The 72,089-nt window shown below is 43.2% G+C and overlaps 4 protein-coding genes and 1 non-coding gene across 7 annotated transcripts in view; 3 read left to right on the top strand and 2 right to left on the bottom strand.

Moving 5' to 3' along the window:
- The window catches only part of LOC121841758, a 14,245-nt gene extending 12,619 nt beyond the window's left edge, over window positions 1-1,626 (bottom strand). Inside the window, exon 1 of the mRNA XM_042311770.1 lies at window positions 574-1,626. Within this exon, the coding sequence (XP_042167704.1) occupies window positions 574-907 (334 nt within the window). The 5' untranslated portion in view covers window positions 908-1,626. The remainder of the gene's footprint in view (window positions 1-573) is intronic.
- A 1,897-nt stretch (window positions 1,627-3,523) lies between these two features.
- Window positions 3,524-6,607, top strand: slc25a4 (solute carrier family 25 member 4). Its single transcript, XM_024398375.2, has 4 exons — window positions 3,524-3,744; window positions 5,032-5,518; window positions 5,649-5,789; window positions 5,980-6,607. Exons 1-4 carry the CDS (start codon window positions 3,634-3,636, stop codon window positions 6,135-6,137), a joined length of 897 nt encoding a protein of 298 aa, XP_024254143.1. The 5' UTR covers window positions 3,524-3,633; the 3' UTR covers window positions 6,138-6,607.
- A 1,102-nt stretch (window positions 6,608-7,709) lies between these two features.
- cfap97 (cilia and flagella associated protein 97) lies at window positions 7,710-42,188 on the bottom strand. Of its 3 annotated transcripts, none has more exons than XM_024398371.2 (8): window positions 41,944-42,187; window positions 40,725-41,078; window positions 39,648-39,829; window positions 34,861-35,029; window positions 31,435-31,819; window positions 30,910-31,211; window positions 10,240-10,408; window positions 7,710-8,471 (listed from the first exon to the last, which is right to left on the bottom strand). In XM_024398371.2, exons 2-8 carry the CDS (start codon window positions 41,043-41,045, stop codon window positions 8,341-8,343), a joined length of 1,659 nt encoding a protein of 552 aa, XP_024254139.1. In that variant the 5' UTR covers window positions 41,046-41,078; window positions 41,944-42,187; the 3' UTR covers window positions 7,710-8,340. The 3 variants fall into 3 exon arrangements, with proteins under 3 accessions (XP_024254139.1, XP_024254140.1, XP_024254141.1); XM_024398372.2 differs by lacking the exon at window positions 41,944-42,187 and adding an exon at window positions 41,585-41,664; XM_024398373.1 differs by lacking the exon at window positions 10,240-10,408 and having other exon boundaries at window positions 41,944-42,188.
- On the top strand, window positions 28,269-28,360 carry trnar-ucu. The gene is given in 2 exon segments: window positions 28,269-28,305; window positions 28,325-28,360. It is a non-coding gene; the product is annotated as a tRNA-Arg (tRNA).
- Window positions 42,189-70,529: 28,341 nt separating the features above from the next.
- Window positions 70,530-72,089, top strand: part of ankrd37 (ankyrin repeat domain 37) — a 3,413-nt gene continuing 1,853 nt past the window's right edge. Inside the window, exons 1-2 of the mRNA XM_024398378.2 lie at window positions 70,530-70,716; window positions 71,232-71,381. Coding sequence (XP_024254146.1) covers window positions 70,690-70,716; window positions 71,232-71,381 — 177 coding nt within the window. The 5' untranslated portion in view covers window positions 70,530-70,689. The remainder of the gene's footprint in view (window positions 70,717-71,231; window positions 71,382-72,089) is intronic.

A 72,089-nucleotide genomic window follows, 5' to 3' on the forward strand; every position in this document is an offset into this window, starting at 1 on the left:
TGCTTAATATAAGGAATTTGAAATGGTTAATAATTGTACTTGTACTTTTGATGCTTATGTACATTTCATCAAATCCATTTACTTTTGATACTTAAGTTTGTTTAAAACCAAATACTTTTAGACTTTTACTCAAGTAGTATTTTACTGGGTGACTTTCACTTTTACTTGAGTTATTTTCTATTAAGGTATCTTTACTTTTACTCAAGTATGAAAACGGAGTACTTTTTCCACCACTGATCATATCCACTTTAAAAAATAAAATAAAAATTCCTCCCAAGATAATCAACAATTACCAACTCCAATAGCAGAAGCATCTGGCCAAACGTCGCACATTTTTTTGTAGAAGGGCGCCACCACATGGAGATTTGGACCAGAGAAACTGTTCTGGTGCTGTTTATGGTACTGAAAGGAATTCGTGTGTGTGTGAGTGTGTGTGAGAGAGTGAGAGAGAGAGAGAGAGAGAGAGAGAGAGAGAGAGAGAGAGAGAGAGAGAGACTATTCAAATTTGTTGCGCAGTATTTCTCCATCCTATTATTCGTTTAGCTAGAGATCACGTTGCAATAGGCTACTTACCAAAGATGGGCAGCCGTGGTTTAACCGGATCAAGGGCTACTGAGACTTCGACTCCTTCGGGGATTGGCTGCGAGACCAGGCTGAAACTGCTCTGCTTCGGCGGAGCCTTGTCATAAGGATAACCTGTGGCCCTTCTTGTGTTTTGACCTCGGAAAACAAAGTCGAGGTCCACATCCCGCAACAGCGGCGGTACAACTTCGTCACTCCCAGCGTAATTTCTGGAGTAGCCTCTGAGAGAGAGGGTTTCTGGGTCTATGAGTCTTGATAACGGGTGCTGAATGGCTGGTAGTCGAAGAGAAGCAACCGAGGACAGTCTAGACATTGTATCTGTCATACTCCAGGATAAAAACGGTCGCAAACGTCACATGGTGATGATAGCAACTATATTCGTTATTAATGCTTCCTCGATAGTTTATGCTACTCTATGCTGAAGTTCATTCACTGCGTACGACGGCAATGGTTAACTTTTTGTGCCTCGTCTCCAACTCGAGTTGGTTTTGCAGAATAGGCTATAGGTGCGCGGTTGCTACAGACAACAGAAAGCACTCCAGCCCTCTCCATCAAAGTTTATTTATTGCGGTGGTAAATGGTGGGGTGGGGTCAACTCAAAGAACAATGGTGTTGTTCTTGGCTTTATGTGGTATTTTTATGTGTGCAACTTGACAAATTGATAGCCTCACAGCTGAAATACCCCACTGCGCAAAAACTGGTTGAATCAACGTTGTTTACATGTCATTTCTACAAAAAAATGCAATGTGATGTAGTTGAATGTAGTTGAACGTGGAAAACTGGTTGGATTTCCAAAAAGCCATCAATGTAAGGTTTTTATTTTTAACTTTTTAAACAACACACTTTCCGAACTGTGGGAAATGTAACCTACATGCAACAACCTTAATTATACTTGTTTTAAAGTAGGCCTATAGCATTCGTCCCATTTAAAGTTATTTGAGTGGGTTTCAATAGCCTATTATATTTATTGCTGCCTGTCAAAATGCAATGCACTGATCGCAGTTGCTATGCAGCCTGCAAACAACTGCTAAAATTGGTGTGCGGCAAAACCAGGGAAATGTGAGAGTAGTACTCGCATTACTCATTGCATAACTGTAGTCATATAGTGATAATAAATCCCACCATCCATTTGCGTAATTTGCGCAGTTAGCCTATTGCAATGTGCGGGCACGTGCGCGTAGGATTTGGTCCCATTGCAACAGGGCACAAGTCAAGCTCCTATGCACGTCGAGCACGGAGCAAGGCATTTGTCGGGTAATTATCGGTAGACATCGACGACCCCTGCGCGCACACATGACCTATTCGTGCAGGATCTCTTGATCTCCACGAAGCAGCCATAGGTCTCATGGAATTGCTGACACGAGGAGCATGTATAGGCTATTAACGTTGTGCTTGGAATTTGAAACAAGGTGGGCTTCTATAACCACACAGACTCATTAGCTTATTAGTTATCAATGGGATTCTGCTGGCATTCACCTACATTATTATTTGTCACATGTGAAAGGGCAAAGCAATGGTTTTGGGGCAGATAGTTTATAATTAACTCGGTAATCAGGGTTGTAAGTATAGGAAAACTCTATAGTAAAATAGTAGGCTATATTCTTCCCACACAGTAGACTATAGACAGCAAGTAGGCTATAACTTAATATGTGTGTACATTAACATCTCTTTGATTCAAAACATTAGTATTTTAGGTACATTATTGATGCATTATTGTTGTGCAAACAGAAGTATTGTGTCTTGCCATCCAGAAATACCAATAAAATAGAGCTTGATTGAATTCGACTTTTACTGTCTCAGCAACCAAGTGGATAGTGAATGGTGTGGGCCCAACGCGGGGGTTTGGCAGCAACTCCAGGTCCTTTTGTACATTTAATTACAGGGCTTATGTTTTGTTGACATAGGTTACTATTGTGTTGGTTAAGTCACAAGCTACATAATGTTCTGGAAGAGACTATATTCGGCTGTATCCAAGCAACGATCAAACATGCTTTCCTGTGTGTGAGAAATGCAATAATATGAGTCTGTTTTCAAAGCTGGAACAACAGGTTAGAAATGGTCAAAACGACGAACCTACTGTAACATGTTTGGCTGAAGGTGTTGGTCTAATGCATACAAAACGGAGGAATACTTTCGTTCCGGGGGTGAAAGCTGGTCCTAAATAGCCAACGTTGTTAGCAGGAACAGGCCTGAAGATATGAAAAATACAATTCCATTGACAATTAATGATAATTACAAAGAAGGCCATAATCAGCACATATGACCTACTTCTGCGCTGTAGGTCACATTGACATTCTGTTAAATGGAGACGCGCGCGCTTCCGGCTCTTCAAAACGCATCATAGGCTACAGGTCAGGCTATGAAGCAAATCCTCACCACACCACCACAATGTTAAAAAGTTGGCAAGCTAAATTAAAGTCTTCAAAGTCGCATGCATACCAGCAACAATGTCACCCTCTCGCTCTCGCTGTTAATGTGTGAATTTTGATGGCCTAATTGCCAGGCCTAACCTCTTAAATCACATTTATCAGAACAATAAGACCTATATTGAATTATGAAGATACATTAAAAAGCTAAACTAAGCTAGCCTACCCATGTGTTAATTGCACACTGTATCATGGTGCCCACCCTAAACTGCGATAAAACTTTGGCCTAAAGAATAAATAGTGCATAAATAATGATAAATAGCTGTGATGTTGTGATGTTATTAAATAGCAGAATAAGAATTATTATCTAACACCACTGTATAACTGGAAAATGACTTGAATTTGCCCTTTAAAAGTCCCGAAGTGTTCTATTACACTTTATTTAATAGACATGGCTAAGATTCGAACCTTAACCTAGGATATTTATTTAGCCTCGCCAATCTGTTCGACCGTCTGCATATCCATCACCCCCAAATTCTCGCGATATATAGCCCAGATATATTATGCGGGATGGGGGCGCTTCGTCCACTTGGAGGGGCGTTGGGTTTCTTTGAGGGTGTCTTGGTGAGGACTGTCTGGAACTTTTACGGCCTGACCTCTACTCCACGAGGAGGAACTTGAAAACATGTCGGACGCGGTGGTTAGCTTCATTAAGGACTTTTTGGCTGGTGGCATTGCTGCTGCCATCTCCAAGACAGCTGTTGCTCCAATTGAGAGAGTAAAGTTGTTGCTCCAGGTAAGACTGAGTGAGAATAATTGTTTTCCAGTCTCTGTCATAAAGTTAATATATTATTGGTTATCCATTGAGTAAGATTGTAATACAATTAGATTAATTTGGCAAATGGTTTTCATTCAGAAAGACTTGCGAAAAGCGCATTGGAGACGTTTCTTACGCACATGACTTGTCGCTGTCCAAGGTGGTATTGAGTTTTCTAATTGGATTCGATAGGACTCAGGATTTGGCCTTTCATTCAGAACAGAAACCGAATCATATGAATTTCAGGTCATAAAAGAAAAATGCCTATTTTGAATAACAAAAAGTTAATTTATTTGATGCGTTCTTATATTTTAATGTTGATTTCAAGTACATGCTATGTAATGCTATGTTTCGATTAATAGGATGATAATTAATTATTCCAAAATGTCGATAATCGTTTGGATATAAGAGCGGCGATATTTGGTTTAGGCCTAGGCTACAGCTAAATTTATCCAGACGCTTGCAACCCAATACACTCAGACTGTGCTCAAGTGACATGAAGCAATGGCCAGTATACAACAGCGCTGAGAATAGCTCATTATAACAAAAATTGCACACATGCATTCCTACAAACCCGTGAGTATCATTGAATTAAAGTGAATTAGGAATTTTCCCAACAACAAACTCAATATTGTTACCTCTTGCTATAAGCATACCACCCTGCATACCACTGCTGGCTTGCTTCTGAAGCTAAGCAGGGTTGGTCCTGGTCAGTTCCTGGATGGGAGACCAGATGTTGCTGGAAGTGGTGTTGGAGGGCCAGTAGGAGGCACTCTTTCCTCTGGTCTAAAAAAAATATCCCAATGCCCCAGGGCAGTGATTGGGGACACTGCCCTGTGTAGGGTGCCGTCTTCCGGATGGGACGTTAAACCGGTTTCCTGACTCTCTGAGGTCATTAAAGATCCCATGGCACTTATTGTAAGAGTAGGGGTGTTAACCCCGGTGTCCTGGCTAAATTCCCATTCTGGCCCTCAAACTATCACGGTCACCTAATAATCCCCAGTTTACAATTGGCTCATTCATCCCCCTCCTCTCCCCTGTAACTTTTCCCCAGGTCGTTGCTGCAAATGAGAACTTGTTCTCAGTCAACTTACCTGGTAAAATAATGGATAAATAAAAATAAGTAAAAAAGATAAACTTCAGTTGCGTAAATACAAAGTAGGCCTAAAGTACAATGATAAAATCCGATTGACATGTTGGTTTTTTTGCATACTGAATTGAGGCTAAATTGAAAAATTAATTGTCTTCTGTTGTTCTGCTCTACAGGTCCAACATGCCAGCCAACAAATCACAAAGGAAATGCAGTACAAAGGGATCATGGACTGCGTCAGGAGGATTCCCAAAGAGCAAGGCTTTATCTCCTTCTGGAGAGGCAACCTGGCCAATGTGATTCGTTACTTCCCCACCCAAGCCCTCAACTTCGCTTTCAAGGACAAGTACAAGAAGATCTTCCTTGGAGGAGTGGACCAGAAGACACAGTTCTGGCGTTGGTTCGCTGGGAACCTGGCATCCGGTGGCGCGGCCGGTGCCACCTCTCTTTGCTTCGTTTACCCACTTGACTTCGCCAGAACCAGGCTCGCGGCCGACATCGGAAAAAGTGGAGCTGAGAGAGAGTTCAGCGGTCTTGGCAGCTGTCTCAGCAAAATCTACAAAGCCGACGGTATCAAGGGCCTGTACCAGGGATTCAACGTGTCTGTCCAGGGCATCATCATCTACAGAGCTGCTTACTTCGGAGTCTATGACACAGCCAAGGGTGAGGAACATGAGTTTAAGTAAAATCATACATATAAGTAGCTGTTTGCAATTGGACGTTGTTTAAAGTATTGTATATTACAAAAAATAGGCGCAGAATCCCAATTATGTTGCTCTGCGTCATCGTCTAGGTATGCTGCCCGACCCCAAGAACACGCACATCTTCATCAGCTGGATGATTGCCCAGAGCGTCACCGCAGTTGCCGGTATTATTTCATACCCATTTGACACCGTCAGACGTCGTATGATGATGCAGTCTGGACGCAAATCAGGTGAGCTAGTAGTAGGCCTACTCGTTGAATCATATCAATGAATGACCGTCATAGTAAATAAGAATATGTTCTTAACTGACTTTCCTAGTAAAATAAAGGTTACAGCACATTACGCATGGCAATTGTCATTGAATTGCCTACAGTAGGCCTATATTTCACATTTTAATGATCAATGTGTCGATTTCAATAGCGGACATCATGTACACTGGCACAATCGACTGCTGGAAGAAGATCGCCAAGAACGAGGGAGGCAAAGCCTTCTTCAAGGGGGCCTGGTCCAACGTGATCCGAGGCATGGGCGGCGCCTTCGTCTTGGTGCTCTACGACGAGATCAAGAAGTACACATAAACATTCACAACTCCATAGGAAACCCTTCACCACATGTCTTAATTGGATCATATAATGACAACAGCTTGGGTGAATTATCGGGGGTATATGTGTATTCTATTGAGCCAGCCCAGGAGTTGGTTGCTAGTTATCCTTCTCGCCAGTGTATTTGGTCATGTGAGGAACGCACCGACTCTGAAAGCTGTATATATCTTACCCAAGATGTACAGATAAACGCACATCCAGGCCTGCCAGTTGACTGTCAAACTGGTCCAGAAAAGGGATTTTTCCATTTAATTACATGCCTACTGCAAACAAAGATTCATCCACTCTCCTCAGTTCTTTCTTTCTCTCATAGTAAGTCAAATGAATGTACTCTTCACAGCAGCTGCTGTCTTCCAAGGGCCTTATGTTCCTGTGTTGTGTCATATCTCATGTCCCACAATAAACATTATTTTACTTATTTTAATAAAGATGAAAATACCTACTAAGCCCTCTGCTTTGGTGCATTCCTTTGTCATTCATATTTCATATATGTTTTATTGAAATATTGTATACAATATATAACATAATATACAGTATAACATAATACATCAAAACATTTAGGCAAGGGTTACTAGTTCGAGGGTCTGACTTGGGGACTTAGGGTTAGAAATATCATCCATCCCATTTTCTTGGGCTGGCTATAGAGATCATTCTATTGGGAGCCAGCCTAGATGGGAATCATATAGCCCAGTGCCTCATCAGCTGCCATGCTTCATAGTATTTGTTATGTACATAACAGATACAAATCTAATATTACTCCAATTTTCTCAAACATCAGGTTTTACTAGGCTATACATATACATTACTATAAAATACATAAAAAATACAAAAAAGGCCAACAAACTTGATGTTTGCAATACCACTACCAACATACAAATGTATTACTTTTCCTGTGCCAACCCTCAAAAAACAATTTATTTGAGTAAGCTTATAGTACTAATTAATTACAACTACTGGTTAATATTTTCCTTGTTTATTTCTCTGTTGATGACTTATAGTGCTGGGTCAGGACTTCTGACCATGACACAGCCAATCACTGGTCTATTTCCCCTGCCGCTGTTGTAGCCATCGTGTGTGTGTGCGTGTGAAATTATGTCATTGTGGGTGATAATTATTCATGTCCACAACATGCCAGATTTGCTGCCCGTTAAGTGTGTCTGCATTGGCAGTCTTTGTTGCCACGTGGATGGTATGCAGCTAACTGGCCTACAAAAGACAGCTGCCACAAGTGTAAAAGTCCTGTGGACATTGTTTGAGCTCATTTGACCACGGACAGACATTATTGGTGCGCGCAACAAGCAGCTTTATTGGAAAACATCAAGAAATTTGCACAGGATCACAATAAAAATATATATATATGACTAATTCTCCCATAATATTCTAAAAAAAAGCTTTACCAGACCACAAAGATATATCTCTCTCATTATTCATGATAATGTAAGAACAATTACAGAAAAGTTCCACTTGAAAATATTTCACAAGAGTGCAAATACAGCACGGAATACTTAGTGCTTACTCTATTCACTAAGCATATTGATAAGCACCACCTGCTAAGCTGACAAAGGAATGTTTTTTTTTTTTTTTTAATAGTTGAACCATATTACATATATCTAGGCTATAGCCAGGCTATATCTTCCATTACAACAGAAGAACAGTTCACAATACTTTATAGCAGCTAGCCGTAGGTCCTGGAAAGCAATAGTGAAGCAGTTTTATGAGAATTGTTGTATAACGGCAACACTATCATTCTTACATCATATAGGACTGGTTTTCTGGACCCAAATGAAGCCTACTACTCCTGGACTAAAAAGTATGCTCCAAGGAAAAAAATTAATCGAAAGTTATTTTAGGCTTAGTCTAAATCTGGGAAACTGACAATCAGTGTCAGATCCCTTTATTTATTAGAATTGAGGGCTAAAACAGAATCACTGGACAAGTGCATGATCAGAGCACAATGGAGATTTAGTTTGGACAAAGTGTGACCAATTTCTGGCTTCGCACATCTCTGACACAGATCCTTCATTGTGTGGGACACTCCTAACAACCTCAACTTAACCATCTGGGGGAAGAATGTCAAACTGACCTTGGATCAATGTTTAGGGGCAACTATTGACTTATAGGTAAGGACTTGGAAGGGGTGGGGGAGTTGGGGAATGGGGCTCCTCCCTGAGCACAGCTCTCAGGACCATGCTGCTCGGGACGCTGCCATACTGGCGTGCCTGGGTAGGGGTGTGGAGGTGGTAGCGATGGCAGATGATGCCCTGGCACTATGGTGGTTGCGGTTGGTACTGCCAGGCCTGGGGCTCTTTCCTGAAGAAAAAACAACAAGACAACAGGGGTCAATAGTCCTACTGATTTACATACTATTACTACTACATTAATTATATGCTAGTATTACTATACTACACATATGATGAAACAACAAGACAACATGCGTCAATAGTACTACTGATTTACATAATATTGCTACTACATCAATTACATACTAGTATTACTATACTACACATATGACGTACTACCTTCTCCCAAATTTAACTCCCTCAATGTAAAAATATATGGGCTATGTACATTCGAGTACAACAGTACACCACATTTGACGTTTGTGGGGTGGGAAAAAGGGAAACAAAAAAACAGCTGTGAGCATTTGTTATAATTTTGTGCATTTTAAACACAGATAGATCACTCAAAAACTATATTTTAATATTTGTTCATAAGAAAAATGGTGCATGTCAGCAGCCACTTTCAGTACAGTATGCAGTACTGCCACACAAAGGGGATGCCGCCGGGAAATTTGAGGCATTATCAAGTGCTTGTCAAATTGTGAAAGAGAGAGACTGATAAAGTGTGTACAGCCTGCACAAAAAACTAAGCAGAGCTCATGCCTTTCATGCAACTTTTTTCAAATCATCATTAGAGTCGCATCATGTAGCCTTAGAAAGTATTAAAAATCAAAACATATAGCTCAACTAAAGTTACATAAATAACTCTAAATTAAGCATATAGGAGTAACTGTTTCTTTGTTAACCGCTCACCACAGATTTCCACATGTGCGCATTCACTCAAATCGTTTGGAAAAAATATATTTTATTTTATTCAATTGTATTCTTCATACTATAAAATAATTCCATGGAATTCTAAGCAAATGTCTGCTAAATGAACTAGTGTAGCCCACAGCCATATGGCATAGCCAGATCAGTACCATACATAAGGACAACTCAGAGTATGCTATTCTGTTCTTCTGAAATAACTATATTTTCTTCATATCATGTTTCTTTAGACCTGTCTAAAATAAATCATGGATTTATTGTGATGGTGTAGGCTATATTACATGGATTTATTAGACTTTATATAATGTAGATGCTCCAAAGGTCTGCATCAGTGGCTTGTAGGCTTATGTGTTGAAGCCAGAAGATGCTACATGCGTTTATGTTAATTAATGGTCAATTACCGTGAGACCGGCAGTTAGTTTGACAATCACCGTGAGCAGCCCTATGCGTGAGCAGCCCTATGCGTGAGCAGATAATTTATCAAAATACAAGTAATCTGAACACAAGTGTGACACGTGTGCATACAGTAGGGAGTAATATGTATGTTTTAGTCTTCACATATCACAACTTATTTCAGCATATTGATTATGAATTTGGACAATTAAAACCGGTGACACTCAGCTATAGTATATAGTATATATAAAAAATACAGGAAGCAGCAACAATATCATTTCCAACTTATGTTTTAGGAATATACATTTTAATATTATTTCTCATCATGATTCTACTTCATCATGTAAAAACTAGTGAATGCTATGATTTATTTTTGATATCATGTAAATTTGTTTGCCCTGGCTACAGTGGAAGTGCTCAGTGCTTATGATCTCGAAAACATTACATGCAACAAAAAAAAGGGATTATATCAACAGTGGACTAATGGAAAAAATACCAAAATATGTTTTGAGTAAAGTGATCCTTCAAAAGAACAAAAATAAAAGATGCCAATTCAGTCTCTCTTAATGAATGACAGAAATAAGTATTGTCTTTGGGCTATTGAGAGCTATTGAGCATCAGTTCTTCAGAGAGTTGACCTGGTGACGTTCTGCTGGAGGACCGCTCCATCTTGGAGGGCGATCTGTCCATGGCAGAGAGCGAGGTGGCGATGCCCAGGTATCCGGCCTGGCGCTGGTAGTCTGCCAGCTGCTCTGCCCTCTTCATGCCCCGGGTAGGCCTCACTGACTCTAGCCTCCGCAGGAAAGCCTGGTGAGAAATGGTGGTAACAATTTCCATGAAGGTACCTGTATAATGTCTTCCTAAGACATTCATAACCTATACATATCACTTGTCATAAGGTGACGTATGCAGATATGAAATGGCTATTAACTGCTCTATTAATACGGTGAGGGTTATGAAGCCATTAGGTGCCCATCAACATTTTCAAACACTGGCAGAGCATAAAACACTTTTACATTCCTTTTCCAGATTGGACCTGAAAATCATAATATAATTGTGTGTCTAGCAATGGATACCTTTAGGTACTGCAAAGTATTCAACACCATTGGTAACTATCTGGTACCGAATGGTATACAGTCATGGCCAAAAGTTTTAGGAATGACAAAAATATTAATTTCCACAAAGCTTGCTGCTTCAGTGTCTTTAGATATTTTGTCAGATGTTACTATGGAACACTGAAGTATAATTGCAAGTATTTCATAACTGTGTCAAAGGATTTTATTAACAATTACATGAAGTTGATGCAGTTTTGACCCTTCTTTTTCAAGACCTCTGCAATCCACCCTGGCATGCTGTCAATTAACTTCTGGGCCACATCCTGACTGATGGCAGCCATTCTTGCATAATCAATGCTTGGAGTTTGTCAGAATTTGTGGGTTATTGTTTGTCCACCCACCTCTCGAGGATTGACCACAAGTTCTCAATGGGATTAAGGTCTTTGGAGTTTCCTGGCCATGGACCCAAAATATCGATGTTTTGTTCCCCGAGCCACTTAGTTATCACTTTTGCCTTATGGCAAGGTGCTCCACCATGCTGGAAAAGACATTGTTCGTCACCAAACTGTTCCTGGATGGTTGGGAAAAGTTGCTCTCGGAGGATGTGTTGGTACCATTCTTTATTCATGGCTGTGTTCTTAGGCAAAATTGTGAGTGAGCCCACTCCATTGGCTGAGAAGCAACCCCACACATGAATGGTCTCAGGATGATTTACTGTTGGCATGACACAGGACAGATGGTAGCGCTCACCTTGTCTTCTCCAGACAAGCTTTTGTCCGGATGCCCCAAACAATCGGAAAGGGGATTCATCAGAGAAAATGACTTTACCCCAGTCCTCAGCAGTCCAATCCCTGCACCTTTTGCAGAATATCATTCTTTCCCTGATGCTTTTCCTGGAGAGAAGTGGCTTCTTTGCTGCCCTTCTTGACACTGGGCCATCCTCCAAAAGTCTTCGCCTCACTGTGCGTGCAGATGCACTCACACCTGCCTGCTGCCATTCCTGAGCAAGCTCTGTACTGGTGGTGCCCCGATCCCGCAGCTGAATCAACTGTAGGAGAAGGTCCTGGCGCTAGCTGGACTTTCTTGGGCGCTCTGAAGCCTTCTTCACAACAATTGAACCGCTTTCCTTGAAGTTCTTGATGATCCGATAAATGGTTGATTTAGGTGCAATCTTACTGGCAGCAATATCCTTGCCGGTGAAGCCCTTTTTGTGCAAAGCAATGATGACGGCACGTGTTTCCTTGCAGGTAACCATGTTTGACAGAGAAAGAACAATGATTCCAAGCACCACCCTCCTTTTGAAGCTTCCAGTCTGTTATTCAAACTCAATCATCATGACAGAGTGATCTCCAGCCTTGTCCTCGTCAATACTCACACCTGTGTTAACGAGAGAATCACTGACATTATGTCAGCTGGTACTTTTGTGGCAGGGCTGAAATGCAGTGGAAATGTTTTGGGGGGGATTCAGTTCATTTGCCTGGCAAAGAGGGACTTTGCAATTCATCTGATCACTCTTCATAACATTCTGGAGTATATGCAAATTACCATCATACAAACTGAGGCAGCAGACTTTGTGAAAATTAATATTTGTGTCATTCTCAACTTTTGGCCACGACTGTACAGTATAAGCTAATAGTGTTTCAAAAGGTAAATATTGTGTAATTGTGCACTACAGACCACTTTGTCTATTTTGATTATGCCAGCCCAGTGTCATTGATAGAGTAGGCAGCTGCAGGCATGCTGCACAAACGTAATATTATTAGCACACTTCAGTTAAACAAATTGGATCTGTCAACAGTGTCAAAGGGAATGAGCCATTACCATTATAAAACCAAAATAAACGTCCTCTCGCTGTCAACTGCGTTTATTTTCAGCAAACTTAACATGTGTAAATATTTGTATGAACATAACAATATTATACAACTGAGATACAAACTAAACAAGTTCCACAGACATGTGACTAACAGAAATGGAATAAAGTATCCCTGAACAAAGGGGGGGGTCAAAAGTAACAGTGTGGCCACCAGCTGCATTAAGTACTGCAGTGCATCTCCTCCTCATGGACTCTACCAGATTTGCCAGTTCTTGCTGTGAGATGTTACCCAACTCATCCACCAAGGCACCAGCAAGTTCCCGGACATTTCTGGGGGGAATGGCCCTAGCTCTCACCCTCCGATACAAGAGGTCCCAGACGTGCTCAATGGGATTGAGATCCGGGCTCTTCGCTGGCCATGGCAGAACACTGACATTCCTGTGATTTCCTGGCAGGAAATCACACACAGAACAAGCAGTACGGCTGGTGGCATTGTCATGCTGGAGGGTCATGTCAGGATGAGCCTGCGGGAAGGGTACCACATGAGGGAGGAGAATGTCTCCCCTGTAACGCACAGCGTTGAGATTGCCTGTAATGACAACAAGCTCAGTCCAATGATGCTGTGACTCACCGCCCCAGACCATGACGGGCCCTCCACTTCCAAATCGATCCCGCTCCAGAGTACATGCCTCAATGTAACGCTCATTTCTTCGACCATAAACGCGAATCCAACAATCACCCCTGGTGAGACAAAACCGCGACTCGTTAGTGAAGAGCACTTTTTGCCAGTCCTCTCTGATCCAGAGATGGTGGGTTTGTGCCCATAGGCAACATTGTTGCCGGTGATGTCTGGTGCGAACATGCCTTACAACAGGCCGACAAGCCCTCAGTCTAGCCTCTCTCAGCCTATTGTGGACACTGATGGTGGGATTGTGCGTTCCTGGTGTAACTCGGGTAGTTGTTGTTGCCATCCTGTACCTGACCCACAGGTGTGATTTTCGGATGTACCGATCCTGTGCAGGTTCTGTTACATGTGGTCTGTCACTGCGAGGATGATCAGCTGTCAGTCCTGTCTCCCTGTAGCGCTGTCTTAGGCGTCTCACAGTACAGACATTGCAATTTATTGCCCTGGCCACATCTGCAGTCCTCATGCCTCCTTGCAGCATGCCTAGATGAGCAAGGACCCTGGTCATCTTTCTTTTGGTGTTTTTCAGAGTCAGTAGAAAGGCCTTTTTAGTGTCCTAAGTTTTCATAATTGTGACCTTAATTGCCTACCATCTGTCAGCTGTTCGTGTCTTAATGACCGTTCCACAGGTGCATGTTCATGAATTGGCTGTAGAAATATAACCACTCTCAAATTCAAAGACAGAGTTAAGGATGAAAGGACTGACCATCCATGATACAAAAAGTACAGTTTTAAACATGTTTTAAAAAACAGCAAAACAGTGTTTGTTAACATTTACTTTGTTTACAAACACTGGAGTAAAACAAGCTTATATTTTGGGTTCGTTTATGAATTGTTTTGTACCCCTTTTTCTCCCCAATTGGTAGTTACAGTCTTGTCCGTACGGGACTTGCAGCGATGGGACTCGGGAGAGGCGAAGGTCGAGAGCTGTGCGTCCTCCGAAACACAACCCAGCCAAGCTGCTTCTTGACATAACGCCTGCTTAACCCGGAAGCCAGCCGCACCAAAGTGTTGGAGGAAACACTGTACACCTGGCGACCGTGTCAACATGCATTGCACCCGGCCCTCCACAGGAGTTGCTAGTGTGCTATGGGACAAGAACATCCCTGCCGGCCAAACCCTCCCCTAACACGGACGACGCTGGGCCAATTGCACACCGCCCCATGGGTCTCCAGGTCGCGGCCGGCTGTGACCGAGCCTGGACTCGAACCAATCTCTAGTGGCCTTAGACCACTGCACCACTCGGGAGGCCCATATTTAGGGTTCTGATGGGGTATGAAAGTTGAACTAAGCTCATGAGGCATATATAAGTCATATTCTTCAAGAATCAATGGGTATATACAGTGCCTTCGGTAAGTATTCAGACCCCTTGACTTTTTCCACAATTTGTTACGTTACAGCCTTTTTCTAGAATGTATTAAATTGTTTTCCCTCAATCTACACACAATACCCCACAATAAAAAGGTGAAAACAGGTTCAGATTTGATTTTGCAATCTCATCCTTGAGATGTTTCTACAACTTGGAATCCAACGGTGGTAAATTCAACTGATTAGACATCATTTGTAAAGGCACACATTTTTCTATATAAAAGGTCTCACAGTTGACAATTCATGTCAGAGCAAAAACGGAATTGTCCATAGAGCTCCGAGACAGGACTCTGTTGATGCACAGATCTGGGGAAAGGTATCAAAAATGTCTGCAGCATTGAAGGTCCCCAAGAACACAGTAGCCACCATCATTCTTAAATGGAAGAAGTTTGGAACGAGCAAGACACTTTCTAGAGCTGACCGCCCGGCCAAACTGAGCAATTGGGGGAGAAGGGCCGTGGTCAGGGAGATGACCAAGAACCCGATGGTCACTCTGACAGAGTTCCTCTGTGCAGATGGGATAACCTTCCAGAAGGACCACCATCTCTGCAGTACTCCATCAATCAGGCCTTTATGGTAGAGTGGCCAGACGGAAGCCACTTTTCAGTAAAAGGCACATGACAGCCCGCTTGGAGTTTTCCAAAAGGCACCTAAACGAAACTCCGACCATGAGAAACAAGATTCTCTGGTCTGATGAAACCAAGATTGAACTCTTTGGCCTGAATGCCAAGCATCACGTCTAGAAGAAACCTGGCACCATCCCTACAGTGAAGCATGGTGGTGGTTTTTCAGCGCCCGGGACTGTCAGGATCGAGGGAAAGATGAAAGGAGCAATGTACAGAGAGAGATCCTTGACGAAAACCTGCTCCAGAGCATTCAGGACCTCAGACTGGGACGAAGGTTCACCTTCCAACAGGACAATGACCCTAAGCAAACAGCCAAGACAGCGCAGGAGTGGCTTCGGGACAAGTCTCTGAATGTCCTTGTTTGGCCCAGCCAGAGCCCGGACTTGAACCCGATCCAACATCTCTGGAGAGACCTGAAAATGGCTGTGCAGCGACTCTCCCCATCCAACCTGACAGAGTTTGAGAGGATCTACAGAGAATGGGAGAAACTCCCCAAATACAGGTGTGATATTTCTTTCTTTTTTTAGACATTGCGACAGCCGCAAAGTATGTGTGCTGGTATTTAGTTAAAAACACAACATATGTACATTAACTGTGAACACCGTATGTCTACTGCACAGCTTTTGTATGTGTGTGAGTGAGTGAGTAAGAGAAAGAGAGAGAGTCCTATTCAATTTATATTGCGCAGTAGTTCATTCAGAGATGGATTTGGTTAAATCCGGTCAATAAGATGAGCATGCAGATGAGGTTCTACGATGTCATAACCCCCCCCAACCAACCCCCACACCCCTTTACCATTCCTTGTGACATTACACAAGAGAAACGCTTTGCTGACTTATGAGGCTTTGGGCCCCTCTCCCTAATTTAACTGGTTGGTTGGCCCTTAGCCATGACCTTGCCCTTATTGGAAGTACATGGCACGAGTTCACATTAACTCTTCTTTAGACACAGTCCACACTAATTAAAACTACTTGACCCCTCCGATCATGTTCAATAGCTAGGTCTCTTGCAAATAGATTTTATTTCAATGAGAAACTGGATAAATAAAAGTGGAAATTAAACTAAAGTATTAGCCAAACACATTACCAAAACACAAAATAATTGGGTCACTGTGGCAAGATCATATGGCATTTTTATATATATTTCAACTATCTAATGTGAGTAGACAGTTCATGTAGAAACAGAAATATTTCCAAGGCCATTACCACCAGAGACCTTAATGAAACTGGGAGAGGATAGTGAGCCCTGAAAAGCAGAGGTAAAAAACGTGGCCCATTGAGAGTAAAAATAACCAGCCAGTAGCTCAAAATGTCACATGCAGTCACGCTCCCACCAACAAGCCCTACGGAGAGGAAATCTCAGTAAGTGAGACCGTCAGGAAGAACTAGGAATGGAAATAGGGGAAAGGTTAAGAATGGTCCCCCATATTCCATAGGAGGCAGAACTGACCAGTACTATATCTAAACCCCTTGCTAGAAAATATATATAAAATGTTTTGTGTAAACCAATACAATCTCTCAGACAATGTGTATAACAATATCATAAAATATGCATAGAGCCAGGTAAGGACAAGGTATTCATATTTCTCACAGGTCACACTTTGGTTAGTCCCAAATTATGATCTACAAATGGTCAAACTATCTGTTGATATGCAACTGCTTGGTAAAGTTAGGGTTAGAATAAGGGTTAGGTTAAGGTCATGGCTATTGTTAGTGGATCGTTAGTTGAAATGTTGTTGATGGTAATTGAACATCTACAAACCATCTACTTGGGATTCTACACATAAAGTGATACCTTCTCTCAAACTATATAGTGTACAATGAGTGAGAAGGACAGTCAACTACCCTGAACAACTCCAATGCTGGACAAATGTGCCATCTGTCAATGGAGAGACAGAGTGTGTGTGTGTGTGTGTGTGTGTGTGTGTGTGTGTGTGTGTGTGTGTGTGTGTGTGTGTGTGTGTGTGTGTGTGTGTGTGTGTGTGTGTGTGTGTGGTGTATATACATCACACGGTATATTCAATTACCACACTAAGAATAGAGGGAGGGAGAGAAACTTTCCTCCCCCTCTTGATGAGTTAAGAGAGAGAGAGCAAGAAAGAGCGAAAGAGAGCACTGCAAGACAGCTACAGTACTGTACAGCCTGTCCCAGCCAGCACTGCTCATTGCACAATAACAGTGCGAGTTTGAGATAAAAAGGGTGACTTTCTGACATATAGGATGACATATTTTATCTAATCACTGCAAACAATGATTAGATAAATTCCAGAATATTTGTCAAGTTCGTTTGTAGAGACGGACCAGAGACGGATGTTGAGTTCCACATAATTTATTGAAAGTGAAACTTAGCAAAACAAAACAATAAACAAACAACAAACCATGACTACAGAGGTGCTACGTGCACTTACTAAAAACAATATCCCATAAAACACAGGTGGGAAAAAAATGGTACTTAAATATGATCCCCAATTAGAGACAACGATAGCCAGCTGCCTCTAATTGGGAATCATACCAAACACCAACATAGAAAAACTAAACTAGAACCCCACATCTAAAATAACTAGAAAACCCCCCAGTCACGTCCTGACCTACTATACCATAGGGGGGAAAAGGCTCTCTATGGTCAGGGCGTGACAGTACCCCGTCCCGAAGGTGCGGACTCGGCCTCAAAATCTGAAACAAATGGGGAGGGTGGGGGGGATCTCGTGGATCTGCCAGCATCGGTGGCGGCTCTGGTGCGGGACGAAGAACCCGCTCATCCCACGGATACGCCAGCATCGGGGGCGGCTCTAGTGCGGGACGAAGAACCCGCTCAGCTCGCGGATCCACCATCTTTGGTGGCGGCTCTGGTGCGGGACGAAGAACCCGCTCATCCCGTGAATCCAGCCATGGACCCGGGCTGTGCCTGGACTGGACACTGTGCCTGGACTGGACCTCGGTATCAAGGAAGGCTCCTGCCATGGAGCGGGACTGGACACCAGATCTGGATTGGACATCAGTGCAGAGGAAGGCTCCAGCCTTGGAGCTGGACTGGACGCCGTATCTGGACTGAGCACCGGCGCAGGAAAAGGCTCCGGCCATGGGGCCGGCGGCTCCGGACCGGGGACCCGTCGCCTGAAGCTCCGGACCGGGGACCCGTCGCCTGAAGCTCCGGACCGGGGACCCGTCGCCTGAAGCTCCGGACCGCCACCCAGATCCTCTGGTCGGATGTTGAGCAGAACACACTTTCACAACATCTCTCTCATCTCACTCTCTCCCAACTTCGCCATTGCCTTCCTGACAGTCTCTGGCTCTTCCCTCTGCTCAATCGCCAGCTCCATGTGTCCCCCTCCCCCAAAACTTGGGGTTGTCCTTGGGCTTTCTGTAGCCGCGAACCCTGTCGTCGTTGCTGTCCTCCATTATCTCCCTCCGTCTGTCGCCAAGGAAGGGTTTCGCATCTCCCCATCACTTCTTCTAATGTCCAGAAATCCTTCCCACTTTGGGCACGCTGCTTGGTCCTGGTTTGATGGGATATTCATTTGTAGAGATGGACCAAGGTGCAGCAGATTTTGAGTTCCACATAATTTATTGAAAGTGAAACTTAGCAAAACAAAAAACGAACAACAAACCGTGACTACAGAGGTGCTACGTGCACATACTCAAAACAATATCCCATAAAACACAGGTGGAAAAAATGCTACTTAAATATGATCCCCAATTAGAGACAGTGATAGCTAGCTGCCTCTAATTGGGAATCATACCAAACACCAACATAGAAAAGCTAAACTAGAACACCACATAGAAAATAATAACTAGAAAACCCCCCAGTCACGCCCTGACCTACTATACCATAGAAAAACAAAGGCTCTCTATGGTCAGGGCGTGACAATATTTTTTTACAAATGAAAAAAAAAACATTTAAGCTGAAATGTCTTCAGTCATTAAGTATTCATCCCCTTTGTTATGGCAAGCATAAATAAGTTCAGGAGTCACATAATAAGTTGCATGGTCTCACTGTGTGTGCAATAATAGTGTTTGACATGTTTTTTTTAATGACTACGTCATCTCTGTACCCCACACATGCAAGTCAACCACAAAGACCAGGGAGGTTTTCCAAAGCCTCGCAAAGAACGACACCTATTGGTAGATGGGCAAAAATGTTGTTTATTTATATATATATATATATATATATATAAATATATAAATATATATATATATATAAATATATATAAATAATGTGGCAGGACTTGCAAACTAGCAAACAAGCAACACTGAAGCATGCATGAGAGCACCAGCTGTTCTGGATGACTATGATCATGCTCTCCATAGCCGATGTGAGCAAGACCTTTACACAGGTCAACATTCACAAGGCCGCGGGGCCAGACTTATTATTAGGACGTGCACTCAGAGCATGCGTGGACCAACTGGCAAGTGTCTTCACTGACATTTTCAACCTCTCCCTGACCAAGTCTGTAATCCCAACATGTTTCAAGCAGACCATCATAGTCCCTGTGCCCAAGAAAGCAAAGGTAACCTGCCTAAAATGACTCCCGCCCTGTAGCACTCAAAAGGAACACCTATGTGAGAATGCATAGTGCCCACAACATCACAGTGCCCACAAAGCTCATCACTAAGCTAAGGAGCCTAAACACCTCCCTCTGCATCTGGACCCTGGACTTCCTGACGGGCCGCCTCCCAGGTGGTAAGGGTAGGCAGCAATATCATCAGCGTGCTCAGTCCCCTCCTATACTCACTGTTCACCCACAACTGCGTGGCCAAGTCAGGATGCTCTCGATGGTGCAGCTGCAGCTGTAGAAATTTTTGAGTACCTGAGGACCCATGCCAAATCTTTTCAGTTTCCTGAGGGGGAATAGGCTTTGTCGTGCCCTCTTCACGGCTGTCTTGGTGTGCATGGACCATGTTAGTTCGTTGGTGATGTGGACACCTGAAGGAACCTGAAGCTCTCAACCTGCTCCACTCCAGCCCAATCGATGAGAATGGGGGCATGCTCGATCCTCTTTTTCCTGTAGTCCACAATCATCTCCTTCATCACGCTGAGGGAGAAGTTGTTGTCCTGGCCCCACACGGCCAGGTCTCTGACCTCCTCTTTATAGGTTGTCTCGTCATTGTTGGTGACACTATTGTGTCATCGGCAAGCTTAATGATGATGTTGGAGTTGTGCCTGACCGTGCAGTCATGAGTGAACAGGGAGTACAAGAGGGGACTGAGCACCCACCCCTGAGGGGCCTCTGTGTTGAGGATCAGCATGGCGGATGTGTTGCTACCTACCCTCACCACCTGGGGGCAGCCCGTCTGGAAGGGGGCGTATGTCTTATGGCCAACGTGACATGGTGTGATGAAAGAAACATACAGGAACTCAAATCCTTCTGTTCACCTGATTTAGAATTCCTCACAATCAAATGTAGACCGCATTATCTACCAAGAGAATTCTCTTCGATTATAATCACAGCCGTATATATCCCCCCAAGCAGACACATCGATGGCTCTGAACGAACTTTATTTAACTCTCTGCAAACTGGAAACGATTTATCCGGAGGCTGCATTCATTGTAGCTGGGGATTTTAACAAGGCTAATCTGAAAACAAGACTCCCTAAATTTTATCAGCATATCGATTGCGCAACCAGGGGTGGAAAGACCCTGGATCATTGTTACTCTAACTTCCGCGACGCATATAAGGCCCTGCCCCGCCCCCTTTCGGAAAAGCTGACCACAACTCCATTTTGTTGATCCCTGCCTACAGACAGAAACTAAAACAAGAAGCTCCCACGCTGAGGTCTGTCCAACGCTGGTCCGACCAAGCTGACTCCACACTCCAAGACTGCTTCCATCACGTGGACTGGGAGATGTTTCGTATTGCGTCAGACAACAACATTGACGAATACGCTGATACGGTGTGCGAGTTCATTAGAACGTGCGTTGAAGATGTCGTTCCCATAGCAACGATTAAAACATTCCCTAACCAGAAACCGTGGATTGATGGCAGCATTCGTGTGAAACTGAAGGCACGAACCACTGCTTTTAATCAGGGCAAGGTGTCTGGTAACATGACTGAATACAAACAGTGCAGCTATTCCCTCCGCAAGGCTATCAAACAAGCTAAGCGCCAGTACAGAGACAAAGTAGAATCTCAATTCAACGGCTCAGACACAAGAGGTATGTGGCAGGGTCTACAGTCAATCACGGACTACAGGAAGAAACCCAGCCCAGTCACGGACCAGGATGTCTTGCTCCCAGGCAGACTAAATAACTTTTTTGCCCGCTTTGAGGACAATACAGTGCCACTGACACGGCCTGCAACGGAAACATGCGGTCTCTCCTTCACTGCAGCCGAAGTGAGTAAGACATTTAAACGTGTTAACCCTCGCAAGGCTGCAGGCCCAGACGGCATCCCCAGCCGCGCCCTCAGAGCATGCGCAGACCAGCTGGCCGGTGTGTTTACGGACATATTCAATCAATCCCTATACCAGTCTGCTGTTCCCACATGCTTCAAGAGGGCCACCATTGTTCCTGTTCCCAAGAAAGCTAAGGTAACTGAGCTAAACGACTACCGCCCCGTAGCACTCACATCCGTCATCATGAAGTGCTTTGAGAGACTAGTCAAGGACCATATCACCTCCACCCTACCTGACACCCTTGACCCACTCCAATTTGCTTACCGCCCAAATAGGTCCACAGACGATGCAATCTCAACCACACTGCACACTGCCCTAACCCATCTGGACAAGAGGAATACCTATGTGAGAATGCTGTTCATCGACTACAGCTCGGCATTCAACACCATAGTACCCTCCAAGCTCGTCATCAAGCTCGAGACCCTGGGTCTCGACCCCGCCCTGTGCAACTGGGTACTGGACTTCCTGACGGGCCGCCCCCAGGTGGTGAGGGTAGGCAACAACATCTCCTCCCCGCTGATCCTCAACACTGGGGCCCCACAAGGGTGCGTTCTGAGCCCTCTCCTGTACTCCCTGTTCACCCACGACTGCATGGCCATGCACGCCTCCAACTCAATCATCAAGTTTGCGGACGACACAACAGTGGTAGGCTTGATCACCAACAACGACGAGACGGCCTACAGGGAGGAGGTGAGGGCCCTCGGAGTGTGGTGTCAGGAAAATAACCTCACACTCAACGTCAACAAAACTAAGGAGATGATTGTGGACTTCACGAAACAGCAGAGAGAACACCCCTCATCCACATCGATGGAACAGTAGTGGAGAGGGTAGCAAGTTTTAAGTTCCTCGGCATACACATCACAGACAAACTGAATTGGTCCACTCACACAGACAGCATCGTGAGGAAGGCGCAGCAGCGCCTCTTCAACCTCAGGAGGCTGAAGAAATTCGGCTTGTCACCAAAAGCACTCACAAACTTCTACAGATGCACAATCGAGAGCATCCTGGCGGGCTGTATCACCGCCTGGTATGGCAACTGCACCGCCCTCAACCGTAAGGCTCTCCAGAGGGTAGTGAGGTCTGCACAACGCATCACCGGGGGCAAACTACCTGCCCTCCAGGACACCTACACCACCCGATGCTACAGGAAGGCCATAAAGATCATCAAGGACATCAACCACCCGAGCCACTGCCTGTTCACCCCGCTGCCATCCAGAAGGCGAGGTCAGTACAGGTGCATCAAAGCTGGGACCGAGAGACTGAAAAACAGCTTCTATCTCAAGGCCATCAGACTGTTAAACAGCCACCACTAACATTGAGTGGCTACTGCCAACACACTGTCAATGACACTGACTCTACTCCAGCCACTTTAATCATGGGAATTGATGGGAAATGATGTAAATATATCACTAGCCACTTTAAACAATGCTACCTTATATAATGTTACTTACCCTACATTGTTCATCTCATATGCATACGTTGATACTGTAGTCTATATCATCGACTGCATCCTTATGTAATACATGTATCACTAGCCACTTTAACTATGCCACTTGGTTTACATACTTATCTCATATGTATATACTGTACTCGATATCATCTACTGTATCTTGCCTATGCTGCTCTGTACCATCACTCATTCATATATCCTTATGTACATATTCTTTATCCCCTTACACTGTGTATGACAGTAGTTTTTTTGGAATTGTTAGTTAGATTACTTGCTCGTTATTACTGCATTGTCGGAACTAGAAGCACAAGCATTTCGCTACACTCGCATTAACATCTGCTAACCATGTGTATGTGACAAATAAAATTTGATTTGATTTGATTTGATTTAAGTCCAGGATCCAAAACATTTTCAAAGACTCCAGTCACCCAAGTCATAGAGTGTTCTCTCTGCTCCCAAACGGCAAGCGGTACCTGAGCACCAAGTCTAGGTCCAAAAGGCTCCTTAACAGCTTCTACCCCCAAGCCATAAGACTACTGAACAATTAATCAAATGGCCACAAGGACAATTTACATTGACCCCCCACCCCCTTTGTTTTTACACTGCTGCTACTCACTGTTTATTATCTATGCATAGTCACTTAACCCCTACCTACATGTACAAATTACCTTGACTAACCTGTACATTGACTCGGTACCGGTACCCCCTGTATATAGCCTCGGTATTGTTATTTTATTCTGCTACTTTATTTTATTTATTTATTTTTCTTAACTCTATTTCTTGAACTGCATTGTTGGTTAACGGCTAGTAAGCATTTAACGGTAAGGTCTACCTGTTGTATTCAACTTGTCTAAGTCCTATCATCAACTGATTTTAGCCATGGAATGCCATGGCTGTGGATTGCATGCATTGTTTAAATTAAATGTTGGCATATTGGCAGTTAGTTGTTTGAAATGATGGAATAATTCCTCTAAAACTGGTTGACTAGCGAGCTAACAAACATACAGTGCAGATAAATTCTTAAAATTAAATATTTTACAATATCTTCTCAATATATATATATATATATATATATATATATATATATATATATATATATAATATATATATATATATATATATAAAAATACAATATCTCATCACAGCAACACTATTATGGCTCTAGCCAGAAGTTTTGCTTTGGCATTTATGATTTATTCTACAATTCAAACATAGAGATTATCCCAAACTCCCGTTCCACCTACACCTAAAGACGTGGATGGAAATCTCCCCTTCCATATTGTGAACTTCGGCCATGAACAACTTTACCGGCACCTGATATCACCTTTCCTACGGGAACAGCTGAGCCGCTCGAGGGAAGGTACACAGGAAACACTGCAGCGCCACTGAAACCGGTGTTAACTCCAACAAGCTGCTTGTTACCTTCAGACTGCTACTCTGTGATGATGTACACCCCTGTCCTGGCCCAAACACCACAAAGCAAGCTAAACAACTATGCCCAAACTGTGGTAAGACCGTAAAGAATTCAAAAGCGGTGGCTTGTGATATTTGTTTGTTCACATAAAGTGTGGAGCTATCAACCCCTTGTCATATGATGAAAAGTCATATGTCTCAAAGTAAGTCTCAAAGTAACATTTCGCTTGTTTGCAATTGTATGCTGTTTAAATGCGGTGCCAAACATTGGGATGCTGGACACAAGCAGGGATGATGAGAGCAATCTAGATGAGATAGTCGATGTATCAGCAGTGGGCACAGAAAATGACATGTTTGACTGTTTCAATCGGAGAGGACTTAATTTTATCCATGTGAACGCACGGAGCCTTCTGCCAAAATTAGAGGAACTAAAACGCCTTGCTTCTAACACACAGGCTGCAGTAGTCGCTGTGACTGAGACATGGCTCGATGGGTCAATTGAGGACGATGAGGTTGAGCTTCCTGGTTATAGCATTCATAGAATTGACGGAAACCGAAACTGTGTTTTACTAGGAATGATGTGCCTTTTAACCCTCGTTCAGATCTGAAAATGGATGTTCTTGAGGTTGCATGGGTAAATATACTTATTCCTAAATGTCGTCCTATACTTGTTGGTGTGTGCTATCTGCCTCCTAAGCAGAATCATTTATGATTTACTTTAATCGAATTGCTGTGATCAAAATGTATTTGCTGATAGAGAATGTATTCTGCTTGGTGATTTTAATACAATTGTGCAGTTATCCCCCCCAGAGAAGTACACTAGTAAATGCCCTGTATAACTTTATTCAGTTATTTGGACTAAAACAACTGATTGTTGAGCCAACCCGGGTGTGTACTGACAGTAAATCAACTTTGGATTTGATTATTGTATCAGATCAAGAGAACGTCTGTCATGTACAAAACTGTGATGATGTTGATCAAGCTTGGTCTCTTTTTAAAAGATCTGTTTCTGTCTGTACTAGACTCTCTGGCTCCGATGAAACTAATTCAAATCAAACAGTGGTCAGGGAAATAGATCACTTCTGAGATCTTAGACCTCATAAAGAAAAGGGATCGCTACCTGTCCAGATTCAGAAGGACAAATCTACAACAAGATTATGATGCTTATATTAACTGCAGAAACCAGGCAATATACAAAATGGATAAGGCCAAATCCCAACATTATATAGACGCGGTTAATGATAAACTGTGGAAAATTTTAAAGGGCATTGGCTCAAAACCTCCCCATAAGGTAAAATCCTGTAGCATTGGCCTGGATATTGATGAGGTTGTATGTCATGACTGTGCAAAGGTTGCAATTTTTTAAATATTTTTTTTACCACTATAGCCTCATCTCTGGTTAAGAAGTTACCCACCTGCTCTGGACACTATGGCTAGTCTTTCATTAAAAACTTTTACCATAGCAGAAGTATTACAAATAATTTGTTTGAGCTGTGGATGGTAACAGAGGACAAAGTTTCCAATCTACTATGCTTAATGAGCACAAACAACGCAACTGGGCTGGTTAACCTCGATGCAAGATTCATAAAGGATAGTGCTTGTGTCACCGCTAAAATGATAACGCATTTTGTAAACCTTTCTATTAGTCGTGGTACATTTCCCAAGGATCTCAAAACAGCCTGGGTGGTTCCACTCCACAAGAAGAGCAGTAAAACAAATGTAATAACCTACAGGCCTGTGCCAATCCTCAAAACCTTATCCAAAGTGGTTGAGAGATATGTTTTAAATCAACTTGAGGGATACCTTATTGAGCACAAACTTCTTTATGAACTACAATCTGGTTTTAGAACAGCTCATTCCACTGATAGTTATCTACCTTTTTGACCACGTTAAGCAGGAAAGTGAGAAGGGGAACTATACAGTTATGGTCATGTTAGACTTGCAGAAAGCTTTTGACACTGTGGACCATGATATTCTCCTGATGAAACTGAAATGCATGGGTCTAAATTATGTAGCAGTGAATTGGTTTATCTTCTTTTTTTTTTACCCCCTTTTTTGTGGTATCCAATTGCTACAACTCCCGTACGGGCTCGGGAGAGACGAAGGGTCATGACGAGCCATGCATCCTCCGAAAAACAACCCAACCAAGCCGCACTGCTTCTTAACACAGTGTGCATCCAACCCGGCACCAATGTGTGGAGGAAACACCCAGAGAACCCAGAGTCTCTGGTAGCACAGCTAGCACTGCGCCACCCGGGAGGCCCGGTTTAGGTCTTATCTGACCAACAGAACATAAGTATGTAATGTTGGTGATGTTCTGTCAGAGGCCAAAGAAATATCCTGTGGAGTACCGCAGGGATCAATTTTACGGCCTCTTATTTTAAATATACGTTAATGATATGCCAGATACAGTAACGTGCAAAATCTTGCTTTATGCTGATGATTCAGCCATACTGGTATCAGGTAAGGATACAGTTTACATTGAGAAGACCCTGAGTAAAGAATTGCATTTTGTTAAGAGATTGGTGGTCTGACAACAAATTGTCACTACATTTGGGAAAAACTGATTTGATTTCTTTTGTAACAAAACGTAGATTGCTTAGGGCTGACAAGATAACGGTAAACTGTGCAGGCAAGGAGATTGAATCTAAAACAAGTATCTTATCTTGGTGTGTCCCTAGATCAATCCTTTTCTAGAGACCTGATTGCTGCTAAAATCCTTTCTAAAATGAACAAATTGAAATGTTTATATCATAACACTCAATATTTTAACATTAAAGTTAAGAAACTGCTGGTCTCAACCTTGATTCAGTGTCATTTTGATTATGCCTGCTCTGCTTGGTATAGTGGGCTATCAAAAAGCTGAAAAAGAGAATGCAGGTCATGCAAAATAACGTTATCAGGTACAGTGGGGCAAAAAAGTATTTAGTCAGCCACCAATTGTGCAAGTTCTCCCAATTAAATTATATGAGAGAGGCCTGTAATTTTCATCATAGGTACTTCAACTATGACAGACAAAATGAGAAGGAAAAAAAATCCAGAAAATCACATTGTAGGATTTTTAATGAATTTATTTGCAAATTATGGTGGAAAATAAGTATTTGGTCACCTACAAACAAGCAAGATTTCTGGCTCTCACAGACACCAGTGACCACAAAAGCAATGATTATTTTAATGGAATGCCTTTTTTATGTCTCAGTGCATGATTGTGTTTAATATTTCCATACTTCAGATAAAGTTTGGAGAGCAGTAAATTAGGCGCTAAACCAATTTAAGGCAAGATCCAACCCAAAAATGGTATGAGCGCTAGGAAGGAATAGGCGTGACTCTCCTATATTAAATATAGTAATCTGTGCCATAAAACCTTTAAATTAAACATTTACAGTGTTTAAAACAATTCTCATTGTATAAACTGCCTTAATTTTGCTGGACCCAGGAAGAGTAGCTGCTGCAATGGCAGCAGCTAATGGGGATCTATAATAAATACTAAAACAAATCTCTCTTAGTACAGGGCTGTTGGAGTAGAGGTTGGGGTTGGCCTTGAACTCTATATAATGTCAATCTGTGCTGCCACCACTGTTGTGTCCACTGCCACCTGCTACCGTCTCTCTATGGCTGTACTGTGTCTGCTTTCACTGACCGGCCTGTGCTCTCAGACACACAGACAGCATACACAACCCTGGCAATTCTCCCCTCCCTCCCTCCCTCCCCCTCCCTCCCTCCCTCCCTCCCTCCCCCTCCCTCCCTCCCTCCCTCCCTCCCTCCCTCCCTCCCTCCCTCCCCTCCCTCCCTCCCTCCCTCCCTCCCACACCCCACACCCACACCCACAGTTCAAAATATTCCGTTTCACACATGTGCAACAAGTGGCTCCGTGGCGCAATGGATAGCGCATTGGACTTCTAGGCTTGTGAATGTGAGGTGATTCAAAGGTTGTGGGTTCGAGTCCCACCGGAGTCGCACTTTTTTTTTTTAAAGAAAGTGATACAGGAAAAAATGATAAAGGAAGACAAAATTATCTTAGTTACTCTAACAAATTTTCGTTGTTAAAAGTAGTATAGCATTTCGAAAGAGACTTGAGTAAGGCAAAATTCTGATATGTATCTTTGGCTAAATACATATAATAATTTCTCAACGAGCTACTAAAACACACATTTTTGTGAGCTAAATTTAACATAGTGACTTTTCTCAACATTTTGTTACAGCCTTATTCTAAAATTGATTAAATAGTTTTTCCCCCCTCATCAATCTACACACAATACCACACCATGACAAGCAAAAACAGGTAAAACTTTTTTTTGCAAATGTATTCAAAATAAAAAGTATTCAGACCCTTTACTCAGTACTTTGTTGAAGCAACTTTGGAATCTTTGCCTGGATCCTGACTAGTCTCCCAGTACGTGCCGCTGAAAAACATCCCCACAGCATGATGCTGCCACCACCATGCTTCACCGTAGGGATGGTGCCAGGTTTCCTCCAGATGTGACGCTTGGCATTCAGACCAAAGAGTTCCATCTTGGTTTCATCAGACCAGAGAATCTTGTTTCTTTAGGTGCCTTTTGGCAAACTCCAAGCGGGCTGTCATGTGCCTTTTACTGAGGAGTGGTTTCCATCTGGCCACTTGATTGATGGAGTGCTGCAGAGATGGTTGACCTTCTGGAAGGTTCTCCCACCTCCACAGAGGAACTCTGGAGCTCTGTCAGAGTGACTATTGGGTTCTTAGTCACCTCCCTGACCAAGGCCCTTTTCCCCCCAATTGGACGTGCAGTCAGCTCTAGGAAGAGTCTTGGTGGTTCCAAACATCCACCCATTTAAGAATGATGGAGGCCACTGTTCTTGGGGACCTTCAATGCTGCAGACATATTTTTAGTACCCTTCCCCTGTGCCTTGATTACAATCTTGTCTTGGAGCTCTACGGACAATTCCTTCGACCTCATGGCTTGGTTTTTGCTCTGACATGCACTGTGAACTGTGGAACATTATATAGACAGGTGTGTGCCTTTCCAAATCATGTCCAATCAATTGAATTTACCTCAGGTGGACTCCAATCAAGTTGTCGAAACATATCAAGGATGATAAATGGAAACAGGATGCACCGGAGCTCAATTTCGAGTCTCATAGCAAAGGGTCTTAATACTGTAAATAATGTATTTTTTTTGTAATACATTTGCAAAAATGTCTAAAAACCTGTTTTCGCTTTGTCATTATGTGGGATTGATGAGGGAAAACAATAATTTAATCAATGTTAGAATAATGCTGTAACGTAACCAAATGTGGAAAAAGTGAAGGGGTCGGAATACTTTCCAAATGCACTGTATATTTCTCTCTTGCTTCTCCTTCAGTTTGGAAGAAATGTATTTGTTCAAAACTGTTCAACTATTGTCTTTCTCTGAGTCAACTTACTCACCACATGTTGTGCACTGCAGTGCTAGCTAGCTGTAGCTTATGCTTTCAGTACTAGACTTAATTCTCTGATCGGGTTGACAACATGTCAGCTGTTCTCCAGCTACAATATGTTGCTACCCTACAGAGTGCTGTTGAGGCTAATGTAGACTTTCTTTGCAAAATAGTATGTTTTAATCAATTATTTTGTGACATGATTATATTTAGTATAGTTTAATCTAAAAAGGATAACTTTTTTCATGTTTAACCATTCATATTTTTCTGAAATTCACTGAGGAGGATGGTCCTCCCCTTCATCCTCTGAGGAGCCTCGACTGCCTCACAAGTAGAGGATTATAGTTTTCGGAATAAAATTGTGTGCACGCAGGCAGCAGTTTGTGTGAAAATGGAACAAAAATGTCCATTACATATGTTTTCCGGAAAATTCACAGAAATATTGTCCTTTGGAGGATTGTTTGGGACTTTGGGTTTAGCCAGCAAGGCCTCATTTAACGACGTGGAACTTTTAGTCTGTACATAACATGGAACAGTTCTGGGCAGTAAAGAGTTACTTTTTCAAAATGCCTTTGCTGCAGCAACGTACATCATAGGGTGAAGCCAAGTGCCAAGTTCATAGCGATCTTCTAACCATAATATACAATAATATGCTCCTGATGGCACAGCTACAGTGCTGTGAAAAAGAATAAGACCACTTTCTAACTTCCTCTACTGTTGTATATGATTGATGCGAACGTTATCAGATCTTCAACCAAATCCTAATATTAGATAAAGGGAACCCGAGTGAACAAATAACAACAATTACATACCTATTTCATTCATTTCATAAACAAAGTTATGCAACACCTAATGCCCCTGTGTGAAAAAGTAATTGCCCCCTTACACTCAAAAACTGGTTGTGCCACCTTTAGCTTAAAAAATATAGAAAAATCAGAAAGGGGGCAAATACTTTTGCACGGCACTGTACATCCACTTTGAAGCAAGCCTGGACTCATTTGAGCTTGAAATAAACAAAAATCCCAATAAACAGATTGTAACTTTGAAACAATAAAGCAAAACACCCAATTACAAAAGATAAGTTACACACACAAAAAGAGAAGAACACTCACCAGGTTCTCCTTCTCGATACGCTGCTGCTCGCGCTGCCTGTTGAGGGCGCTGTGGTAGAGGCGGACAGGGGGCGGACCCCCTCCTCCTCCGTTGGACCTCCTCCGGGAGCTACTGGTGGTGCTGGTGCCCCCCGTACTACCCGGTCGCGAGTGGGGCGAGGGGCGCGACAGCTGGCGCAGCAGCCTCTGGTTCTCCCGGTCAATCTGCCGCACCTCGTCGTTGCTAAAGGAGTAATTCTTCCTATTCCTGCCTCCACTGGGGCAGTCGATGGACAGGCCACTCCCCAGGCGACTGAGGAAGGCTTCAGAGAGAGAGGAGGGAGAGATGACAGAGGAGGAAGCAGCAGATAAACATTTTGTTAGTTAGCTGTCTGATTTGTTACAAATGGAGCATCTGCATGTCAATGAAAATATTTATAAAAAACATATGTAAACCGCCACTTTCTCAGATAGCTCCTGTCCTCCTGGACTGACTCCCCCGCCCGCCCGCACATACACCTCAGCCCCTGCTTCTCCCCACCTCACCTTCTTCTACATCTGGGTTCCAGGAGCCCCCTTCCTCCTCCTCCTGGGGTATGCTGCTGAGGTTACCAGTGGGAGCGCTCCCCTCTGTCCCTCTATGCTGCTGCTGCCTGACACCCACACCCCCAGGCCCCACACCCTCCTCCTCCACCACCACCCTCCCCACTCCCAGGTCCAGGGACTGGGCCGGGCTGACGTCGGGGGTGGACAGTGGAGTCACGTCAGTCACTGTGTCTTCCTCTTCTTCAAGGGTGATGGTGGTGTGAGGAATCTCTCTGGGCGCTGCCGAGCCCAGCCTGGGGGGCCTCCATCTGGGGGAGGAGGGCATGGATGTCTGGTGGGTTGGGAGCCCGGGCTTGGGAGAGGGCTCTGGGCATCCAGTATGCACCTGAAGGAAGAATAAGATGCATTCAGGGAGTTGTTTTAACAGTTAAAACGAGATAAATTCTGGATTTTAAGAGCGTCTTAACTCCTGTTGAACAACTTACTGCAACCATAACAGTGCCAACATCTGAGTCATTTAGCAGATGCTGATGCCCTTTTCCAGACTGTTATGCAGATTGACATACAGTTAGCAGTGATTCTCAGTACTCCTGTGCCAGTTAAGTACTGCAGGTTTTTGTCCCAGCTTAGCGCCATCACCCCTGATTCAACTCATCGTAAGGCTCTCCAGAGGGTAGTGAGGTCTGCACAACGCATCACCGGGGGCAAACTACCTGCCATAAAGATCATCAAGGACATCAACCACCCGAGCCACTGCCTGTTCACCCCGCTGTCATCCAGAAGGCGAGGTCAGTACAGGTGCATCAAAGCTGGGACCGAGAGACTGAAAAACAGCTTCTATCTCAAGGCCATCAGACTGTTAAACAGCCACCACTAACATTGAGTGGCTACTGCCAACACACTGTCAATGACACTGACTCTACTCCAGCCACTTTAATCATGGGAATTGATGGGAAATGATGTAAATATATCACTAGCCACTTTAAACAATGCTACCTTATATAATGTTACTTACCCTACATTATTCATCTCATATGCATACGTAGATACTGTACTCTATATCATCGACTGCATCCTTATGTAATACATGTATCACTAGCCACTTTAACTATGCCACTTGGTTTACATACTCATCTCATATGTATATACTGTACTCGATATCATCTACTGTATCTTGCCTATGCTGCTCTGTACCATCACTCATTCATATATCCTTATGTACATATTCTTTATCCCCTTACACTGTGTATAAGACAGTAGTTTTTTGGAATTGTTAGTTAGATTACTTGTTCGTTATTACTGCATTGTCGGAACTAGAAGCACAAGCATTTCGCTACACTCGCATTAACATCTGCTAACCATGTGTATGTGACAAATAAAATTTGATTTGATTTGATTTTGAAAAAAATAAGGCTCAGTGGCAAATTAATTTCCAAGTAGTCAGTTACAACTGTGTGGAGTTTGTGACAGCAACTATGTGAGCTTTTTACAGTATTATAGACACTAGGTCCTGGGATGTCTATGATATTCTATATACACTGCTCAAAAAAATAAAGGGACCACTTAAACAACACCATGTAACTCCAAGTCAATCACACTTCTGTGAAATCAAACTGTCCACTTAGGAAGCAACACTGATTGACAATAAATTTCACAATCTGTTGTGCAAATGGAATAGACAACAGGTGGAAATTATAGGCAATTAGCAAGACACCCCCATAAAGGAGTGGTTCTACAGGTGGGGACCACAGACCACTTCTCAGTTCCTATGCTTCCTGGCTGATGTTTTGGTCACTTTTGAATGCTGGCGGTGCTTCCACACTAGTGGTAGCATGAGACGGAGTCTACAACCCACACAAGTGGCTCAGGTAGTGCAGCTCATCCAGGATGGCACATAAATGCGAGCTGTGGCAAGAAGGTTTGCTGTGTCTGTCAGCGTAGTGTCAAGAGCATGGAGGCGCTACCAGGAGACAAGCCAGTACACCAGGAGACGTGGAGGAGGCCGTAGGAGGGCAACAACCCAGCAGCAGGACCGCTACCTCCGCCTTTGTGCAAGGAGGAGCAGGAGGAGCACTGCAAAATGACCTCCAGCAGGCCACAAATGTGCATGTGTCTGCTCAAACGGTCAGAAACAGACTCCATGAGGGTGGTATGAGGGCCCGACGTCCACAGGTGGAGGTTGTGCTTACAGCCTAACACTGTGTAGGACGTTTTTCATATGCCAGAGAACACCAAGATTGGCAAATTCGCCACTGGCGCCCTGTGCTCTTCACAGATGAAAGCAGGTTCACACTGAGCACATGTGACAGACGTGACAGTCTGGAGACGCCGTGGAGAACGTTCTACTACCTGCAACATCCTCCAGCATGACCGGTTTGGCGGTGGGTCAGTCATGGTGTGGGGTGGCATTTCTTTGGGGGGCCGCACAGCCCTCCATGTGCTCGCCAGAGGTAGCCTGACTGCCATTAGGTACCGAGATGAGATCCTCAGACCCCTTGTGAGACCATATGCTGGTGCGGTTGGCCCTGGGTTCCTCCTAATGCAAGACAATGCTAGATCTCATGTGGCTGGAGTGTGTCAGCAGTTCCTGCAAGAGGAAGGCATTGATGCTATGGACTGGCCCGCCCGTTCCCCCGACCTGAATCCAATTGAGCACATCTGGGACATCATGTCTCGCTCCATCCACCAACGCCAATTTGCACCAGACTGTCCAGGAATTGGCGGATGCTTTAGTCCAGGCCTGGGAGGAGATCCCTCAGGAGACCATCCGCCACCTCATCAGGAGCATGCCCAGGCTTTGTAGGGAGGTCATACAGGCACGTGGACGCCACACACACTACTGATCCTAATTTTGACTTGTTTTAAGGACATTACATCAAAGTTGGATCAGCCTGTAGTGTGGTTTTCCACTTTCATTTTGAGTGTGACTCCAAATCCAGACCTCTATGTGTTGATACATTTCATTTCCATTGACAATTTGTGTGTGATTTTGTTGTCAGCACATTCAACTATGGAAAGAAAAAAGTATTTAATAAGAATATTTAATTCATTCAGATCTAGGATGTGTTATTTTAGTGTTCCCTTTATTTTTTGGAGCAGTGTAGAAGACCCCCTTACCTTCCTCATCTTCATTAGTGCAAACCGTAGCAAAACATTTTACTACAAAAATGAGTGTTTCTTATTAGGTCCCTCCCCATTTCAGCCCGTTTGGTTCATGGTGAATTCAACCCAGGTGTTTCACTACTGAGCTGGGACAAATAGCTAGACCCTATGCAAATACTCTTAAAATGCATCCTTCTTTCCTCCCTTCCTCGAAGTAACCATTGGGTATGCGTACGAAGCCGAGCAGTACGGCAGCTCTCTCCAGGAGCAGGATTGAGAATGACTAGCCTCAGCCAGTTAGACAAGAACAAGTTGTAATCCTACCATGTCCACAGAGTGAGAGGGTTCGGAGGAGCAGCTCTCCCCACTGCTGTAGCTCTCATCCGTCTCCGACTCGGATGAAGTGGAAGATGGGGACAAACTCCTGTGGCGGAGCTTCCTGACAGGCTTCTTGGGAATGCCATGTTGTGTCCCATTAGGTCCGGGTATCAACCTTGGGTTAACAAAATATATGGTCATGATACAAAGGCTTACCCATCCAACTGAATGATATGGCACAGTCTAGATAAGAACACAATCTGGTAAATAGAGGACGCAAATGCTTTGCCTGCATATAGGAACACTATACTGTTGATTTGATGTCTGTAATGCACAGGTGTCAAAATCATTGCACGGGTGGCAAGTGTCTGCAGGTATTCACTCCTCACTTGTACTTGATTGATCAATTAACCCTATCAGTCCTGAGAACCCATCTAAAATTGGCTTTCCATTTATCCAACTTTCATATACAGTGGGGCAAAAAAGTATTTAGTCAGCCACCAATTGTGCAAGTTCTCCCACTTAAAAAGATGAGAGAGGCCTGTAATTTTCATCATAGGTACACTTCAACTATGACAGACAAAATTAGAAGAAAAAAAATCCAGAAAATCACATTGTAGGATTTTTAATGAATTTATTTGCAAATTATGGTGGAAAATAAGTATTTGGTCACCTACAAACAAGTAAGATTTCTGGCTCTCACAGACCCGTAACTTCTTCTTTAAGAGGCTCCTCTGTCCTCCACTCGTTACCTGTATTAATGGCACCTGTTTGAACTTGTTATCAGTATAAAAGACACCTGTCCACAACCTCAAACAGTCACACTCCAAACTCCACTATGGCCAAGACCAAAGAGCTGTCAAAGGACACCAGAAACTAAATTGTAGACCTGCACCAGGCTGGGAAGACTGAATCTGCAATAGGTAAGCAGCTTGGTTTGAAGAAATCAACTGTGGGAGCAATTATTAGGAAATGGAAGACATACAAGACCACTGATAATCTCCCTCGATCTGGGGCTCCACGCAAGATCTCACCCCGTGGGGTCAAAATTATCACAAGAACGGTGAGCAAAAATCCCAGAACCACACGGGGGGACCTAGTGAATGACCTGCAGAGAGCTGGGACCAAAGTAACAAAGCCTACCATCAGTAACACACTACGCCGCCAGGGACTCAAATCCTGCAGTGCCAGACGTGTCCCCCTGCTTAAGCCTGTACATATCCAGGCCCGTCTGAAGTTTACTAGAGAGCATTTGGATGATCCAGAAGAAGATTGGGAGAATGTCATATGGTCAGATGAAACCAAAATAGACATTTTGGGTAAAAACTCATCGTGTTTGGAGGACAAAGAATGCTGAGTTGCATCCAAAGAACACCATACCTACTGTGAAGCATGGGGGTGGAAACATCATGCTTTGGGGCTGTTTTTCTGCAAAGGGACCGGGACGACTGATCCGTGTAAAGGAAAGAATGAATGGAGCCATGTATCGTGAGATTTTGAGAAAAAAACCTCCTTCCATCAGCAAGGGCATTGAAGATGAAACGTGGCTGGGTCTTTCAGCATGACAATGATCCCAAACACACCGCCCGGGCAACTAAGGAGTGGCTTCGTAAGAAGCATTTCAAGGTCCTGGAGTGGCCTAGCCAGTCTCCAGATCTCAACCCCATAGAAAATCTTTGGGGGGAGTTGAAAATCCATGTTGCCCAGCAACAGCCCCAAAACATCACTGCTCTAGAGGAGATCTGCATGGAGGAATGGGCCAAAATACCAGCAACAGTGTGTGAAAACCTTGTGAAGACTTACAGAAAACGTTTGACCTCTGTCATTGCCAACAAAGGGTATATAACAAAGTATTGAGATACACTTTTGTTATTGACCAATTACTTATTTTCCACCATAATTTGCAAATAAAATTCATAAAAATGTGATTTTCGGAATTTTTTTTCTCATTTTTTCTGTCATAGTTGAAGTGTATCTATGATGAAAATTACAGGCCTCTCATCTTTTTAAGTAGGAGAACTTGCACAATTGGTGGCTGACTAAATACTTTTTTGCCCCACTGTATCTGCATGTCCAGCCCCTATAATTAGCCTCACAATGAAGTGTTTTACCATTGTAGGACAACCAGGGGTACAAGTAGAACACAAAACAATTTGAAATAAACAGTTGCATTCACGGGTATTATTGACAAATCTCAATAAAAAAAATGTACAGTCTCAAAGAAAACCATTAGTAACACACTACGCCGTCATGGATTAAAATCCTGCAGCGCACGCAAGGTCCCCCTGCTCAAGCCAGCGCATGTCCAGGCCCGTCTGAAGTTTGCCAATGACCATCGGGATGATCCAGAGGAGGAATGGGAGAAGGTCATGTGGTCTGATGAGACAAATAGAGCTTTTTGGTCTAAACTGCACTCACCGTGTTTGGAGGAAGAAGGATGAGTACAACCCCAAGAATACCATCCCAACCGTGAAGCATGGAGATGGAAACATCATTCTTTGGGGATGCTTTTCTGCAAAGGGGACAGGACGACTGCACCGTATTGAGGGGAGGATGGATGGGGCCATGTATCGCGAGATCTTGGCCAACAACCTCCTTCCCTCCGTAAGAGCGTTGAAGATGGGTCGTGGCTGGGTCTTCCAGCATGACAACGACCCGAAACACACAGCCAGGGCAACTAAGGAGTAGCTCCATAAGAAGCATCTCAATGTCCTGGAGTGGCCTTGCCAGTCTCCAGACCTGAACCCAATAGAAAATCTTTGGAGGGAGCTGAAAGTCCATATTGCCCAGCGACAGCCCCGAAACCTGAAGGATCTGGAGAAGGTCTAGTCTAGTGGTGTGGGGGCTGTGCTTTGGCAAAGTGGGTGGGGTTATATCCTTCCTGTTTGGCCCTGTCCGGGGGTGACCTCGGATGGGGCCACAGTGTCTCCTGACCCCTCCTGTCTCAGCCTCCAGTATTTATGCTGCAGTAGTTTGTGTCGGGGGGCTGGGGTCAGTTTGTTATATCTGGAGTACTTCTACTGTCCTATTCGGTGTCCTGTGTGAATCTAAGTGTGCGTTCTCTAATTCTCTCCTTCTCTCTTTCTTTCTCTCTCTCGGAGGACCTGAGCCCTAGGACCTGAGCTCCAGGACTACCTGACATGACTCCTTGCTGTCCCCAGTCCACCTGGCCATGCTGCTGTTCCAGTTTCAACTGACCTGAGCCCTAGGACCATGCCCCAGGACTACCTGACATGATGACTCCTTGCTGTCCCCAATCCACCTGGCCATGCTGCTGCTCCAGTTTCAACTTCCACCTGACTGTGCTGCTGCTCCAGTTTCAACTGTTCTGCCTTATTATTATTCGACCATGCTGGTCATTTATGAACATTTGAACATCTTGGCCATGTTCTGTTATAATCTCCACCCGGCACAGCCAGAAGAGGACTGGCCACCCCACATAGCCTGGTTCCTCTCTAGGTTTCTTCCTAGGTTTTGGCCTTTCTAGGGAGTTTTTCCTAGCCACCGTGCTTCTACACCTGCATTGCTTGCTGTTTGGGGTTTTAGGCTGGGTTTCTGTACAGCACTTTGAGATATCAGCTGATGTACGAAGGGCTATATAAATAAATTTGATTTGATTTGATTTGAAGGTCTGTATGGAAGGAGTGGGCCAAAATCCCTGCTGCAGTGTGTGCAAACCTGGTCAAGAACTACAGGAAACGTATGATCTCTGTAATTGCAAACAAAGGTTTCTGTACCAAATATTAAGTTATGCTTTTCTGATGTATCAAATACTTATGTCATGCAATAAAATGCAAATTAATTACTTAAAAATCATACAATGTGATTTTCTGCATTTTTGTTTTAGATTCCGTCTCTCACAGTTGAAGTGTAGCTATGATAAAAATGACAGACCTCTACATGCTTTGTAAATAGGAAAACCTGCAAAATCGGAAGTGTATCAAATACTTGTTCTCCCCACTGTATGTGACCTTTTTACAGTATTATACACACTATGTCCTGGGATTTCCTATGATCTTCTATGTAGAAGAACCCCTTACCTAAGAACTCATGTAACTTGTGAACATCATAAAACAAAACATGTTACATGTGCATGTTTGTGAGAGTCTCAGAGTAGATATCTTTTAATAGTTTGTAGCTCAAACAATTAGGACTCTACAGACGTTTTTGTAAGACCCAGCCCGGGCTCCTTGAGGATCCACCCTTGTCTCACAAACACTGCTCTAGCTCAGCCCCCGTTAATCACAGACTAATGAGCAGGGCAGTTAACCCCCAACAACAACTGCTCGCCGATGATGTGGACGTCAACCAAGGCAGCCACCCGCACCTCTCTGATTCAGTATTGGTATCTACGGATGCAGACAAAATAAACACATCCAATGGTCCAACTCAGTAGTCTTTAGCTCAAACAAAAAAAATTTTAAAGGGTGATAAGTCCAAAATGCACCAGCATTACGGTGGGACTCATTGAGTTAAGGTCACTGATTAGTTAAGAACTCCCCTCACCTGGTTGTTTAGGTCTTAATTGGACACAAATTGAAAGGAAATAACAAAAACTAGCAGACACTGCCCTCCACGAAATGAGTTTGACACTCCTGCATAATGTTACATGCTTGTTTGCTGCTATCTTGGCCAGGACTCCTTTGGGAAAGACATTTATAATCTCAATAGCCACATAAATAATAAATACACGAAGATAAGAAATTGTATGCTGATTTAAATTTTGAGAAGGAAATATGGGATTCCTAAAAATAAAATAAAAATCAGGAAAAAAAATCATAAAATCTTTGAACCTTTGACCCAGTGGCCTCCCTGACTCTTCCTCGCTTTCATCTTGGCTCTGATGATAGCCATCTTCATCATCATCGGCGCCTTCTTCCTGCTCCTCTGCCGATGATGCCGTGCGGATGTCGCTGGAGCTCTTGGAGTGGATGCTAGATACCTCCTCTGCACCGCTGCCGTCCTTCACCTCCGACTAGACAGGTAAGTGAATATAGTTTACAACTACTACAAATATTACAATAGACCATGGTTAGACATTTGTTTTAGGCAGCTCCCTGGTCATGGAACAGTTCTCAAGCTTTTGATGGACATGTTATTGAAATGATTATCACTAAGAACATGAATGATGAGGATTGCATTTGATTTGACTACTGTTTGTTTTAAATCTGTGCTGTATTGTATAAAAACAATTGGAATTCTAATGGACATTTTTAAGATTAAATCATATCTTTTTTTCAAATAATTATGCATCCTTGACATTGATTTTGATTAGGCCTCAATTCCAATGTACCCCAAGCCTGGGCAGTTTATATTGAGTGGCATAATGCCATCTTGTGGCGTAATGTAGAATGATGAAGCCACAGACTTTTTTACAATTTTATTCAACTAGGCATGTCGGTTAAGAACAAGTTCTTATTTACAATGACGGCCTATCTCGGCCAAAACCTAAACCGGATGACGCTGGGCCAAATGTGCACAGACCTATGGGACTCCCAATCACGGCTGGTTGTGATACAGCCTGGAATCGAACCAGGGTCTGTAGTAACGCCTTTAGCACTGAGATGCAGTGCCTTAGACCGCTGCGCCCCTCGGGAGCCCCGCAACTTGTCTAGTACAAGTTATTACTCCTGCATACTGTTATGCCTGCATGTGCACTGTAAATCGGTTACAGATAGGGTGCATTCTGATTTTATAATGAAGCACTTGTTGCCCTTTCCTTGTGACTTTACCTTGACCTGGGTAAAGGGGTTGGGAAAAGTCACAAGGGAAAGGGTAAAAGATGACAGTGGTTATTTTCATCAGACAATCCTTGTTCATGCCTTTCTTACAGAACATTCACCAAATAGCCTCACCATTAGCATGCCTACCTCTGATTTATTGGACGATATGCTAGAAGACCTGCTCCTCCTGTCTTCGGCCTCAAAGCCATGACCCTTCTCCTCTGTCCTCGGTTGAAATATTACTCCTGCAGGACTAGGGTCCCTAGTACCACCACAGGACCTCTCTGTACCACTATGCCGCTCTGTCTGTGGAGCCTCCGGCTGGATGTCTGGCTCCTTTCTAGCCTCAGAGCTTATTTCACTCTTTCTTTCACTCTTCCCTTGCTCTTTGCTGATGCTGTCACAATCAGCGTCGCTGTCGAAAAACGAGTGATCCACCTCGCCCTCCAGTTCTTTGGGGCTGTACATAACAGTTGTCTCCTTCAGCAATCTGGTCGAGAACTGGAGAGAGATAAGGGGACATTTTTATTTTATTTATATTTGATACTCTCAGCTGGTTAATACTTCATTTAAATTCGAAACGGTAGCCTATAGGTGACCCTCCAATCATCAATGATTGACATATTTAATCAAACCAGCATTAGCAATGTTTAGGCTATATGCATTGTATTTGTTGATAAACTGCCTCGCACACACAATCTAGCTACCTACATAATGTCAGCTACATTAGCCAGCTAACTGTGAGGGAAGTCTAAAAAGCACATTTACAGTACCCAATGCCAAAGGCATTTAGCTATTTTATTTGACCACAGGACAATGCATATAGCACTTAATTGCAGGTTTTATTGATCAACGTAAAACATCCACATTTCTAAAGGAAGAGCTAGCTAACTCCAGTAAAACAGTTAATAGGTGTACGTTAACGTTAGCACGGTGTGGAAGTTCCTTGATATCACTGACGTTAACGTTAGCTAGTTACTGTTAAGCTAGCTAGTAGTTAACGTTACCTAGCTAGTAGAAAGACTGACACTTTTACAGTCAGTACCCAAAGTAACGTTACCCAGGGCATTCTGCATTCAGTGATTTATTTGTCTACAGGACACTGCATATAACGCTTCAGTGTAGCCTTGATTGATGGGAAAGCTAGTAACGTTAGCTAGCTCAAGTAAAACATCCACATCTCAAATGGAAGTTAGCTAGCTAGCATAAAGACAGACAGTTAACTTTACTATAACGTTATCAAGTCAGTATCCTACAAAAGACCGAATCAAGGCAGCTGATCCTATCAAGAAAGCTCTGCTAACGTCAGCCTAACCTAGCTAGCTAGCTACAATAAAGCACACTAGATGTTTTTTTACGACCTTACCTGGCATGCACGCTAAGTGTATGACTCAAGACAAAATCAGCTGGTTAATTAGCTAGCTTTGTTTTTTTAGTCTATGCCGTTATAACCAAGCAGTCTCCATGTAACGTTACTTTAAATGGCATATTGAAAGTAGTTTGCTAACGTTACATGAAACGAAGCTAGACTAAATATGTGTGGGTTGGATAGCTAATGTAACTAAGCAACGTCTTCTTCTTTTTGGTGTGGCTTTCCGGAAGACTAAACGCTGTGGACAGGGTTGCCAGGTTACCTTATTTCTAGCCCAATGACCCTCAAAACCACCCCAAGGCCTGAAAACTATCGTTTTTGCGCAGCAAGAGAGTACTTGACACATGAAATCCAATAAAATGTTTTTCCATAAATTAATCGAACAAATTAAAATGGATTATCTTCTAAGTAACTTGTAATGACGTTACGATCGGGTTTCCATCAAAATAATAAGTATTGCGAGTTAGCTAAAGTAATAAAGGAATTTGAATATGTTGCAAGAGAAAATATAATTCAGTCCAGATCATTTTCTATCAATGGGTGTCGATTTAACTGTCTACTTTTGGCATAAAATTGACAGGAGAGTTAGAGTGATGAAAGTTAGACAGAGGATATCGAAATCTCTACCCAAGAAACACTTGGAAGAACTTTAAAAAACGAATGGTATGCAATTTTTCTGGCAATTGTGCCTTAATAATAAGTGCCAAATGTTAAGACTACATACAACCCGTTATAAATGGCCTATCTGCTAGATTGGCTTGTCATTTCTATAGGCATAGGCTACTGACACAAATCTTGGTTTATGATTGCAATTCAGCTTTGCCATTGGTTTGCTTAGCTAAATGCAGGTAGCCTATAGCCCCTAATAGGCCTACATCTAATTTCAGATAGCCTACAGTAGCCTAGGCAAGATGTAAACTGAACGATTTAGCAATTTGCTTAGTTGAAATTGACATTCTAATTTATTCAACATGAATAGTGAGGCGATTTAGAGGTAAAAATTGCTTGTATTGTCCAATAACCTGCTGGAATAAGCTTCTGGGGATGGGGTCTTAATTTAAATCACTAAACAAATATTAACAATATGGATATGAACTGAATATGCTTGACAACATCAGCCGGTGTTTTATCTGTAGCCTAATCTGACTGACTGTTACTGTCAATCTAATGCATTCTAACAACAGCTGACAATTGCGAGAGCTGTGACCAATGCTCCCTACAATTTTGGGGGGCACTGAGCAAATTTTTAGGTCTTGTGAGCAGAAACTTGAACATTGTGAGAATGTACCCTTACAGGCTGTACCCTTACAGTTTTAGACAGTAGCCAATAGGCTATTGTGGCTATCTGAGCATAATGTAGGCCTACCAACAAAACCAATGGAGCAAATCCCACAACATTTTCACATGGAAAATCTTTTGATTTCTATGATATAGCCTATATGTGGTGTTCAGCGCAGGCCTACATTGCATGAGACTTTTAAAAATGTTTTTACATTATGAAGGGCTTGATATTAATACTTTTTTACTTGGTCTGTAACATGATGTGCCAAATAGGTGACTGTAAATTGTATTGTGTTGTATGATGCAAGAAACCACTTTACAATATAAAATAGGTTATTATTACCATACAGAGAATTAGACAATGTAAATTGTTGTAATATTTGTTCTGTCTTTTGAGGATTAAACAGAAATCCTCCATCCGCTTGTTTTAAAAATATATATTTATTTTCAAATGCCGAAAGTGAGAGGTTGTAATCTGAATAAAGGGAAAAAGGCCCTTCTTGAACACGGGCTGACATTCTTACTAATCTGCTAGCGAAACAGTTTGGATTTGTGTATATCTTTTGTATGATTTAAGCCTTTAGTGAGAGTTCTAATGCTTTAAAATTCAGTCATTTCTGCCCTCCGAATACATATTCATTAGATAAATAGGCCTGTTTAATTTTGTCTGGCTTGCCATTCCAAGGCTCTGAAAAGCATCCAATTATTTCTGGTCCCATGCCGTCGCTGGGTCGCGGATACGAAAGGTTCAGGAGGCCCTTAGCACTTCATATCTGGTTTTAAAGACTACTGCCATTCTGTTGGAATACCTTTTATAGATAACTTTGACACCCTTTGGAAACAGAAGATTGTTCTACAGGCATGACGAAGTCCATCCAAATCATCTTGACTCCTGGACTCTTTCCACACATTTCAAGGCTTCGTTGAGAGAATGACTTATCAATGAACCAAGCCCTGCTCAGATAATCCCTATTATTGTTTCGCTGAGTTGTCGTAGTGCTGCAGAAAATGTACATAGTCCCAGGAGCATTGTAAGTCATAATGTAAGTAACTTAATTTATGTCCCTCTAAGTCCCTTGAATGCCTCTATTGATCCTATATCAATTGCATGCAGTAAGCATGTGTCTCTGGACCAGAGTTATATTGTTAGCACTGAGGTGGTGTGCCCTAGTAGGAAGTTGGCTGGATGCAGCTCACCCTCCACTATCAGCACAAACATAAATATCACTGTCATGTCCCCTCTCTCCATTGGGATTATCTGCCTCAAACCCTATTACAGGGGCTGAGTCACTGGCTTACTGGTGCTCTTCTATGCCATCCCTAGAAGGGGTGCGTCACTGACATGATCTTCCTGTCCTGGTTGGCGCCCCCCTCCCCCCCTTGAGTTGTGCCGTGGGAGAGCTCTTCATGCGCTATACTCGGCCTTGTCTCAGGATGGTAAATTGGTGGTTGGAGATATCCCTCTAGTGGTGTGGGGGCTGTGCTTTGGCAAAGTGGGTGGGGTTATATCCTGCCTGTTTGGCCCTGTCCGGGGGTATCGTCGGACGGGGCCACAGTGTCTCCCGACCCCTCCTGTCTCAGCCTCCAGTATTTATGCTGCAATAGTTTGTGTCGGGGGGCTAGGGTCAGTCTGTTATATCTGGAGTATTTCTCCTGTCTTATCCAGTGTCCTGTGTGAATTTAAGTATGCTCTCTCTAATTCTCTCTCTTTGTCTCTCTTTCTTTCTCTCTTTCTTTCTTTGTCTTGGAGGACCATGCCTCAGGTCTACCTGGCCTGATGACTCCTTGCTGTCCCCAGTCCATCTGGTCGTGCTGCTGCTCCAGTTTCAACTGTTCTGCCTGCGGCTATGGAACCCTGACCTGTTCACTGGACGTGCTACCTGTCCCAGACCTGCTGTTTTCAACTCTCTAGAGACAGCAGGAGCGGTAGTGATACTCTGAATGATCGGCTATGAAAAGTCAACTGACATTTACTCCTGAGGTGCTGACCTGTTGCACCTTCTACAACCACTGTGATTATTACACTGCAAAAATTAAAATCTAAGTAAGATTAAATATCTTAAATCAAGGCAATATATCCTTGTTTTTCTTCTTATCAGCCAGTTTTTATGTTGGAGCATTTCACTTGTTTCAAGATTTTTTGTCCTTAATTATCTTAATAAGATAACTTGTTACTAAGATTGTATTACTGGTTCTGAGTAACTTAGTGCTCGAAACTAGAATTATAAAGCTGTTTGATCAACACTGACAAGTACAAAACTGCTTTGTCAAAGTCAGAATTTCTTATTTCAAGCATCTTATCCTTTTCATCTCTTCACATATTAAGAACAGATAACGACCAAATGGAATTCACTGTTTTAATGTCAATCTTACACACAGCACAGCAATCATGTAGACAAAATACAGTACAGAAAAAAGACAGTACACTTTTCATATCTGGGGAACACACTTTGAGTCATTTGAACAATTCTATTACATCCCCAAGATGGTATTTGACTTGTACATAAGTTTGGATGTTGTTGCTAATTGTGTAAGAGGTTAAATAAACCAGCTTTTTAGCATCCACTAACTCAGTGCCTGTGCAAGGTGTGGGACCTCAACTTGATAAACCATGACGTTTCTATCAAAGCGTATAGTTTGAAGTGGTTGATATTCCAAACAATAAAGCCTAAAATCCACAAAAAATATGTTTTTGACCAGTCCAACTCCTGGCATACTTTGGCAAAGATCATGGACTTCTGAGTTATGTATTTATTAGAATTTATTACAAGCCATTTGACTGATACAGCATGGTTTACTTCATTGAAACCTGGGAAGTCCCTCAATTTTCTACGTAAATATTTTTAGATCTTTGATACAGGTCCCATCTCCCTTTCATTTGAAAAAAATTGGGTGCATTGAAACTGTCAACATTTTGGCAGCTTTCATATATTTGGTTCTGATTGATCAAAGACTTGCAAATATTTTTTATTTTGAGCTTGGAAGCCCATTGTTTAAAGAAACCATGTTAAGACTCAAACCGCATACACATATGTCTAACCATTGGCCCCAATGACTTTATCTGTGATGGCAAATGTATCATATAATGCTGTTTAGGTGTAACATTGCAGTCTGGAAAAAGCTCCTTCCAATGCTTCAAATGATTTCAACTTCAACCTAGACATAGTCACAATGGAAAGAACAGGTGCAAATACTATCTGTACAATCTCTATTAGCTCAATTATCAGTTGTATATATGCATTGACTTCCAAACTCTCCAAAACAAATGGCAATATCCTTAGCAGGACAAGCATTTGCACAGATTACTGTTTTAGTTTACCATCACTTGACGTTAATGTACTAACAGAAATTGGGAATGGCCGATCTCTAACATCTAGAGGGGAATAAGGGAAACCAAGAATAACAGAATTCACTGAGTCCAGATCAAGTTGTCCTGACAAGACAAGATGATTCAAAACACATTTGACTTCCAATGGGGCTATGCCCTCCAGAATTACATGCATAATGTATTGCGGAGTTTGTTGTATGATATCAAAGGCTGGGAATTCAACTAACTTGCTCCTTCTATTGATCCCATATGTTGTTCTCAGGCTGTTGCGAAGCAAGTCCGTCTGTGCCTTTTCTATTTCATCACACTGTCTGACATGCTTCTCCAATGTCCTTTTAGTATATGCATCCTCATTGAAGTGTGACTGCATGTAGTCAAAAGAACACTCACAGTGTCTGCACTTACTGTAGGCAAAGCCCACACGCTCTTTGAACCCTGCTAGTTCATGTTGTGCCAGGGTGTCTCCACAGAGCGACCATGGCACCATATATCATTTTCTCTCCATTAATAGTTAGCATTTTAACCCCACTGTACAATCATCCATGTCTTCCTTGATTCTATTCAATATTACATCTACACCAGATTGACAGAGGTCTGCTGATCTAGCCATGGCAAGTAGCCTGATAGCAGCCAGTTTAGACCTGTATTTTGGATTTATATTTCCTAGGGTGTCGTACACCATTAACAACTTGTTTTTTGATGCAAAGGATCCTAGTGGATTACAAATTTCTATTTAATCCGTGTATAGAACAATCTGCAATGCCTTTGGTTTCTCTGAAAATAAGGGATGTGATTTCAGAAGAGCACCATCAACAATTTCATTAAAAACACTTTCCCTGCACATCTGGGGTCCCTTTTCAACCATAGACAAAATCCTTGGGTTTGATAAGAACTGCCGCCTGCTATAGACCACCCTCTGCCCCCAGCTGTGCTCTGGACACCATATGTGAACTGATTGCCCCCCATCTATCTTCAGAGCTCGTGCTGCTAGGCGACCTAAACTGGAACATGCTTAACACCCCAGCCATCCTACAATCTAAACTTGATGCCCTCAATCTCACACAAATTATCAATGAACCTACCAGGTACCTCCCCAAAGCCTTAAACACGGGCACCCTCATAGATATCATCCTAACCAACTTCCCCTCTAAATACACCTCTGCTGTCTTCAACCAAGATCTCAGCGATCACTGCCTCATTGCCTGCATCCGTAATGGGTCAGCGGTCAAACAACCTCCACTCATCACTGTAAAACACTCCCTGAAACACTTCAGCGAGCAGGCCTTTCTAATCGACCTGGCCGGGGTATCCTGGAAGGATATTGATCTCATCCCGTCAGTAGAGGATGCCTGGATATTTTTTTAAATGCCTTCCTAACCATCTTAAATAAACATGCCCCATTCAAGAAATTTAGAACCAGGAACAGATATAGCCCTTGGTTCTCCCCAGACCTGACTGCGCTTAACCAACACAAAAAAATCCTATGGCATTCTGCATTAGCATCGAACTGCCCCCGTGATATGCAGCTGTTCAGGGAAGCTAGAAACCATTATACACAGGCAGTTAGAAAAGCCAAGGCTAGCCTTTTCAAGCAGAAATTTGCTTCCTGCAACACTAACTCAAAAAAGTTCTGGGACACTGTAAAGTCCATGGAGAATAAGAACACCTCCTCCCAGCTGCCCACTGCACTGAAGATAGGAAACACTGTCACCACTGATAAATCCACCATAATTGAGAATTTCAATAAGCATTTTTCTACGGCTGGCCATGCTTTCCACCTGGCTACTCCTACCCCGGTCAACAGCACTGCACCCCCAACAGCAACTCGCCCAAGCCTTCCCCATTTCTCCTTCTCCCAAATCCGTTCAGCTGATGTTCTGAAAGAGCTGCAAAATCTGGACCCCTACAAATCAGCCGGGCTAGACAATCTGGACCCTTTCTTTCTAAAAGTATCTGCCGAAATTGTTGCCACCTCTATTACTAGCCTGTTCAACCTCTCTTTCGTGTCATCTGAGATTCCAAAGATTGGAAAGCAGCTGCGGTCATCCCCCTCTTCAAAGGGGGGGACACTCTTGACCCAAACTGCTACAGGCCTATATCTATCCTACCATGCCTTTCTAAGGTCTTCGAAAGCCAAGTCAACAAACAGATTACCGACCATTTCGAATCTCACCATACCTTCTCTGCTATGCAATCTGGTTTCAGAGCTGGTCATGGGTGCACCTCAGCCACGCTCAAGGTCCTAAACGATATCTTAACCGCCATCAATAAGAAACATTACTGTGCAGCCGTATTCATTAATCTGGCTTTCGAGGCTTTCGACTCTGTCAATCACCACATCCTCATCGGCAGACTCGACAGCCTTGGTTTCTCAAATGATTGCCTCGCCTGGTTCACCAACTACTTCTCTGATAGAGTTCAGTGTGTCAAATCGGAGGGTCTGCTGTCCGGACCTCTGGCAGTCTCTATGGGGGTGCCACAGGGTTCAATTCTTGGACTGACTCTCTTCTCTGTATACATCAATGAGGTCGCTCTTGCTGCTGGTGAGTCTCTGATCCACCTCTACGCAGACGACACCATTCTGTATACTTCTGGCCCTTCTTTGGACACTGTGTTAACAACCCTCCAGGCAAGCTTCAATGCCATACAACTCTCCTTCCGTGGCCTCCAATTGCTCTTAAATACAAGTAAAACTAAATGTATGCTCTTCAACCGATCGCTACCTGCACCTACCCGCCTGTCCAACATCACTACTCTGGACGGCTCTGACTTAGAATACGTGGACAACTACAAATACTTAGGTGTCTGGTTAGACTGTAAACGCTCCTTCCAGACCCATATCAAACATCTCCAATCCAAAGTTAAATCTAGAATTGGCTTCCTATTTCGCAACAAAGCATCCTTCACTCATGCTGCCAAACATACCCTTGTAAAACTGACCATCCTACCAATCCTCGACTTTGGCGATGTCATTTACAAAATAGCCTCCAATACCCTACTCAACAAATTGGATGCAGTCTATCACAGTGCAATCCGTTTTGTCACCAAAGCCCCATATACTACCCACCATTGCGACCTGTACGCTCTCGTTGGCTGGCCCTCGCTTCATACTCGTCGCCAAACCCACTAGCTCCATGTCATCTACAAGACCCTGCTAGGTAAAGTCCCCCCTTATCTCAGCTCGCTGGTCACCATAGCATCTCTCACCTGTAGCACACGCTCCAGCAGGTATATCTCTCTAGTCACCCCCAAAACCAATTCTTTCTTTGGCCGCCTCTCCTTCCAGTTCTCTGCTGCCAATGACTGGAACGAACTACAAAAATGTCTGAAACTGGAAACACTTATCTCCCTCACTATCTTTAAGCACCAACTGTCAGAGCAGCTCACAGATTACTGCACCTGTACATAGACCACCTATAATTTAGCCCAAACAACTACCTCTTTCCCAACTGTATTTAATTAATTTATTTATTTTGCTCCTTTGCACCCCATTATTTTTATTTCTACTTTGCACATTCTTCCATTGCAAAACTACGATTCCACTGTTTTACTTGCTATATTGTATTTACTTTGCCACCATGGCCTTTTTTGCCTTTACCTCCCTTCTCACCTCATTTGCTCACATTGAATATAGACTTGTTTATACTGTATTATTGACTGTATGTTTGTTTTACTCCATGTGTAACTCTGTGTCGTTGTATCTGTCGAACTGCTTTGCTTTATCTTGGCCAGGTTGCAATTGTAAATGAGAACTTGTTCTCAACTTGCCTACCTGGTTAAATAAAGGTGAAATACAAATTTTAAATATCATGTATACCTATGATATTCAGATTTGCTTATGACATATTCATTAACATAAGGGATCAACAATAGTAAGGTGGACAACCTAGCACTGAGGATGAACTCAACCATCACTGAACCACTACAAAATGCTCTGCATAATGTAACAAACCAAATGCTGTGCTCTGTTCAGAAAAAGCATCTTACCTGTGAGAGACAATGCTTGGCTCTGGCATTTATCACAAAAGCAGTGGCATGTGTTGTCAGATCCTTTTTTAATATATATATATTTTTTTTTACATTGAATGTAGTATCCTGACATGTGCGGGCTGGACATTACTAGTTCATGACAAGTATAATGTTTGTGACAAGATAAGTGGTTGCGAAGACTGACTGAATGCTATTAGTAAATGTAAGTACTTAAAAAATATGGTCAATTTCAGTTGATTGCCACCAACCGAGTAACTTACTTGTTGCACTGTGACAGCTCCGTGTTGGTTAATGCCCCTTTGCCCTTCATCTGAGTCAGATGTATGGAGTTGATTATTAGTGATGCTGGAGTTAGCTAGTAGCTGATCGGGTTGAATGTTGTCCTGTGTACCACACATCAAAGAAACAGATTATTATTTGAAATTGTATTTCGTTTCACCAATAGAGCTATTTAAGTGTTTTGTTCCTATTTATCATTGATTATTTTCACATTAACCCAGCTTTAGCCATGAGAGTCATTATAGCTAAAATGATCGAATAGCCTATGGACAGTAGGACTTTGGTTCGTGTATCGTCCGTTCATTAATTATTTTTTTTATCCAGAGAACCAAAAAGTAAATGCTAACTTAGCTTACTTACTTGTTCCGGTGGTACTTTGCTTTCCTCCGATGGCTGTTCATCTGTTTGGTATGTGGCAGGGTCTACAGTCAATCACGGATTACAAAAAGAAATCCAGCCCAGTCATGGACCAGGATGTCTTGCTCCCAGGCAGACTAAATAACTTTTTTGCCCGCTTTGAGGACAATACAGTGCCACTGACACGGCCTGCAACCAAAACATGCGGCCTCTCCTTCACTGCAGCCGAGGTGAGTAAAACATTTAAACGTGTTAACCCTCGCAAGGCTGCAGGCCCAGACGGCATCCCCAGCCGCGCCCTCAGAGCATGCGCAGACCAGCTGGCTGGTGTGTTTACGGACATATTCAATCAATCCCTATCCCAGTCTGCTGTTCCCACATGCTTCAAGAGGGCCACCATTGTTCCTATTCCCAAGAAAGCTAAGGTAACTGAGCTAAACGACTACCGCTTTGAGAGACTAGTCAAGGACCATATCACCTCCACCCTACCTGACACCCTAGACCCACTCCAATTTGCTTACCGCCCAAATAGGTCCACAGACGATGCAATCTCAACCACACTGCACACTGCCCTAACCCATCTGGACAAGAGGAATACCTATGTGAGAATGCTGTTCATCGACTACAGCTCGGCATTTAACACCATAGTACCCTCCAAGCTCATCATCAAGCTCAAGACCCTGGGTCTCGACCCCGCCCTGTGCAACTGGGTACTGGACTTCCTGACGGGCCGCCCCCAGGTGGTGAGGGTAGGCAACAACATCTCCACCCCGCTGATCCTCAACACTGGGGCCCCACAAGGGTGCATTCTGAGCCCTCTCCTGTACTCCCTGTTCACCCACGACTGCATGGCCACGCACGCCTCCAACTTAATCATCAAGTTTGTGGACGACACAACAGTGGTAGGCTTGATTACCAACAACGACGAGATGGCCTACAGGGAGGAGGTGAGGGCCCTCGGAGTGTGGTGTCAGGAAAATAACCTCACACTCAACGTCAACAAAACTAAGGAGATGATTGTGGACTTCAGGAAACAGCAGAGGGAACACCCCCCTATCCACATCGATGGAACAGTAGTGGAGAGGGTAGCAAGTTTTAAGTTCCTCGGCATACACATCACAGACAAACTGAATTGGTCCACCCACACAGACAGCATCGTGAAGAAGGCGCAGCAGCGCCTCTTCAACCTCAGGAGGCTGAAGAAATTTGGCTTGTCACCAAAAGCACTCACAAACTTCTACAGATGCACAATCGAGAGCATCCTGGCGGGCTGTATCACCGCCTGGTACGGCAACTGCTCCGCCCACAACCGTAAGGCTTTCCAGAGGGTAGTGAGGTCTGCACAACGCATCACCGGGGCAAACTACCTGCCCTCCAGGACACCTACACCACCCGATGTTACAGGAAGGCCATAAAGATCATCAAGGACAACAACCACCCGAGCCACTGGCTGTTCACCCCGCTATCATCCAGAAGGCGAGGTCAGTACAGGTGCATCAAAGCTGGGACCGAGAGACTGAAAAACAGCTTCTATCTCAAGGCCATCAGACTGTTAAACAGCCACCACTAACATTGAGTGGCTGCTGCCAACACACTGACTCAACTCCAGCCACTTTAATAATGGGAATTGATGGGAAATGATGTAAAATATATCACTAGTCACTTTAAACAATGCTACCTAACATAATGTTTACATACCCTACATTATTCATCTCATATGTATATGTATATACTGTACTCTATATCATCTACTGCATCTTTATGTAATACATGTATCACTAGCCACTTTAACTATGCCACTTTGTTTACATACTCATCTCATATGTATATACTGTACTCGATACCATCTACTGTATCTTGCCTATGCCGCTCTGTACCATCACTCATTCATATATCTTTATGTACATATTCTTTATCCCCTTACACTTGTGTGTATAAGACAGTAGTTTTGGAATTGTTAGTTCGATTACTTGTATGTTATTACTGCATTGTCGGAACTAGAAGCACAAGCATTTCGCTACACTCGCATTAACATCTGCTAACCATGTGTATGTGACAAATAAAATTTGATTTGATTCGATTCGAGATAATACCTTTGATGATATAGCGGTAGCAATACATGGTTATAACATCTACAGCAGTGCTAACGGGGTTGGTGTTGCATATTCAGAGCAACATTCCAGTAAAGCTTAGAGAGGATCTCATGCCAAATACTGGTGAAGTAATATGGCTACAGGTTCATCTGCCTCACATAAAGCCCATTCTGGTGGGAAGCTGTTATAGACCACCAAGTGCTAACAGTCAGTACCTGGATAATATGTGTGAAGTGCTTGATAATGTATGTGATATCAACTGAGAATAATATTTTCTGGGGAACCTAAATATTGTCTGGCTTTGATCAAGCTGCCCACTCAAGAAAAAGCTTCAAACTAAAGTGACTGCAACCTAGTTCCGGTTATCAGTCGAGCTACCGGGGTATTTACAAAGAGCATAGGAATGAAATCTACATCCTTGTGAAGAACATTTGATGGTCTGTGGTGTGTCATCAAGAGCAACCAATCTCTGCACTTGACACATTTATGAAATTGTTTACTCCAGTTACTAAAATGCATGCACCCATTAAGAAAATGACTGAAAATATGGTTAAATCCCTGTGGATTGGTTGAGAGGGATGAGGCAAAATGAATGGAGAATAAGTCTAGCTGCATAACCAATTGGCAAACCTACTGCAAATTGAGAAATAATGTGGCTAAACAGAACAAAAAGAAGAAGAAACTACTATGAAACAAAAATAAATGATATCAAGAATTATAGTAAAAATGCTTTGGAGCACCTTAAATTAAATTTTAGGCAAAAAGGAAAACTCAGCTCCTATCAGGTATCAAGGTAAGACGCAAGTGCAGACTGTGAAGTAACAATGTTAATTGTAACAAGGGCAGACAAACAGGGCAAGGCAGGCAGGGGTCGATAATCCAGAGTAGGAGCAAACGTACAGGACAGCAGGCAGGCTCAGGGACAGGCAGAGTTCGGTAATCCAGAGGTGGAGCAAAGGTACAGGACGGCAGGCAGGGTCAGGACAGGCAAGGGTCAGAAACCAGGAGGACGAGAAAAAGAGGCTAGGAGAAGACAGGACCAACTGACACAGACAGTGTATAAATACCCAGAGGATAAGTGGGGAAGATGGGTGGAGACAAGCAGAAGGACAGCTCCAAGAGCACCTCCCAGCAGCCCACTGCACTGAGGCTAGGAAACACTGTCACCACTGATAAATCCACTATAACTGAGCATTTCAATAAGCATTTATCTATGGCTGGCCATGCGTTCCACCTGGCTACCCCTAACCCGATCAACAACCCCCCACAGCAACTCGCCCAAGCCTCCCCATTTCTCCTTCACCCAAATCCAGATAGCTGATGTTCTGAAAGAGCTGCAAAATCTGGACACTTTCTAAAAGAGTGAACCATAACCCGGCCAAAACATAGAAAAAATAACAGAATGCCCACCCAAATCACACCCTAACCAAACCAAAATAGAGATATAAAAAGCTCTAAGGTCAGGGCGTGACACCTACACTTCCAAGTATAACTGACCAAATTATGAAAGACAAGCATTATAATTTTTAAAGTGAGTGTGGAAGAGGTGAAAAAATTATTATGGTCTACCAACAATGAGAAGTCACCTGGGTCTGACAACTTGAATGTAAAATTACTGAGGATGATTAGTAATGATTAGTAATGATTAGTAATGATATTTCCACTTGCCATCTCATCAATCTTACAAAAAAGTGTGTGCCAGGAAGGAAGCAAAAGTCATTACGCTACCCAAGAATAGTAAAGCACCCTTTACTGCCTCAAATAGTAGAACAAATCAGCCTGTTACCAACACTTAGTAAACATTTGTAAAAAATGGTGTTTGACCAGTTACAATGTTTTTTAACAGTAAATAAATTAACATATTTTCAGCACACTTATAGTGAGGGAAATTCAACATGCACACCACTTAAACAAATGACTGATTTCAGTGTGGCTTGTGACATTATCGATCATAGTATACTGCTGGAAAAACGTATATGTGTTTTGGCTTTACACCACCTTCTATAATGTGGATTGAGAATTACCTGTCTAACAGAACACAGAAGTTATTATTTAATGGTAGCCTCTCCAACATTCCAAGTAGGGCATTCCCCAGGGCAGCTGTCTAAGCCCGTTACTAAAATAATTACCTGACTCTGAGTAAAGAATGTGTCTATGTATGCGGATGACTCAACGCTATATACGTCAGCTCCTACATTGACTGCAACACTTAACAAAGAGCTGCAGTCAGTTTCAGAATGGGTGGCAAGAAAAAAGTTATTCCTAAATATTTCAAAAACAAAAAGCATTGTATATGGGACAAATCATTCACTAAACCTCAACTAAATCTTGTAATGAATAATGTGGAAATGCTTGGAGTGACCCTGCTTGGAGTAACCCTGTGTTGTCTACTTTTACGGTCAAGACATATTGATGCAACAGTCGCTAAGATGGGTAGAGGCTTGTCCATAATAAAGAGCTGCTCTGCCTTCTTAACAACAATATCAGGCAAGTCCTACAGGCCCTAGTTTTGTCGCACCTGAACTACTGCCCAGTCGTGTGGTCAGTTTCTACCAAGAGGGACTTGGGAAAAGTACAACAACCCAGAACAGGGCAGCACAACTGGCCCTTAAATGTTCACGTAGAGCTAACATTAATAATATGCATGTCAATCTCTCATAGTTCAAAGTAGAGGAGAGGTTGACTTCCTCACTACTTGGTTTTGTAAAAAGTATTGACATGTTGAATGCACTATTTTTGCTAACTTTCTATTAACATGTATTGTAGTGAGATAATTTCTTTCTTTCGGAATATGAATACAGAGTATGCCCACTTCACCATCAGACCATTTTATTGGTAAACTACATGACAATGTAAAAGTTGTATTTTTTTGTGATCCTATGGGTAATATAGTGCACTTATCATAATTAAGTTGTAATCCAGAGAGGTTAGAACAATTATCTAGATCCCATACGAGGCTGTGGAGGGATTGAAATTGTGGATTTAAAATAAATAACTTCTATTTTGTAGTTCTTTTGTAATAACATTTCAAATAAATAACTTTTTACTGTTTCTAGGTGTTCTGTAATAATTACTATTTACAAAATTGCTGTTCAATTGTCAACATTCTCATTGTCTTTTGTTTTGACAAAGGAATACACAAGCTAGTACACAAAGGCCAGGTGAGAATATCTTAGCAACAAAAAACATGTCTCCTGTCAGGGATTTCCTCCTCTTCATCTGAAGAGGAGAGGCGAGAAGTATCGGAGGACCAAAATGCGGCGTGGTAAGTGTCCATGGTTCTTTTAATATGTAAATGTACACATGAACAGTACAAAACAATAAACATGGAAAACCTAAACAGTCCTATCTGGTGCAAAGACAGAGACAGGAACAATCACCCACAAACACACAGTGACACCCAGGCTACCTAAGTATGATTCTCAATCAGAGACAACTAATGACACCTGCCTCTGATTGAGAACCATACTAGGCCGAAACATAGAAATACCCAAATCATAGAAAAACAAACATAGACTGCCCACCCAACTCACGCCCTGAGCATACTAAATAATGACAAAACAAAGGAAATAAAGGTCAGAACGTGACATCTCCTCTCACAGCTTCTCAGGGGAGCGCAACTGTCATATACCCAAAGCAGAGCATCTTGCGTCTTATAAGGGAAAAAACATACCTTTTCGACACAGCTCCATAGAAGTCATTGACGTGTCGAGATCAAAAATGTGATTGGGCCAATTTTGTCTAGTGTTTCATACTCAGGGTAAATTGGGTCAACTGCAAGGCAGTGAGACTGTCCAGTAAGCAATAATCATCTTGGGATAAGCATGATGCCTTGCTGCATCTCAAAGCTACTGTTCTCCTCCTCTCCATTTGTCACAACAGGGTTTTAATAATCTGGTTAGACGCAGGAATAACATGCTTAAACAAAAGGGCCCCAACCCTACATAGGGAAAAAAAACATTGGAATAACCCATATCAACCTGTCTCTCGTCACTGTCATGTCATTTGCATGACAATAACAGGGAGGCACAGAGTGGGGGTTGGGGGGGGATTGTTTCTATGGCTACGCTACACCGTCTATAGGACAACAAAGAATTGTATGTGAAATTATCGCCTTTGATTTAGGAAAGTGAGCTCCTCTGTTCCACCACACTCTACTTCTGTGCCTTTAGATGCTTGCTGTGCCTATATACAGTACCAGTCAAAAGTTTGGACAGACCTACTCATTCAAGGGTTTTTCATTATTTTTACTATTTTCTACATTGTAGAATAAACTATGAAATAACACATATGGAATCATGTAGTAACCAAAAAGGTGTTAAACAAATCCAAATATTTTTTTTTATTTGAGATTCTTCAGTGGCCACTCTTTGCCTTGATGACAGCTTTGCACACTTGGTATTCTCTCAACCAGCTTCACGAGGAATGCTTTTCCAACAGTCTTGAAGTAGTTTGCACATATACTGAGCACTTGTTGGCTGCTTTTTCTTCACTCTGCAGTCCAACTCATCCAAAATCATCTCAATTGGGTTGAGGTCGGGTGATTATGGAAGCCAGGTCATCTGATGCAGCACTCCATGATTCTACTTCTTGGTCAAATAGCCCTTACACAGCCTGGAGGTGTGTTTTGGGTCATTGTCCTGTTGAAAAACAAATGATAGTCCCACTAAGTGCAAACCAGATGGGATGGCGTATCGCTGCAGACTGCTGTGGTAGCCATGCTGGTTAAATAATAAATAAATCACAGACAATGTTACCAGCAAAGCACCCCCCACCATCACACCTCCTCCTCCATGCTTCATGGTGGGAACCACACATGCGGAGATAATCCGTTCACCTACTCTGCATCTCACAAATACACAGCAGTTGAAACCAAAACTCTCATATTTGGACATATTTGGACATATTTGCATCATACCAAAGGGCAGATTTCCACCGGTCTAATGTCCATTGCTTGTGTTTCTTGTCCCAAACAAGTTATGGTGGAAATTGACAAACTCTTTTCTGCACATGTGCTGTATGAACCTTAAACCTATACATTCCCACTGTCTGTTTCAATGTCTTGTAAGAAGAAGCTGATATTTTTCCACTCTTTCTCTGTTCAACTTAGTCACACGGCCAAAGACAAAGAGCCTCTGAGTGATCATAGTTTTTGGTCCATCCTGTTCTTTTCATATCTTTCAAGAGCACCGCTATGTAGAGATATGAAGATAACAAAGGCTAGCTTGAGCAGCAGCTACCATACTCTCACACACCTGATAAACTGCCCTGTAGAAAAAGGTTCTAAAAGCTGAGACCAAACTCTTGTTCGTTGGGGCTCGTAACGTTGCACTGTTGAAGGGATTGTTAACCAGCTACAGATGTGCAAATCTTATAATAAAAAGTTGTTGTTTTGAAGAATCTGCAGTCTCTCTTCCTTTTGATTAGAATTTCCACAACAAAGTCTCTTCTTATTATTGATGTCCTGTAGTAGTGGTTTCTTTGCAGCAATTTAACCATTAAGGCCCGATTCATGCAGTCTCCTCTGAAGAGTTGATGTTGAGATGTGTCTGTGACTTGAACTCTGTGAAGCATTTAGTTGGGATGAAATTTCTGGGTCTGGTAACTCTAATGAACTTGTCCTCTGCAGCCGAGGGAACTCTGTATCTTCCTTTCCTGTGGCGGTCCTCATGAAAGCCAGTTTCATCATAGTGCTTGATGGTTTTTGAGATTTCACTTGAAGAAACTTTCAAAGTTCTTGACATTTTCCATATTTACTGACCTTCATGTCTTAAAGTAATGATGGACTGCCATTTCTCTTTGCTTATTTGAGCTGTTCTTGCCATAATATGGACTTGCTCTTTTACCAAATAGAGCTATCTTCTGTATACCACCTCTACCTTGTCACAACACAACTGATTGGCTTTTAACAATTAACTTTTAACAAGGCACACCTGTTAATTGAAATGCATTCCAGGTGAGTACCTCATGAAGCTAGTTGAGAGAATTTCAAGAGTGTGCGAAGCTGTCATCAAGGCAAAGGGTGGCTACTTTGAAGAATCTCAAATATAAAATATATTTTGATTTGTTTAACACCTTTTTGGTTACTACATGATTCCATATGTGTTATTTCATAGTTTTGATGTCTTCACTATTATTCTACAATGTAGAAAATAGTAAAAAAATAATAATAAAGAAAAACCCTTGAATGAGTAGGTGTTCTTAAACTTTTGACTGATAGTGTACATGAAAAAGTGTAGCCTTGTAATAAATGCATTATGAAGAAAATTGTGTAATTTAGGCTCCACAAAACCATAATGCATTTCGCATTATGAAGAAAATCATGTAGGCCTACTGTTACCTACACAAGTTCCTTCATAACGCATTTCATGTTTGTAGTTTGCATGTTTCAGGAATGATTAACATGATAAAATAGTCGTACATGTGCTTGATTTAGCTTTTGTGGTATTTTTATACATATTCTGTATTTCCACTGAAGAAAAAGCAATAACTACTCAACACACTACTGTAAGTAAATGGACACCTCAGACTGAGAAACGCTCAGTCTGAAACCATTCGGCTATGTGTTTCACAGTACTATAATAATGATCAAAGTTATATTACCTTAAAAATGGTTTATTTACAACCTCTGTCGTATAACATGTTGGGCAAAGTGGAAAAGGAGAGTCTAACATATAACCCCTAAAGTTAGTTCAGTCTTTGCCAATGAGAACCAAGAAGGGCCTAGCTAAATTCCTAATGAATGGGAAAGGCCTCAATTCTAGGCAGTAGAAAATCCTACATCCATTACATTGGAACAGGATGGATCAAAAATGCTTCATATTACTGATTTGCATCCTAACAAAAGGATAGTTGTGTTTACCTGCATAACACACTTACAATTTTTGTCTACCAATATGATGTGGATCATTGTCAGGTTATTTTATATATAAGCTTCAGTAACAAAATAACACCATGGTTGTAAGAACACTTTAAAACAGGTAGTTTGTAAATGTATAGCATGTGTTTGTTTAGGGTCCACACTGGTAAGTTAACTTATGTAAATTAGACAGTAATAGAGGATTTTCTTCTGAATAACTGGTCAGGGCATAGCACTTTCCATCCAGCTTCAGGCAACTTTGATGTAAGGCTTGATCACACCTGTAGTGACTACTTCTATCCGTCACGTCCATTGTTGCTCATCCATTGTTCATATCAGGGCACAGGCTAAGACCCAGATTCAGACACAGGAGGCGGATAGTTTGAGTTTCAGAGTTTATTATAGTACAAGGGGCAAACAAAATGGTAAGTCAAGGCAGGCAAAGGGTTGTAATCCAAATCAGAGTCAGGCAGGTACAGGACGGCAGGCAGGATCAGGGTCAGGACAGGCAGAAAGGTCAGAAATGGGAAGACTAAGAAAAACAAAAACTAGGGCACAGGAAACACGGGAACACGGTGGTAGGACTTGGCGGACAAGACGAACTGGCAACAGACAAACAGAAAAGGCAGGTATAAATGCACATGGGATAATGGGGAAAATGGGAGACACCTGGAGGGGGTGGAGACAAGCACAAGACAGGTGAATCAGATCAGGGTGTGACAGTTCACTAGATATATCAATATAATTACGCTATGTTGAAAAACAATGCTTTCCACCACTAGATCACATAAGTAGACGGGAGCTGGACGTGATCCTAATGCTGCCACCCTTATAGCGGATGAAAGTGACAGCTGCAAACAGGGACTCTAACCAGGGCTCATTCGTGGCAAAGTGAACTCTAACGAATCATTGCCATGACAGCCTAGTGGGCATCTGGGCACAGGCAGTCGGCCTATAATGCTGGCATGTGCCTTGTTACAATAGCCTAAGTTCATGACCTGATTGATGTTATGTTTGTTCCTTATATAATGACAAACCGGGGCGTAGGTTTAACTACTTTTAATGAACATATACTTCAGCTAGAAAACTCCATGTTTAGCCATGCAAGGCATTCTTTAACCAACTCCTGCATAGCCTGCTGGGTAACGTAGTCTAAATGTTATTAACACATAACACATCTTCTTTCCTTTAAAAGAAAACTACTTTTCTATGTAACTACACATGTCACATCACATTTGTTTACTCAACCTGCATAACGTGCAATTTTCAATAACACATTTCTTTCCCCCAATTTTTTTTCTTCTTTAAATATAAAATTGTTTTTCAACTAAATATAGTCTGTCCAACAATACTCTATTGTGGCTCTATTTCTATTCACATTAACAAAACATTCAGTCCAGGTGCCCCTTTCTTGTATTTTTTTATATTTTTTTATTTTTGAGCAATTCTCAATAAGCCTTTCAGGGGCTTTGACAGTCCTTTTTGGTCGTTCTGCTGAAGTGCTTCCTGAAACAGTTGGACAGCGTTCATTGTCAGTCAGGGTGTTCTGACTGAATTGTCCATTTTTAAAGGCATTTGACGCTTCAGCAGTATCCTCCCGATGAATCTCAGTCCCTTGAGTGAATGGCTGCTGCCTTAGATCCACTCTGTTTTGTCTCAGTTGTGATCCATGCTCCGTTTGGATCTCATAGGATGGCGGTGCAACTTCTCTCTGCACACACCCTTGCTGCATCCAGGTTCCTGTAGTGATGTCTCGGAGTCGTACACGATCTCCAGGTTTCAGTTCAGGTAAGTGTCTTGCACTTTTGTTGTGTCGCTGTTTTTGTTTGTCTTTCTGTTTTTCCTTTGCGAGTTTGACTTTGTGAGCACCTCTGGGTGTTAGCAAGTCCTCATGGATGGGTAGGATGGTTCTGATGCGACGTCCCATCAACATTTGTGCAGGTGAAAGTCCGTTCTGCAGCGGTGCACTGTGGTAGATCAGATTTTTTAGGAAATCCTCCTTTCCATCGTGTGCCTTTTTCATCAGACCAGCGAACGATCGGAATTCAGAACTTGAAAACTGCGGGCCATTGTCCGACACAGTTCAGACGCAACCCCATGTCTTGCAAAGACTGATTTCAGGTAGGTGATTACAGCTTTGCTGGAGGTAGTTGGCAGTGTTGCTACTTCAGGGTAGTTTGAGTAGTAGTCGGTAACAACAATGTGACTTTTGCCATTGCAGTCAAAAAGGTCAACTCCAACTTTGTAGTAGGGTCTGTTGGGTACTGGATGAGGCATTAGCGGCTCTGCTTGCTGCTTTGGCCTATAGGTCAAACACAGTTCACATGAAGCAGTGGTCTGGCTGATTTCCTGGTTCATTCTTGGCCAGTACATTACTTCTCGTGCTCGTCGTTTGCATTTTTCCTCACCCAAGTGGCCCTCGTGTATTTTCTGTAGCATTTCTTTGTGTAGTGTCATGGGAATGACAATCTTGTTGCCTTTGAACACTGTGTCATCCACAACGGTGAGCTCTGCTTTGCATATCCAGTAATCCTGTATTCTCCTTGGACAGTTGTTTTTCTGTGCGGGCCATCCTATCAGTGTTGTTTCTTTCAACTCTGTCATTGTTTGGTCAGCTGCGGTCTCTCTTTTGATCTGCTCCATTCTCTCAGAAGACACAGGAAGTGATGCTACGATCATGTCGACGTAGGCCTGAATCTCAGTGTTTTTCTGTGTGTCGAAACTCTCCTTCTTGTCAACTGCTCGAGAAAGAGTGTCGGCGGCGAACATGAACTTTCCCGGGGTATAGATTATCTTCGCATCATACTTTTGCAGTCTGATCAACATTCTCTGGATTCTCATTGGACAATAATTCAGTGGCTTAGACATGATTGACACCAATGGTTTGTGGTCGGTTTCTACTTCGAAGTCTCGTCCGTAGACGTATTGGTGAAACCTTTCACAAGCATATGTGCTTGCCAGTAGTTCTTTCTCCGTTTGTGCATACTGTACCTTGTCTCTGCGCCTGTCAAGGCTCTGGACGCATAAGCGACGGGTTGCCATGTGTCGTCATGCTGTTGCAGAAGAACTGCTCCCTGGCCAAACTGTGACGCGTCTGCAGAAATCCTTGTGCTTTTCTCTGGATCATAGAACCTGAGCACTGTCTCTTCTGTGATTGTCTTCTTTAGGCTTTTGAAGCAGTTTTCCTGTTCGGCCCTCCGCATCACCCGTCTCCTCGAGCTTCTTTTTTGTGAAGAAGAAGGATGGAGGTCTGCGTCCGTGCATTGATTATAGAGGTCTAAATTCCATCACAGTGGGGTTTAGTTACCCACTACCTCTCATCGCTACGGCGGTGGAGTCATTTCACGGGGCGCGCTTCTTCACAAAACTGGACCTGAGGAGTGTGTCTAATCTGGTACGTATCGGGGAGGAGATGAGTGGAAAACCGCATTTAGTACTACATCTGGTCATTATGAGTACCGCGTCATGCCATATGAGTTGAAGAATGCTCCAGCCGTCTTCCAATCCTTCGTAGATGAGATTCTCCGAGACCTGCTCGGGCAGGGAGTGGTAGTGTATATCGATGACATCTTGATCTATTCTGCCACACGCGCGGCGCATGTGTCTCTGGTGCATAAAGGTACTTGGGCGACTGCTGGATTAGTCTGTTCCTTATAGATTTACCTGCGTTTCCAGTGGTGTTGGGCATTCCCTGGCTATCGCAAGGCGGAGAAATGTGAGTTTTTCAAACAGGCCGTTTCCTTCCTGGGTTATCGTATTTCCACCTCCGGGGTGGTGATGGAGGATGACCGCGTTACAGCTGTGGGTAATTGGCCGACTCCAACCACGGTGAAAGAAGTGCAGTGGTTTTTAGGGTTTGCCAATTACTACCGGAGGTTTATCCGGGGTTTTGGTCAGGTGGCTGCTCCCATCACCTTACTGCTGAAGGGAGGACCGGTGTGCTTGCGTTGGTCAGCAGAGGCGGGCAGAACTTTCAGTCGTTTGAAGGAGCTGTTCACCAATGCGCCCGTGTTGGCGCATCCGGAGCCCTCTTTAGCGTTCATAGTGGAGGTGGACGCGTCCGAGGCGGGGGTCGGGCCCGTGCTGTCCCAGCGCTCGGGCGTGTCACCCAAGCTCCGCCCTTGTGCCTTCTTTTCAAGGAAGCTCGGTCCAGCGGAGCGAAACTATGACGTGGGGGACCGGGAGTTGTTAGCTATAGTGTTAGAGTTGCGTAAATTCAAATCTGGTATCAGGATAAATATAACAATGAGTCACCGATTTTATACTATGTATTTTTTATTAGCTAAGTAATAAATGGCAAATGCAACTTTCGTATATACGGGCTCACTGTAATACCACACAGGGCAGAACAGAGAACTGACAAGATGTATGTAAAACAGTATTCTTTATACTGTGATAGACAGTTCCAACCCCTCTGTTGGCCTATCACAGTAGAGACTGGGCGTGGTTTTAACTTGCTCAGCCTATTGCAGGCGCTCCGGCGGGTCCCCGCCTCTTGGCGCTTCTGTTGATAAATGTAAATGTTGCTTGTGAAGAACATCCAGGCTCTCATGCTCCATACCGTTATCTCGCACCTGGCTCCTGTTATCTAACAAAAGACCGCTTGTTCTCGCAACACCCCGCTCTGAATGTGCCCCCCTCCCAACTAATTTGAACAGTTCCTGTCTTCATGCTTCTCTGTATTTTTCCATCATGAGAAAGTCCCATGGCCCTGATACTTTTAACAATGTTTCAAGTCATCTATGTTGCATAACACATACATACATCCACACAAGCCAACAGCAGATAATATTCAATCATATATATGGTAATGGCTATAATGTAAAATACAGGATCCAACAATAGTCAAGGCTCTGAAGGTGTGGAGACATTGGCTTGAGGGGGCGAAACACCCTTTTCTCATCTGGACTGACCATCGTAATCTCGAGTATATCCGGGCAGCGAGGAGACTAAATCCACGTCAAAGCTAGATGGGCCATGTTTTTCACCAGGTTTCGGTTTACCATCTCATACCGGCCAGGCTCTCAAAACACCAAAGCCGACGCGCTGTCCCGCCTCTATGATACCGAGGAGCGGTCCGTTGAGCCAACTCCCATCATTCCGCCTTCATGTCTCGTGGCACCGGTAGTATGGGAGGTGGACGCGGAGATAGAGAGGGCCTCACGGTTAGAGCCGGCCCCCCCTAACTGTCCAGCGGGGGCTCAGTACGTGCCGAGGGGGGTCCGGGATAAGCTGATCCGTTGGGCTCATACTCTCCCCTCCTCGGGTCATCCTGGCATCAAGAGGACAGTGCGGAGTCTTAGAGGGAGATACTGGTGGCCCACGCTGGCTAAGGACGTGAGATTTTATGTCTCCTCCTGCTCAGTGTGCGCTCAGAGTAAGGCTCCTCGGCACCTGCCTAGAGGGAAGTTACAACCCCTCCCCGTTCCACAACGGCCGTGGACACACTTATCGGTGGACTTTCTTACAGACCTTCCCCCATCCCAGGGAACTACTACAATCCTGGTCGTTGTGGATCGGGATGAGTCCTGTCGTCTCATCCCGTTGCCCGCTCTCCCTACGGCCCTGCAGACTGCGGAGGCCTTGTTTACCCATGTCTTCCGGCACTATGGGGTGCCTGAGGACATCGTTTCTGATCGGGGTCCCCAATTCACGTCCAGAGTATGGAGGGCGTTTATGGAGAGACTGGGGTCTCGGTCTCAGGTTTTCACCCGAGAGTAATGGGCAGGTGGAGCGCGTGAACCAGGATGTGGGCAGGTTTCTGCGGTCATATTGCCGGAACCGGCCTGGTGAGTGGGCAAGGTATGTTCCTTGGGCTGAGCTCGCTCAGAACTCCCTACGCCACTCCTCAACTAACTTGTCCTCTTTTGAGTGTGTGTTAGGTTACCAGCCGGTCCTGGCCCCATGGCATCAGAGCCAGACCAAGGCTCCTGCGGTTGAGGAATGGGTACAGCGCTCCAAGGACACCTGGAAAGCCGTCCAGGAATCGCTAAGGTTAGCGGGAGAACGGCAGAAGAGGAGCGCTGACCAGCACCGCAGTGAGGCCCCGTGTTTGCACCGGGGGACAGGGTCTGGCTCTCGACCCGAAACCTGCCCCTCCGCCTGCCCTGCCGGAAGCTGGTGCCGCAGTGTGTGGGGCTGTTCAAAGTCCTGAGGAGAATAAACGAGGTGTGTTACAGGTTACAACTTCCTAGGCATTACCGTATTAACCCCTCGTTTCATGTGTCTCTGCTCAGGCCGGTGGTGGCTGGTCCCCTGCAAGAAGGTGAGGTGCCTGAGGTCCCTCCGCCCCCTCTGGACATCGAGGGGTCCCCGGCGTACACAGTCCGTGGCATTTTGGACTCGAGACGCCGGGTGAGGGGCCTACAGTACCTCGTGGACTGGGAGGGGTACGGTCCGGAGGAGAGATGCTGGGTTCCTGTGGGGAACATTTTGGACTCTTCTCTCCTGAGAGATTTCCACCGCCTCCACCCGGATCGCCCGGCGCCTCGTCCTCCGGGTCGTCCTCAAGGCCGGTGGCGGTGTGCTGCGGGAGCCATGCGTCGGGGGGAGGGGGTACTGTCACGACTTCCGCCGAAGTTGGCTCCCCTGCCTGTTCGGGTGGTGCTCGGCGGTACCGTCCTACTAGCAGCTACCGATCCCTTTTTCGTTTGTCTGTTGGTTTTATCTTATTAGTTTCACCTGTGTGTATTTTCGTTTAATTAGCTTCCCTATATGTAGTAGTTTGACCCGCCCTTGTTTTGTGCAGGATTGTCTTTTGTTACGTGTGTACATATTAGGTTGTGGTGTATTTTATTTTCTATACTGGACACCCTGTGGTTTTGGGTTGTCTGGTATAGTGTCCTGCGCCCTGTATTGTATTGGGCTTATCAGTTTGGTGTGCAATAGTAAAGCACTTTACTCCGTTACTCTCTCTCTCTGCGTCTGATTCCTGCACACACACCTAGTCCCGCGTGACAGAGGTTCTGGGAACATCAGAAGGTGGGGGGAAATGAACTATATTCTGGTAATCCGACCAATGGAACATATGCGGTGGTACTTAATGGTACTTAGCTTCTAAAATGTGAGATTTGGGTTTTCATAAGATAGGGCTCTGCTCAATCAGTGGCCCGCCCCTGTGAAGGGACATGGGCTATAAAACTTTTCAAACACGCCCTCCTCTCCCTTCCTATATAAGCCCTTGACGACAATGTAACCTCCTGTTCCGAGGACGTGAGGACGACGGTCCTATGTCAGAATGGTTCAGATAATAACTACAGAACGAAGTCAACATCAGCGTGAGTTTTGGTTGCGAATGGTATGAACTTTGAACTCTTATTCACTACAGAAGTGATACCTCCTAGCCGTTGAGTTAGCAACAGCAGATGCAAACCAGGGTTAGGAAGGAACAGACAGAGTATCCAGTCTATCACCCAAAGATGTTACTACAACATTTTCCAATTGACAACCAGAGACATTCTTCACAGAACTCAGTTGGGCAACACGGCCTTCCATCTACCACCGACCTACCGAAGCGCAGCTCAGAGGTAATATTTATTGCATTTTCCTTTTCCAAATGGGCAGTAATTTAGAATGCATAAGATACTGTATTTACAATAGTACAGCTTATTCCCTTTGGTCCTTAGTCTTCCCGCTCTTTCACTCAAACCCAGCCCCTTTTCTTTTGTGTAACAAGCCGTCATATCTGTTCCGCCAGCTAGGGACGTTTTCCTTTATGACGTAATTTGTAATCAAGTTATGATTTAATTATGTGTAATTCTGTGTGATTAGTTAGGTATTTAGTAAATAAATAATTCAACCCAATTTTGTATTGCTGATTCAACTTGTTAGCCAGGGTTGTGCAGATAACTAAGAATTTACAACTTTCAGATGAGACTGAATTAAGATGACGATTAATATTGACTGCTATTGATGTAAAATATTACTAGGTCTTTAAGAGTTTATTTGGAAGATAACAGCTCTATAAATATTATTTTGTGGTGCCCGACTCTCTGGTTAATTACATTTACATGATTAGCTCAATCAGGTAATATAAATTACGGAGAAATTATTTTATAGAACAGCATGACATATCACTTAATCCGGGATACCCAAAGACACGACAATAGCCACAGGCAGAACAGTTCAAACTGTAGCAGCAGAGTGACCAGGCAGACTGGGGACAGCAAGGAGTCATCAGGAATCATCTCCCACAACACCTCCCCCCTAACCCTCTCCCTAGCACACCACAAGCACAGAGCCACACCTCACAGTCACATGATTCGCAAAAATTAAATGTTGACGTATACTTTACTCAGCAGGTCACTCCTATATAATTCTATAGTCACTCCCAGTAAAGCCAACTTTGGTGGATATCCCAGGCTTATATGCACTGTGTGCAATAGCCTAAAGACGAGGTTACTGTGGCCCGGGTCGTGAGGGTGACTGGGCAGACTGAGCTGGGTCTAAGGCTAGCTGTAGCCCAGGACGTGGCATAGACTGGGCTGTCTGTCCTGGGTCTAGAGGTAGCTGTGGCCCAGGTCGTGGAGGTGACTGGGCAGGCTGAGCTGGGTCTAGACCTGCTAGTGGCCCAATCGGTGAAGCTGGACGGACAGGCTGGATTGACTGGGACTCGGGTTGAGGAGCTGGAACCAGCTGTGTCAGTTCAACTTGGGAGGTTGTAGAGGGTCTCACCGGGAAGTGAGTTGGGCTGACTCCCGGTATCAGTGTTTGGGCTTGGTTGGGGCTTGTAGGCTCCAGGTGATTGATGAAGGCTGCTATATTGCGGGATGTAGGAGGGGTATTGGTATGGGCTGCTAAAATAAGGTGTAGTTGTGGGGGTAGGGCACTCGTGTTGCATTGCCCATAACAACGGATAGTTCCTTCATCTGTTTGCTGATGCTCATAACACATGCCATCATACGAGTTGCATACTTATTAACACGTCTCCATACGAGTTGCATACCTAGGGCTCAATTCAATCTGAATTGCCAAAGTTCAGAGTTATAGCGCAGTTGAAATGTGAAGCTAATTTCGGATTTAGCACAGAGCTGCAGTGTTTACAGTGAATGCAGTCTCCGCTAATGTGGGAACATTACCTTTGCATTTCTATCGTACTGTAGCAAAGATCTTCAGTGCTACGGATTGAATCGAGCCCCTAGTTGCAGAGCAGGGTAACATTTTAAAAGTATTTGGCAGTTATGATCGTTTCTTATGTTAATTGTTATGTTTTACCTATTTGCACTGCTGCCTACACCATTCCCCCTTGTGGGATAAATATGTATTTTTTAAATGTTTAGTTACTGTTACAGTAACACCTTTACAGTGCAGTAGATTATTGGCAGTGGTGTAAAGTAAAAATACTTTAAAGTATCTGTTCTTTAAGTTATTTACATTTTTTGACTAATTTTACCTCACTACATTCCTAATGAAAATAATGTACTTTTTGCTCAATACATTTTCCCTGACACACACAAGTACTCGTTACATTTTGAATGCTTAGCAGGACTGGAAATGGTCTAATGCATACAGTTATCAAGAGAACATCCCTGGTCATCTCTACTGCCTCTGATCTGGCGGATTCACTAAGCACAAATGCTTCATTTGTAAATTATGTGTGTCTGGTTTGCTTAAAACAAGGGATTTTAAATTATTTATATGTTTACTTTTTAAACTTAAGTATATTTAAAACAAAATACTTTTAGACTTTTACTCAAGTAGTACTTTACTGGGTGACTTTCACTTTTACTTGAGTTACTTTCATAGAAAATATCTTTACTTTATGAAAATCGGGTGCTTTTTCCACCACTGATTATTGGGGAAAACAGTTGTTCTTACTGAAGCAAGTACATGAATTATCAGTTGATATAATGCATTCATGGAAAATCGTGAAAAAGAATTCTCAAATTCTTTGGGTATATGTGTTTTGTGAAGTAATTTAATGCATTGGCCTATGCCAAATTGGGAAAATCAAAATACATCAGAAATGGAGAAAGAAACAAACTCATTCCACATTTGACACATGCTCCTTGATCCTCTGCGTTTTCTAAATAATATAGACATTGCTTTCAAAACATTCAACAATATTACATTTAAAAAATAAAAAAAATGGTCAGAGTAAACCGAAAGCTCTCGAGCCCAGATCAGCAGATTGACATGAGCCAGCAAGCCCGCCCTTACAACCGCCTGTGCGTACGTGTTGTTTCGCACAACCTCGTCCTCTCTGGTAGACCCGCCTGTATGGATACATGCGCCGGGCTGCATCCATGCTCATCGCGCATGGTAATGTCGCGTTCGGGTGCTATTCGGAACAAGAAAACTCGGACATTTCCGAATTTCTGTCCGAACACAGCACGTGTATAACTACAACCAGTAGAAAGTCGTACATTCCCGAGTTTCCTAGTTCCCACTAGGATATGAACAAGTATCAATGTCACGTGTCAGTTGAGTACAGGCTGCAGCCTGCTTTCGTGCTTGTGTTCTTTTCAACCAACTGTATAGGTTTATTTACATCGAATGAACGGCTGTGTGCGCACAAGTTAAAAAACCTCTAGTGGGGATACTTAGATCTGATCATGTTTCTGCTCGATTCCGACTCACAGGTAAGGGAAAGGGGGGACACCTAGTCAGTTGTCTTCCGCATTTATGTGTGTAATAACATTTACATTATAGACTATTTAGCCTATAACTTTGTGGCATTGCAGGCTTATACAATTTATTTAATATTGCATTACTGTGTTTATTTTTGTTGTTTAGTTAGGTGTAAGGAAAGGCAGGCCATAATTATATAAAATGGCATTTAAGTTTTCGACATCGTTTGTCATTTGCTGAATTATATGTAGGCAAGGCTAACTCTAATTAGGTTATGTTTAGAAGGTGGCCATATTTTTGCTTCACAAATCACTCTGCCATAATATGCATAGTCATCATATCTAGGCTATATGTTTATTTACAACGCAATTTATCACACAATTCACGTTCATGTGACACCAACTGGTCCATATGAAAAGGAAATGTTTTTTTACGCACACGTTTCAGAACAGAGTAAGCGCATATGTAATATACTGTAAATAGCTAGCGTTAACCTAGGTTATTCTTTGTTTCCTGTATTATGCAGCTGGACTGTATTAGTAATTTATTCGAAGGCGGAGATGCTGTCAACTCAAGCAATGTGTTGGGACAGTCCCCTGCACACTTGGCGGCATGCAGCGGACAAGCCTTTTGTTTGCTATGGCTACTGCAAACGGGAGCGGATGCAAATCAGCAGGTAGATTTACTTCCACTTGTCTGTCTATAGGAGGGATGGGCAACTTTGATGGGGATGGGGGCCGCAGTGGCTCGCGGGTCAGTATACTCTCAAACATACACACACATTCACCCAAGCCTTTTGGTGGCTCTTTGCCATGGCAAATAATTTGATAATTAATTTCATATAATTCTACTCATTTTGCCATAGGGTATAGAGATTTCTGCAGTTTTTAATATGATATTTGAGTGAGAGTGAAATGGGGGCCCCTGGTTGGCAATTCAACCATAATTACTACAAGTTTAAATAGCTGGCTAGACTGCTGATGCACAACCACATTTCAAAATGGCACTTTGTGTATTCTACAATTCTAACGCTCAACAGTAAGTTGAGACCCAGACTGAGTGGGAGGGGGATTGGTCCACTGGCCTACAATACAATAAGATTGCCCAATGCGTTTGCATATATTTATCTAAGTAAAATGACAAAATTACACATCAAATGTGAGCTTTCAATTGATATATCAGTCATCATCCCAAAATAGTTGAAAGATGTTACGTGACACTGCAGTAAATAAAGTGTAGGCTAATATTTTGGACACAGTAACTGCAGTGTAACTTCAATTAGGGATCACAAACACATTGACCAGATCCATTGCTCAAGATCCAGAAAATTACATCAGAGGCAAAGCTCATTTTACAGGTTCTCATTTCAACTGATCCAAAACAC

This window comes from Oncorhynchus tshawytscha, linkage group LG34 (assembly GCF_018296145.1).
Source record: "Oncorhynchus tshawytscha isolate Ot180627B linkage group LG34, Otsh_v2.0, whole genome shotgun sequence".
Lineage (NCBI taxonomy): Eukaryota > Metazoa > Chordata > Actinopteri > Salmoniformes > Salmonidae > Oncorhynchus > Oncorhynchus tshawytscha.

Bases quoted from the DNA above. Each gene is read 5' to 3' on its own strand.
- cfap97 (XM_024398371.2), bottom strand. From the start codon at position 41,045: ATGTACAGCCCCAAAGAACTGGAGGGCGAGGTGGATCACTCGTTTTTC. The intron at 35,030-39,647 runs GTTCAAAGATTT...TGTTAACCCAAG, and splicing joins GGGAGGCCACTGGGTCAAAG to GTTGATACCCGGACCTAATG. The intron at 31,212-31,434 runs GTGAGGTGGGGA...CTCTCTCTGAAG, and splicing joins GAACCCAGATGTAGAAGAAG to CCTTCCTCAGTCGCCTGGGG.
- slc25a4 (XM_024398375.2), top strand. From the start codon at position 3,634: ATGTCGGACGCGGTGGTTAGCTTCATTAAGGACTTTTTGGCTGGTGGC. The intron at 5,519-5,648 runs GTGAGGAACATG...GTCATCGTCTAG, and splicing joins AGTCTATGACACAGCCAAGG to GTATGCTGCCCGACCCCAAG. The intron at 5,790-5,979 runs GTGAGCTAGTAG...CGATTTCAATAG, and splicing joins GCAGTCTGGACGCAAATCAG to CGGACATCATGTACACTGGC.